We start from the raw sequence: 50905 nt of genomic DNA on the forward strand, positions 1-50905 counted from the left end.
TATATATATATATATGGCCTGGGCAAGTTAACGCGTTAATCCATTAATTGATTAATGCCGAAATTTATTTTTCGACGCAGTTTATTATTATTGTCTGGCTCTGAATACACATACAAACAAATCATGGGTCACAGGAGGGGATTCCCCAATCAGATTATTTAGGCTAAGCATCAGCATTCACTGATATAACCACTGGTCCATTGTTATTTTTAACAGAAAAGAATGCAACAAGCTCATAATCATGACTTTATAAGTTTCCAAAATTCAGTATCTCAGAAAATTATAATATTACTTAAAACCAATACAAAAGAAAGGATTTATAGAAATCTTGGCCAACTAAAAAGTATAAAATGAAAGTATGAGCATGTACAGCACTCAATATTTAGTTGGGGCTCCTTTTGCCTGAATTACTGCAGCAATGCGGCGTGGCATGGAGTCGATCAGTCCGTGGCACTGCCAGGTGTTATGAGAGCCCAGGTTGCTCTGATAGTGGCCTTCAGCTCTTCTGCATTCTTGGGTCTGGGAATCGCATCTTTCTCTTCTTAATAATCTATGGGTTTAAGGTCAGGCAAGTTTGCTTGCAATTAAGAAGGGATACCATGGTCATTAAACCAGGTACTGGTAGCTTTGGCACTGTGCAGGTGGCAATTCCTGTTGGAAATGAAATCTGGACCTCAAGCACCGTGAATTGTGTGCCTATCCTCTCTTCCTTAAGACTCTAGAACCCTGATTTTTATTTTTCATCAGAGAACATAACTTTGTACCACTCAGCAGCAGTCCAGTCCTTTTTGAAGCAAGACTCTTCTGACTCTGTCTTTTGTTCAAGAGTGGCTTGATACAAGGAATGCGACAGCTGAAACCCATTTCTTGCATACGTCTGGGCGTAGTGTTCTTGAAGTAACTGCCTCCAGCTGCCAGTCCACTCTTTGTGAATCTCACAAAGAACTGTGTTTGTTTCACTATCCTCTCCAGGGTGCGTTTATCCCATTGCTTGTACACTTTTTTTCTACCACATCTTTTCCTTCCTTTCGCCTCTCTATTAATGTGCTTGGACACAGAGCTCTGTGAACAGCCAGCCTCTTTGCAATGACCTTTTGTGTCTTGCCCTCCTTGTGCAAGGCGTTCAATGGTCATCTTTTCGACAACTGTCAAGTCAGCTGTCTTCCCCATGATTGCGTAGCCTACAGAACTAAACTGAGAGACCTTTTAAAGGCCTTTACAGGTGTTTTGAGTTAATTAGCTGATTAGAGTGTGGCACCAGGTGTCTTCAATATGGAACCTTTACACAATATTCTAATTTTTTGAGATATTTGGAATTTGGGATTCTCCTTAGTTGTCAATTATAAACATTTAAAATTAAAAGAAATAAACATTTTAAATATATCAATATGTGTGTAATGAATTAATATAATATCCAAGTTTCACTTTTTGAATGGAATTAGTTAAATAAATCAACTTTTTGATGACATTCTACTTATATGACCAGCACCTGCACTTTCACTAATAAATCACTCATTTTCTAAGTGACAGACGAATGAATGTGTTTTCCCCTCACCCCACACAGCTCACAGCACTCCCCCAGCATCTTGTAGCCCTTCAGCAGATAGGCTCCCATCAGCTTGCTGATCTTGTCCTGTCGCTCCCGTCGAGCCTGAAACACTTCATCTCGGCCTCGGACGGAGGCTCCCATTCAAAGTCCTCATCATCTAGATTCAGCAGAGCACACATATTCCTCGTGTGTCCGGGTCATTAAGTACACGGATCAAAAACAACCAGCTAGCGTCTGTGTACATGGAGCTTTCAGACAGTTATACCACTTCCGCTTGTCACTTATAGTCAGTTATGCTAAAACAAGTTTGAAGATCTAGGTATTATGAATGACAAAAGCCACACACCCATACAGTCAGCTAACCTGCTAGCGACAAGATGTTATTTTAGCGCGCCTGCACGTGCACTATTTTAGCATGCCTGGAAGTAAACCAAGTAAAGGAAGATTATTAAAGGATAAAAACAGCGAACTCGATAGCAGAATAAGTAGTCTATTCATATTTTACCTGCGTTTAGGGCCATGCTTTCCTCCTCAGCCGCCTCTCAACACAGATAACGCTTCCTGCTCGAAACTTCTGCGGTGAAATGTATGAAGTGCTGTGAAAATTGACTGGCGCCATCTAGCGAGCTGAGTGTAGGACGTGCAGTTTGTTTGCACTTTATCAAATATGACATTATTTAAACGAAACTAATTATTTAAACTAAACTATTAACTAAAACCAAAACCACACAAAATGCTGTACTTGAAATAAAATTATATATATATATATATATATATATATATATATATATATATATATATATATATATATATATATATATATATATATATATATATATATATATAATATATATATTAAACATTTTAAAACTGAGTTTGATTACATTTGAAATATAAATCAATAAACTATATAAACATCTTTAAAAAAAACTAATATACATGTGAAAATCATGCACACAATTAGCTACTATTTTTTAAACACGATTTAAAATGACAATGGAAAATAGAAAATAGAAACAAATGTTAAATATGATTTCTAAAATAACACTGGCTTGACCATACTGAAATTTGTTTGAAATTGTTTGTTTTTGTTTTTAATGAAAGCTGGAATATAAACTGGATTTTCAAACAACATGATACATAACTACAATGTAAGTAATGGCATTTACACAGACACTCAAAAGATTTTATGATGTTATCGTCCCAACACTAGAATCAAATCTAGTCTGCTCACAATAGGCTCCGTTGAGTGTCACTACAGCTGGTTTGAGTTTTCCTCTTAAAATCCCAGCAGTGTCTATTACAGCCTCCTCTCCAACAATACTGTCCTGTTCGCCAGTTTCCATGCCACAGTTTGCTGAGCCAGCACAAAGTGCTCTCGTCCCAGTTTTCTGGAAGCTGCAGCATGAGATACCCTGCTGAGATGATGCCACCTGCCACCGCTCGCACGTGACTCATTTGCAGAGTTTCAGTCACAATGTATCTACAACTTATGAGTGAGAAAGAGACAGCAATAGAACTTAAAATTTTAAAAATTCTCAAGGAGCAAGAAATGCAAAAATTAAATGCTACACATCATGTTAATCACTTTTACACATCCAGGCCTTAGAGTGCTACCACCGAGGGTGTAAAACGCTCTCATGCAGTTTGTTTCATTCATATTCAGAAAGTCCAAACAGCCTCATAGAAGTAATTATTTATGATGTGCCAAAAAAATCCCTAATATGGGATTAAGACATGCAGCTATCGTAGCCAAATAAATCTCTGCTGTAACTAAGCTGGATGAAAAGAAATGTTTTGACTGATGAAAAATTACAATAAATAAAACAATTGTAACAATATATAGTTTATGTGTTTTTCAAGTAATATCCAGGTTTTAAAAAAAGCATCTGAATAATGCAGTGCTATTTGACATAAGCATTTCATCCGAGTTGGCTATAGAAACTCTAAAATATATGAAGCATAAATATAAAAATGGAAAAATATTTGTATATAAACAAATCATAAAATTATCATTAGGAAAATTATAGAATACAAATTATTGGTTATTGTCCAGCAGTGTAGAGATCATGATTCTCCCACTATGCTGAACAGACAGCTAAAGAAAACTGCATGTACTTTACTAGAGGCTCTTGCAAATGTTAAGTGCTGAAGTACTTATTTTATTTATTTATTTTTAATTATTTAATGTAAAATCTGCTCCTCTTCTGTGGCTAATATTAATTTCATAATGATCCTTACTCTGTGAAGTCAAGGAGCAGAAGTTAAGTGATAGTGTGCAAATACTACTGGCCCATTTTGGGGTGAACTAAATATTCAAGAAAATAGTTTTACATGTCAACTGTTTACTGGTGTTCATTCTTCACTGGGCTGCTTAAAACAATTGGGGGCATAAATTAAGAGTAGTGACTTCTCAGTGCACCTCTACACCAGTGTCTGTGAGGCTTCAGCTTATTTATAATCAAATACATACCTGCACTTGTTGGGACGGTCAAGAGAATTCCCAGTGACATTAAACTGAGGTACGTAAATATTCCTCCCAGGTTTAACAGTACATTGAAAACTTAGGAGAGACAAGACAAAAATGAAATAAAAGTTACTTCAGGTAAAAGCAAATAAAATTCTGACCTATTATATTTTTCCATGGAATATATCTAATATTAATAATAATAACATTAATTGAGTGGAATCTTATTATACGTATTATACCAAACAGTAGAGAAGCCATGACACAAAGTTTATCCCAGGGGATGTGCTGAGAGGGAGGCCAGTATTCCACATGTGTGAAATAAAGCAATACACACACCCAGGAGTGGAGAACAAAGCTACACAGACCCACACAGGACAGCATCACACTGCAGGGCCTGGCTGGACATTGCCTGCTTGTTTTCTGAACAGTACCTGAGACATAAAACTATAAACAACTACTACAGTAAAACTGCCAGAATAGCACATTTGTATCAGATGTTTACACACATAAAGGTTTAAAGAACACCGTAACTTTTAGGAAGTTTTTCTGGAGGTTTTGTATAACTTCACAAGGTCACTGAATGAAACACTGTAACTTTCTGAATTAATCTTTTTAGTGAACGCTGGGGTGAATTCAGTTCCCCACCACTAATGCTAACCTTGAACAAAGCAGAAGCTGAAGCTGAACCAACTCCCAGTGCTACTCCTGTGATTGAGTCGCTATGGAAACCATCACCATAGGCCAGCATAACAATGCCAGTGATGGACAGGATGGCAGCCACTATCTAAATAGAGAACTGACAAATGCATGAAAAAGATTACTTCAAATTGGCGAATAAACAAGCAATTATCAAATCACTCACACAACACTCAATATCCTATTTGATTGCTCAACCCTAAGGCCCATGAAACGGTTCTTGAGTCCAATCCACAGAAGGAGGAAAATAAAGGCCTGGCTGCAGCAGATGATGGCACTTACGTCCACTTTGGAGATGCTGCAAAAGTGCCAACAAGTACAAATAACCAGATAAACTCCATAGCACAGAGAATGGAGCAGCTCCTTTCAAAACAACCCTTACAGTCAACTCTTCTCCCAGGAACCGACTGCACTTTCTGCAAGAAAAAATTATATACAACATTGCACATCCAAATGCTATTAAGTTTCAAATAATACTGAATCTTAATATAATTCTAACACATAATTCTTTAAGTATAAATAAATAGAGTAGACTGGGCTGGGGCAAGTTGTCACAGGTAGGTTTTGAGTAAAAAGTCCAATAACACAAATATGTATTTTCTCTATCAGAGGTAAAGATGAATGCATGTAGTTTCAGTAGGCTGCTTTATAAATCAAAAACTCTAAACCCCATGTGTAAAAATACAGTTAGTCCAGGACAATTTATAATAAAGCTGCAGCTAACCTCATCTGACATTACTGAAGGTTTCGCTGTTCCCACAAATGCCAGCCAGTGTCAGTGATGACTTTGCACTGATAATGGGCTGCTGGCCAGGCAGTGATTCATTAAATGAAAAGTTGTCATTTGTTTAGATGTACTAAAAGCCGAGAAGATTAGAGACTGAAAGCAGCTTGTACTAAACAGCTTAAAATAAAAATAAGAATTATATACAATAGTGATTATTTGTATTTAACTTGATTTAATTGCATCACCTCATTAGAAAATTAATATTGCATGAAAGATGTGCAGCTCAGGGTTTGGACTGCAAAACATGCATAACAACATGAGCTAGTCATATTATATAAACTCTATAACGTTTCCAAAGGGAGTTTTCACAGCAATGCCATAATATAATAATTCTGGGTTCTCTAAAGAAGTGTTCAGTTCTTAAAAGAACCTTTTTTTTTTTTTCTTAGAGTGAAAAACATTTTATTAATTCGTAGATTATTTTTATGCTTTAAAGAACCTTTTATACAATGAAAGGTTTCCATGGATTGTAAAGGCTTGCCATGGAACCATCAAAGCCATCAAAATTAATTCAGAATGTTTTCTTCTAACCTGAACTCGGTAGTTTGCTTCTGTTTCTCCGTGAGAAGATGACACAGATAGTAGAGTGGAAAAAAGGGAATGTTCCAGGTACTACAGAACCATATGATGAAGAACGGGGCAGGATGTCTTATAAGAGTCTGTTTAGCACTATTAGTATCCCAAGCCCTGGAAACAGCTACACAAGCTGAAATGAGCGCAGATGTCACCTTCAGTATAGCTCGGAATGGACATTGAGCGCAGCAGCGTTTAGATGGTCTTTTTGCATCAGATTGATCCTGAACTACAGTCTGCTCCTGAGGATCATTCTCACTTGCTAAAACAAGACATTTAACAAATTACAAATGCCACTCCTTCCAATACTTCTACAATAACAGATTTCCATTCCACGAGGAAGGCTCCAACAGACTATATGAATAGCTGAAAATCATTACCTGGTGTGGGCAGGTGAAGTGTGACAGGTTGAGGTCCAGAGGAAGGAGATATCTTGGCAGAGGGTTTGTTCATTGCTCGTTGTGCTCTCTTAAAAGAAAAATCCTTGGATCAGTGTTTCGAGACCCTCTGTAAGCTTGGGCTCTCATGCCAGTAATATGCTTTAAGTAAACACATGCTAAGTGATCCAACTGTGATTACAATTCCCAGGTTTAACAGCTTATAGTCTCACTTGTTAAATGCTGTTTAATCACAGTTAGTGCTGATGTTAGTTAAAACTGAATTTAAGTGTTCTGAGGTTTTATCATTGATGGTTGATTAATAATTATAAATTACTGAACTTGGAAATGTCTAAATTAACCATTTAAAAATATTTAACTCTGCTGAATCAATTTAAAAACATTCATTTATACTATATTATATTATATTTATAGTCACGTCACTTTTGTCAAGTCATTAGATATTTATATAGTTCTCTGTGACTTCATTGGGAACTATTATTGTAGGGGGAAAAATATATATAGTTTATTCAACTTACAATGATCTTTTGTAACCACATGCCCAAGTAGCTGGGCTCTGATCAACAAATAGTGTCTGAAAATCATAAAACAACAGCAATTTGTTCAAAGTCATTTTATCAGTTCTACAAAATTTCAACTATATTCATGTTTTATAAGTTATCATAATTAATATGAAAACATCGCCAATGAAGGTTTTAAAGGTATTTTATTTGGTTTAATGTGTCAAAAATTCCACACTTGACAAAACAAGACAAGTTAACACAAGCATACATAATCAGATGATCAAACTCCATTCATTGAAAATGCATTGCTCATACACTCTTTGTAACCATATGGGTTCATTTATAGGTACGACCATTAGGGAGCACTTTCACAAAGAAGAGGCATGTTATTCCTGGACAGAGAATCTCAAGGCAACCATTCACCGCACACTTATGTATTCAAGTTGGATTTATGCTTTAAACTGTCTATTTATTACCATCAGTGTGACCCAGTGCTAAGTGATACAGATGTGGTTTCTTTGCTGTGAGGTACTCCTGGCATTGGGATGCCTTTTTGCTTAATGTGGAGCCGGAGTAATGGACTCGCTGTGAAAGTGCTTAGGGAATGTACTCGAGGATAACATCTGTCCTGTGGAATCTGATACAGGGAATTCAGTCTGTTATAAACAGAGAGGGAGACACAAAGAATGGGAGTGAGATAATTATGCGCTAAACATTGGTAAACAACATTTATACATCAGTTTCTTAAAAACTTGCCATGGATATAATGATGAGAAAAGAGGGTGGGTTTTTTTTACCTTTGGGTTTAGGGTGCATTAGGGTCAGAGGCAGCTCTACTGTCACGTCACTGAATGGAGGAAACAAAAGGTTAGATAAAGGGCCATTTCTGATTTCCCATAATGCATTTCAGCTGCATTTCATTTTTGATTTACCTTGCTGTCAAGCCTCCCAGCAGACTGAAAAAATAGAAATAAATGTATAAATAAAACAGTACTAATATTTATAATATCAATGATACTATATTTATAATTGTCTTCTGTTTATGAAAAATTGTTTAGCACAAACTGGATGAATTTCTCAAAGGAAGACATCCTTACCCTCCTCCTGATACCATGAGGTTAACCTTGATCTTGTAGGACACCAGGATTCCCAGAATCTCCTTATCCATACCGCTTCTAATTCTGAAGGAACGAGAGAAAAGTAAATGAGTAATTGGCCACTGATTAAAAAAAAAAGGTTTAATTGTTCTTGCATTTATGTATGAACTCAGGTCAGATTAGAGGTGATAGATACTAAAGATTATTATAAGCAAGGTTACTTCATACTGTCGGAGTTCTGTGAAACTCTTTATAAAAGTTTGTAAATATGAAACAAACGCTCACATTGTAGTTGAAGCCAAATTGGTGTCTTCATCTTTAAGCCTGCCGTCCAGCGCCAGGCCACGTTTCTCCTTATTGTTTGCCAGCAGAGGAGTGATTTGGAGGGTTTTATCAAACGAAGCATTTGCTTCTACAGTTTCCCTGCAGAGAGCATTTGAATAATATAGTTTCAAGAACTTAAAACAGATTACTGAAGAGATCTTCACTATGACTGGCATACAAGCATATGTCACTGTCAAAGAAAATAACACTCACCCAAACTCTTCACACAGCACATTTTTGGTGTATTTGTCGGCTGAATAGAGAACGACGTCTGTGGTTTGGTCAACTATGATGATAATGGATGCCACATCAGTTCATTTATATATACAGTTATATTTATTATACTGCCTGCTGGAATATTCAATTCTGATTGGTCAATGACGGCATTCTGTGGCTATTTTTTTTCCTATAAATTATAATGACTATAAAATGTAAAATTATCTGTAAAATGCACCTGATTTTCGCACATAAATCAACATTTCCACATTTTTAATAACTTAAATCATTTCATGTCCATTTATTGACTTATTTGGGAGAAGTCGTGGAGAATGTGTTGGATAATATACAGTCAACCAGTTAGCAGTAAGCTACATTATTCGTTATATTTACAACTTGTGAATTTTTTGAAATTTCTTTAAATCAGTCTCACCTGTAACCTTGATTTTTTTCACAACTTTGTTGGTCTCGTTCTTGATCTTCACAGTGACGGGGATGGGATCACCGTGGTAGTAGATCTGTCATCACGAGGAAAAAGACACATGAGTTTCTTCTTTATTTGGTAAATATCAAAGCCTGCAGTGCATCAGAGGTTACATACTTCCTTGTCCAGAGAGGCTTCCAGAAGAACAGGCTTATCAGACATCATAAAGCTCTTGCAAATCTCAGCTTTCTGTCCGGATCCTGTGTTATCAGGAGCAAACTGGATTTTACGAATGACAAGGCGGCAGGTGTCCCTGTAGAGGGAGATGACAGAACAATGGTTAGTAAAGTTCAGTGAATCAACAGTGTTTTAACATGGATTGAATGTGCAAAATAACCAACAACAAGCTCACTTCTTGTCAATCTTCTCATCGGGGTCATCAGCTGATTTGGCCAAGTAGGCCTTGACCTCAAAGTCAACACCGCAAGCCTGCAAGAACAAAGTCATGAGCAAGTCCATTAAGCGCATTTATATTTGAAGATAATATATCTCATTCATTCTTTGCATCTCACCTTTCCTTTGTCATCTGGGCTAGGCTGAAGTGTAACAGAGCAGGGGAGGTTGGTAGGAATCTGAAAGACAGTTCATTTCAATTAAAGTCCTTTCAGTTCTATGCAGATTATTCTGTGACAAATAACAAATAGGGTTGAAGGTGTATGTTAAAAATCAGTCCTAATCATTGCCTGTGCTATTTTAGTGTCTGATTCACAGTGTAAAATAAATATTCTGTTGTTGGTACTGGCAGATGCCTTACATTAAAAGTGAAGGCATGACCCTGCTCTCCAGCTTTCTTTAGGAGAGTGTTATGCATCTCTGTCAGGGTGGGTTTGTGGCCTGCATCAGGATATAGCTGTATGTGCTGAATCCAGATGTCTTTTCTGAAGGAAAGCCCAATCACATCCAGGTCTTCACGACCATAGCGGAAAGCACAGGCCAGCTGAATCCAAACTACATGAAGCAAGAAACTGGTCAAACATTTTTTTTGAATCCAACTGTATTTTTTTCTTCTATTGTTTTAGTCATTTTTACATTTTTAGTTGGAATCGAGATTAGGGGAAAATTAAAAAAAAGCAAAAAGCTAAACTTTTTTTTTTTTTTTACATCACAGGTAAATGATTAAATACCTAACTAAATAAAAAATACATTTCTTTATGTACTTTTATCATTAGATATTGTTCTGTTTTATTAAGACACATAAATACCGACAGTACCTTTTCTGTCTCCAAGATCTGCAGGGTCGATTTTCAGAACACCCTCTGTTTAAAATAAGAAACAATTCAAATTTAGTTGTTGGACAATACATGTTGTCTGTGTTTCAATAATAAATGCAGATAGTTCCTCACCAACAGTGTCAACTGTGTCAACATGATCAACATAGTCTCTCTTCCCCAGGTAGAGAGTGAGCTGAAACACAAACAGTGCATTGCACACATTTTTTCAGAAAATGAAATCGTAAAATTCAAGATGTATCTTGAAAAAACAGAAAGAGTTCAGTCATACCTGGCCATTTCCACTGGTCTTTTTGAAAACTCTTTTGAACACACACACACACACACACACACAAAATGGGGAAAAGAAACAGAAAGAAAAAGGTTTTGGAATATGGTTTGTGCTGTAGTAAATACTGATAAAACAAGATAAAGAATTTAGTTGGTGTTACAAATGGGTAGACTCCAAAGAGGAATGAGCTGGGGTCACTTGTCCCATTAAGCCTATACCTTAAGTATTAACCCCTTCAGCCACCTCTACCTGAGCAACATATTTGTGTTTGCATGTTTGACCTTCTTATCCTGGGCATTTATCAAGCTGTGAAAGCTTAGTATTTTAAGACACTTCAAAGCCAAGTCCTGGACTCCCCTGCGCTAATCCAGGCTCCATGAATGGAGGCAGCTTGTGTTTACTCCAAAGGGGATGCCTGTTAATTGATTGTGACTGAATAGCTTATGACACATTGATGCATGGACTCCAGAGAATGTTCCCACTTGATGATCTATTCTATACTTACAACAACAGCCTCACAGACACATGTAACGGTTTTTCAATATGTGCTGCTTCCTATCCTATCCTATCCTATCCTATCCTATCCTATCCTATCCTATCCTATCCCATCCCATCCCAACCTATATCCTATCCTATCCTATCCTACCCTATCCTATCCTATCTTAGATATGTTAATATGTTTATTATGTATGATCTCTCAAATGATTCAAAACATTAATAACAATGCTTGCAGTTTGCCCTAAGTTTAGAAAAATGTGAGCAAAATGGGAAGAAAACTTACTTGTCTGCCATCGTACTGTACAAGGATTTTCCTGAAATAAATGAAAAAGACAATATTATGAACTGTAAAAAATTCAAATGTTATTAAAAAACAACAGGTCTGTTGTCAAAGTGACAAGACTGTGAGTGTGTGTCAGTGTCATTATAGTTAACAGTGAAAGCATAAAAACTCCTGTTATTTGATAAATAAGATTCAGCAGAAATTAAATATACAGCAAATCTTAAACTTATTTTATTTCAAGGCAACACTTCTCACTTTCTCATTTGTAAATAAACAATAAAATAACAAAAACTTTAACTAAAATGAAAACCTCAGTGATACTAAAATAACACTGTGTGCATCTGTCCCTACTCTTTATTGCCTATCACTATGTGTGTTTAAAAAGCCGTGATGTGTTTTTGTGTGTGAATGTAGTAATAGTCTCATGCAATGAGATTACAGCATCACTCTTATTTTTCTTGGAGATAGATCTAAAATAAGGTATTGCTCATCCAGGGAACTCGGATGCTTTGCCATAAACCTCTATAAATATGCAAAGTTAAACTAGGCTTTAAGGTTATTATATATATATATATATATATTTTTTTACATGCAATTCACATGGAATATATTCAGACAAAAACAAACATGTTGTGCTCCATTTACATTTCAAAAAGAATAAAAATAAAAAAGAGACTCCAATAGGTTGTCAGTTACTTTGTGCATCTTATATTAGCTTTTATAAACACGTTAAGCAGTAACAAAAAACATGTGAATTTTTCCCCTTTGTTTAGTTTCTGAAGACCCTTTCTTTTAACTGTAAAGCACGTGTTCAGATACACAGCATGAGGTTGTTAAGGCACTGCTGCTCATCCCCGTCCAAAATCAATTTTTCCATATTGAGCGGCTTTTCACAGGAAGACAATCTGAATACAATCAAAAATTGGTTGCACACGTAGGCTGAATGATTATATACTGGGCCCTGCCAATAATCCAGCAAAGATGTAGGCCTAATTGTAATGAATGATGACAATACTGTATTGTATATTGTACTGTTACTGAACCAATGGTGCCCTATAATGGAAAGACACTGAGTTCTTACCTTTGCACTGGTAGAGCAATAGTGTGATCTGCTTCCTCTCTCTGGTAATCCTGTCTGGTGAAGTCACAGTCAGAGGAGCAGGGTTTTATACTCGGACCTTTGCTCTGCTGGCTTGGGCTGCTCTGTTGTAGAAGCTTTCTGTCAATCCAATTAAACACTTTACCTGCTATTTAGGGCTACAACATGTTTATAAATAAAAATGGGGAATTAAACCAAAGATCTATAGGGAAATTGCAATGGTTTTGCAATTGAATTGAACATGTTTCAGAGCATATCTTGGGAGGAGATTATGTCTCTTAATGTAGTCCAGTTTAGAATTGAATTGACTTGGACTGAACCAAAAAGTCCTGTTATTTGGTTTTGTTGTTTTTTTACTTGACACGAATGTATTTTTGGTTCTAAATCAAAATTATTTGTCATACCGCTTGTTATATTAACTGAATAACAAACAATAAGATCGTTCCATATTTTAAAGAAGGTACAGTGTGATACACTGAAGTGTTGAACAATTTAGCAGAAGTGCACAAAGTATCTAAATACATTTTGGTAAAATGAAAATATATTTTTTTAATATAGTATGACAGTAAAAATCTAATTAATTTATTTAATTTCAATATTTAATATACAGCAATTAATCTTTATTGTATAAAGACGTGGTATTTTGTGTGGAATAAACATAAGAATAATAAATGTCAGCAGAATAATTATGTCAGCAAACAGTTAAATTCATGTGTCTGTGTTAACCAGTAAAAAAAAAAAAAAAACTGTAGTAAATGAGACGAGAACCTCAAAACTTACCTAACTGAGCCACTCAAAATGCAAATATTTTTCTTTAACATGCCCTCAGAAAATATAAATAAATGTAAACAAATATTAATAAAATATCCCAACACAAACTGAAATGGCTGGTCTGCAGTTGGAGCGTGAGCAGGACACTTCAACTTCAAAACAACCTTGAGTGATGTCATGCCTAAACATAGACCATTCACCCAGTACAGCACCTTTAATATAGCACTGTACATATTGCTTGTACACAATTGTAGTAATAAAACATTGTGTACATATTGTAGGATTTCCATTATTAATCATTTATTAGTTCTTTTTCTCACAAACAAGATTGCACCTTAATATACACTTCATTAAAGAAACCCCAAAAGAAAGATAACGTATGGGTAAAGTGGGAGTCTCGCTGCACCAGATGGCCAACAGGTTTGGAAACCCAGTGACCCCTGGGTACTTTTCTTAAGACTTTGACTTATATGAAAGGCTTTTGTGTTGAGCGTTGGTCATTAAATTGTTTTATTTATTGTTTGAATTATGAAAACACTTGCTTTTAACTATACACTTATAGTCTTTATTTTAAATTATAGTTATTTTCTTATTATTTATCATATACCCCTAAAGACATGTATGTAACAAATATGTAACAAAAAGATACAAAACTTTTACAATTATTGACAGTTAAATACTAAAAACTGATTGTTGTTTAATCAAACTGAGTTGTTAATTTCTAAGGTTTATTCATATGCTAATGATTTATTTATTAATGTATTTTTTAACATACCTGTGGCAAAATGTGTAGCGAATAATTAATGGCAAATGTAATTAAATCTCCACATATTAAAGGTGCTTCCTTGCACAAAAGGTGTATGTAAGCTTGTTATGAAATCTCTGTTTGCCCAAGACAGGTAAATCTCTTAGCGTCAGTCAGTGTTCACTGAGATGGCCTTTACTTCCATCTGTTCCCTGGCAGTCCAACGACATCATGTTTATCTAAAGGCTCTCCACCAATCCCAGAAGATCAAGCACTCAGGTGGCGTGTGGCTCACTAGTGCAAGAATTGGCACCCTAAGGATATTTCTCGAGAGTAATCCACTTATTGCTAAGAATTCACTTTAATAGCTATGGTTGAGTCAAAACATTACATTAAGAACATATGTCTTTATTTTTAGGACATAATAAATGCATTAACTGATTTACATTTTTTATTTTTAATTAAAGTGAGTTAAAACTGTTAGGCAAACCTTTCTGATATGTGACCCGGGACCACAAAAACAGTCTTAAGTCAATGGGTTATATTTTTAGCAAAAACAAAAAACAAAAAAACAACAAAAACAACAAAAAACATTGTATGGGTCAAAATTATAGATTTTTCTTTTATGCAAAAAATCATTAGGATATTTAGTAAAGATCATGTTCCATGAATACATTTTGTAAATTTCCTACTGTAAATATATCAAAACTTTATTTTAGATTAGTAATATGTATTGCTAAGAACTTCATTGGACAACTTTAATGGGGATTTTCTCAGTATTTAGATTTTTTTTGCACCCTCAGATTCCGGATTTTCAAATAGTTGTATATCGGCCAAATATTGCCTTGTCCTAATAAACCATAAATCAGTGGAAAGATTGTTTATTCAGCTTCTAGATGATAAACTGACACTTAAGACTGGTTTTGTGGTCCAGGGTCACATATGGGGACATTTTAATCACAATAATGTAACTGAAGAAAAAATTACACATTTAAAATAATTAATTACATTAGATATGTTGTTGATAGATAGGTTGATAATAACAAATCATTTGAAAAATAGTAAAAAATTAAATAAAACAAAACAAAATCATAAATTAAAATAAAAATAAAGAAATAAGTCAGAAAGACCTTAGTCTGTCACTTCTAATATATCAGTTATATTATAATTATATTCAGTTCAGAGTGTGAAGATTTAGGATTTAATCCAAAGGTAATTACAGAAGAGCTCATGTGCGTCTGTAATTATACTTTAGGCATGTGTGGGCGGGCTTGTTAAGAAAGAGGTAAAACCCAGGTAACAAAGAGTCAAAGTCTGTAGTGCACATATAAACATATGATTACTTATTTCTAAACAAGTCCTAAATGAATAATCACATAAAATATTGTATAATTATTTAGAAATAGAAGTGTCATATTTCACTTCTTGTATCCATTGTACACAGGACTGTTGAATAATTTGTATCTAAAATTGTCTGACTCAACCAGCAACAAAGACTTATAATGTAGCAAATATTATGTAGAAGATTTCTTAAAAACAATTTTTAACTTTGAGTAATTTATGATCCAAAAACTATGGTAATGACTGGCTTAAAAGGAGGCTACCTCACATCTCCTAAATATATGCAAAGTTACACATCCTCCCTGGATGGTATCTGCATAAACAGCATTTGCATTAGCCCAACTTCCATATAAACATTATTTTTGTCTGGTTTGACTGGACTGATTGATATCCAGTTTGGTTTTGGTGCTGTGGACCCATAGCTGGCACAGATTGCTTCAGAGTTTAATCTCTCTTAATCTGTCTACACTCCAACTTTGCCTGTAATGGGATTGTGTCTACTGAGAGCACAGGATGGATTCTCTCTTTATTAGAATGCGCTTGAAGTCCTCTGTGACAAAACCAATGTCACTCAAATGAAGTAAAGACCTATGAACTCCGGCCTGACCTTTTGTAAATGCCCAAGGATTTCAAAGATCTAGACGGTGCTCAGCACCTTCCTGGCATGTATTCAGGCTTCCACTTTGATTAAGCTTTTTAATCTTTGTTCTGGACGTCCAGAGTGAGAGTGACCAAACAGTTCTCAAATATTTAGTCTTTTGTGCATTATTGCTTATATAAGTCTTCTTGAAAATGCACTGAATGACTCTTGAATTATGTTAAACCTTGACTAAAATTGAATTGGAATTGTAAACGGGGGTGGGGGGTTGTAACGGGGTGGTGTTGGCGCAGTGGAAAAGACACATGCCTTTGGTGTGAGAGACCCTGGTTCGACTCCACTGTGAGACTCCAATGTGTCCCTGAGCAAGACACTTAACCCCTAGTTGATCCAGAGGCATGCGACCTCTGACATACAGTATATAGCAATTGTAAGTCGCTTTGGATAAAAGCGTCAGCTAAACGAACAAATGTAAATGTAAAAATGTTATCAGTGTCTTTCATTAAGAAAATACATAATGCCTAAGGATGGATTGGAGAAGAGATAGTCACCCCCCTACAGGCCTTTACCTGTAATGTGCATCATTAAGCTGAAAAATTGTGGTTTGCAAATGACAAGTGAAATGGGTCAGAGTTTGTGTTCCTATGAGTGGAAAACCAGGTGCTCATTAGTTCTCATGATCACAAGGCTTGGAGAACATTTTAATTCACATGTTCTATTTATAACTTCTATGAATGCTTAAAAAGCTCAATAACAGTGGCTGCTGGTGTTGAGCCATCCAGATATTTGGTCAAAGTTCATGGGCCTGTCTTTAAATTTGAATGACTGCCAGCACTTTCTAATATCTTTTAATGTAATTGTTGTGTAGTTATATGGTTATGAACCTCATTAGAGACATTCATTTTTTCTCACACTGGTTGCTGTGCTGGTCATCCGTAATCAGCCTAAAACTTAGGTCATCTTCATAGTTCCATGTAGTCACTAGCAGTATATGCTATACTTTGCTATACACATTTAGAAGAGAAGGTACAAAAGCTGTCACTGGGGTGATACAATATAAAAAGTACACCTTTGCACATTTAGTAAGTCCATTAAGTACATCTATGTGTGTGTGTGTGTGTGTGTGTGTCTCTGTATACAAACAAGTAATGTTTTATCTATAGTCAGGGACACTCAGTCACATTAAATTAGATTTTAGTAAAATGATATAAAGCCAGTTAATTTACAAATTATATTAAAAATTACTAACGTATTATTTTTTTATTATACATACATGAAAATATTTCTTCTATATTTATATTTAATAAATAAGAAATATTATTATATAATTATTACTCGCATTTATAACTAGATATATAACCATACATACACATACACAAACACATACACATACACACTGTATTCATAATTTTACATTTTATATCACATTTATTTCAGGTATATGTTTTATATATATATACAGTACAGACCAAAAGTTTGGACACACTTTCTCATTCAAAGAGTTTTCTTTATTTTCATGACTATGAAACTTGTAGAGTCACACTGAAGGCATCAAGGGCTATTTGACCAAGAAGGAGAGTGATGGGGTGCTGCGCCAGATGACCTGGTCTCCACAGTCACCGGACCTGAACCCAATCGAGATGGTTTAGGGGTGAGCTGGACCGCAGACAGAAGGCAAAAGTGCCAACAAGTGCTAAGCATCTCTCGGGGAACTCCTTCAAGACTGTTGGAAGACCATTTCAGGTGACTACCTCTTGAAGCTCATCAAGAGAAGCCAAGAGTGTGCAAAGCAGTAATCAAAGCAGAAGGTGGCTACTTTGAAGAACCTAGAATATGATATATTTTCAGTTGTTTCACACTTTTTTGTTATGTATATAATTCCACATGTGTTAATTCATAGTTTTGATGCCTTCAGTGTGAATCTACAATTTTTATAGTCATGAAAATAAAGAAAACTCTATGAATGAGAAGGTGTGTCCAAACTTTTGGTCTGTACTGTATATATATATATATATATATATATATATATTGTCACGGGAGGAGCACAAGACAGACACAGTGGGCGTGGCGTCAGGCCTCGGAGAGGCTTTTATTAACAGAAATCATAAAACAAAGGGAATAAAAGTGGCCAAAAGGGGGAAAGTGTCCAAAATAACAGGGAATCTGGTGTCCTCGTTGTGCTGCGGGATTTGTGTAGGTCGGGCAGTGTTCATCAAGGAAGGGTCCAGGCAAGGGGCGGAGTCCGGCGGCCGCACGCGCTCCCCTCCTAGGTCCGGGGCGCGAGGGGCGGCGGCTTCTCCTAGCGGCCGCGTCTCTCTCATTGGCCGCGGCGCTGGTAGGGGATGGACGGCCCGGCATCCTGGCCCGTCGGCCGTGTATACGGGTGCGGTTCCCATCCGGATCGCGGGTCCGGCAGCTCACGTCTTGGTGGCGCGGGAGTCCCTCAACGCACCCTTCCTGGACCCACGAGGACACCAGCGTGCATGCACGGGGAAGAGACCGGTCTCCTGAGGAGAGGCGCGTTGGGCTTTTAAACAGCGGCGGTAATGAGGCTCCACTTCCTTCAGGTGTGCCCCATCACACGCCGCCAGCCCTGACTCGTCCAGCGCCCCTCCTCTCACACACCCACTCCAGTCGGGAGCCTGGTGAAGGGCGGCGATTTAGGACGGGGTGCCGGTGATAATCAGGGAGGAGGCAGCTGACTCGTCACAATATATATATATATATATATATATATATATATATATATAGCCTTATTATTATTATCGTTGTTATTATTATTATATATGAATGAGCTGATGTAATAGTTTGAGGTGGCGGTTTACTGCCCGAGTGTGTATCGATCTCTGTCCATGGTGCTGGATTTCATAATTCATGTCCTCCATACAATGTGACTCTTGCAGTTTAATCCAATCAGGTCTGATTCGAGCAAATTACACAACAATGTGGTTTCGTACATAGATTTTGTTCCGCGTTACAGTCCTGCAGGCAAAGTCATGGAAGGGGGAAGTTGTGAGGCTAAGAAGTAGAAGTGTGTCTACATCCATACGAAAATGGCAATTCAGAAACAATGGCCGAGGCTAATCCACTCAGGGGACTGCCCCGGATCCAGAGGGCTGCGGTAAAATACATTCTTCTTTGTTTTGGACCGGGTTTATGCTGCAGAATTGAGGCGAGTCTGGTTTGCTTTTGATTAATGAGAAACTATCAACAAGACTATAAACGCACGCGTTTGTTATAATAATTATTAGTTAGGACCGGGATAATTATTGCAATCAGCAGTATTGTTTTATATTTGATATAGGCATGTGCAGTGATCGGTTTTTGAAACACCTGATACTAATAAGGTAACAGATCTTTTGCCCAGTCTGTTTAACTGATACACTGATTAAAAGCTGGGAACATTATGTTGTTCTTGCAGGAAGAAATGGGCCGTGCTCAAAATATTGTACTACATGGGCACCAGTTGGCAGCGAGTCATCACTATGCTCTTCCCCTGATTGTTCAGCGCTGCAATAAACTGAGGCATCACTCTGACACTCTCACTACAGCTCTTCATGTCAAACAGGCATCTCTCATGTGCATACGAGACTTGCTGTTGCGGTTGGAGGAGGTAATAATGATGCAAATGCAATAAATATGTAATTTATCCAATTTATGCAAAGCATGTACAGACTCTGCATATCTGTGTATGTGCAGACTGTGCATTGGTGTAATGAGGGTGCCTATCTGCTGGCAAACCAGCTGCTGGATAAGTTTCAGTCAAAAGAGGGTGTGCAGGCAGCCCTGCAGGACATTGAGAAACTGATGGAGACAGATCCTTCAGTGCTGCGGTCTAGCCCAGACTTTCTTAGTCTGGAATTTGAAGCAATAATCACTCCACAGTTGCAGGTACTGACATATTTTATGATAAACTATTTCTTTATTAGCTCTATAGCAAGCAGATTAAATCCGCAGTTGCTTCAAGTGAGAAAAGTCACTATTCATGGCCGTTTACCATTTTATGTAATGTGTCTAGCCTCGCCTCCAAGGTCAAAAATGCTGAAGACAAGTCTGTTCTTTCAACAGCGTTAAGCAGTTTTGAGCTGTAGCTAGCTCGTGCTTTGTCTTTCTTAACTTAGCCTTTCTTAGCATTTTCAGATTTCCAAGTAAACCAACCAATTAACTATGTTATAAAATCGTTGATGGTCTAGAGAAGAAATTTTAAATTAAGGCAAAGTGCAGCTACTTCCCGCACATAACATCCGGAAGTCCTATCTAATGTTTTATTTTAGTCACAATAACCTTTTTTATATTGCATGGCAGAAACAAGCTTCCATATATCTAAGCTCTCAAAAAGCAATATTATTTTTTCTCTGAGTACAGACACTGGAATGCAACGATGTAGAGTCCCTCTTTTTCTACAGCATGTCCTTACTAATTTTCTATCGATCAGGTACCTATTTTAAGTTCTCACTGTTCCTTTCTTGTCAGTCTCAGATACAGCAATATCTCGCAATATCTCGACAAAATGAAAATGTATGTTTATGAATCATGAATTTCTTCTCAACCTCCTCTCTTTGTCTGTCTCTCACCAGTATCTTTCCCGTTCTGTCCTCATATCTTTCTTCCCCTCTCTCTTCTGTTATTGCCCATGCCTCCCTCGCTTCTGCAGCCACGTAATGAAGGAGCTGATTGAGACGGAGAGAATTTATGTGGATGAGCTTCTGTCTGTTTTGCGGGTAATGTCTAGACCAAATGGCCTTGAAATTATTGGTCTGTGTTTTATTTTCCCTCGTCCCATTTGCTGTGCAGCTGTAATATTGTAGATGACCTTTGGATGCACTCATTTGGAAACCACATCTTTCCTTTCAAACTGTAGTTTAGTGGCATGGTGCATTAGAGCCTGGTCACATAGTTACATACACACTTTCCACTGGTAATGTGATGTTTTCTGTACAACTGTTGATGGAGACTGCCATTTAAAAACAAAACCAACTCTGGTGTGTCTGATTTGATACAGTGCACACAACATGGAAAGTTTACAATTAGAGCTAATTTAATAGTTAAAAAAAAAAAGAAAAAAAAAGCCATTATGTGCCAAAGGTGAGCCATTATGTGCCAAACATATATACTGCATATGTAAAGACATTACAAAAGATTAAAAGTTACAAGATATAAAGCTACAAAAGATTTTCTATTTTTAAAAATAATGCTGTTTTTTATTTCTTTCTGAGCATCAGAATCCTGAAAAAATGAATCAAGGTTTTCAGAAAAAAAAACGTTTTTAACTTTGATAAAAATAAACGTTTTAGACTGTGAACTCACAATCACAGCTCAGGTAAATGTAATTTGTTCTGCTGTGGTTCTGAAGATTCGGTACTGACAGACTAGAAAAATAATAGAGGAAACATCTGGATACTTAAAGCCCATTAAGAGGAATTAATGCTTTTGCAGAAAGAAACTTTCAGGTCTATGAGTGCTACTGCCAGAACAAACCTAGCTCAGATGCCCTCTGGAGGCAATGTTCAGATTCAGCTTTCATCCAGGTATTGTTGTGGATATTTTTTTTATATCACACAACCATACATTAAAAACTGATAAACATGGCTACAATAAACAACACTAGCAGGTGTTAATAGGGATAGATTGCTAATTTTTGCTAATTTAGAATTCTTTCTTATAGGAGTTAAAAAAAGAAGCTGGATCATAAACTAGGTCTGGACTCATATTTGCTGAAACCTGTTCAACGTTTAACCAAGTACCAGCTTCTTCTGATGGTGCTTAACCAGAACAACCCCCCCACCCCGACACACACACTGATGTCTATTGCACTAAATGCTGTCTGTCTCTCTGATTAGGAACTATTAAAACACAGCTCAAACTCACAGTATGCATCTGAGATGTAAGGCGCGCTAAATGTCATGCTGGATCTCCTCAAGTCTGTCAATGACTCCATGCATCGAACTGCCATCAGTGGTTATGAGGTGTGGCCAAGAAATGAGGAAGGATAGAGGAGGAATATTAAAGGAATAGTTCAGCCAAAAATTAACATTTGCTCAAAAATGGCCTTCCATTAAGGTTGAATGTGCTTCTATTGACATTCCCACATTTGCTTTCTTTTTATTTCCTTTGTATCTAGGGCGAATTGAGTGTCCTGGGCCGTGTCCTTATGCAGGGGTCTTTCAGTGTCTGGATCAAACATAGGAAAGGGCCAACACGCATGAAGGATATGGCTCGCTTTAAACCAATGCAAAGGCATCTGTTCCTTCATGAAAGAGCTCTGCTTTTCTGCAAGAAGAGAGAGGAGAGTGTAGAGGCACATGATCGGACAACCTCTTACAGCTTCAAACACTGGCTGATGGTGAGAGAGAATATCAACTTATTTGACATTTAAACAGTCACTTTGTCAGAACGTATTACTACTTTTGAATGACTGCCAAAGCAGAAAGATACTTTTTGCCGGCAGATTTTGCAATTATGACATCCATCATGCAGCTAACCATTTTTGAGCATGTTGTTGTGTTGCACAAATGCTGAAGTTAAGCACCTCTTTATTGTGCTCCAAAGAGATGGACATTTTTTTATGAAAGGGATTTTAGGCTTAACTCAAATTCCATTGGCCGTTAAAAAACCCACAAGGTTATGTTTTCTCTGTTTCTTTTGTAGATGAGTGCTGTTGGTATCAGAGAAAATGTCAAAGGGGATGTAAAGAAGTTTGAAATGTGGTATAACGGAAAAGAGGAGAGAGTCATTTTATCAAGGTTAAAACTCCACAGTATGGAGTACATTAAAAAAAGTTACAAGTGCCTTTGTCATCACTTAATAACGCCTCCTCAATACCTCTTCATTGATGGAGATATTAAAAAAAATATCTTGTTCACAATGAATGTGAATGTCAAGTGCTGAACATTAAATTTAAGCTTTTTTGCAAAAATTAGAAAAACTAAAAATTAGAAAAAAAAGAAAAGAAAAAAAAAAACACTTTAGAGGAACTAATTAGCCATTTTTAAGACCACTTTGAAAATGTGGGATTCAAAATCTAATCTAACTGACAATAAGGATTTTAATAAAAGGATTTAAGAAAATAAAAAACATTTAAGTGTATGATGGGTTTAGTTTAAACTTTCTACTAAAATTGTTATGATAATAATATAACGTGTAAATAAAAATAATTAAAAATAATTAAATGTTAAAATTATATAAAATAAAATTTGTAATATAAATTAAAATGATTTATATTTAAAATTATATACCTGTATATTATACATATAAATTAGTTATATAAAATATATTCTAAAAATGTGAGTAAATATTATATAAATAAAATAAAATATTAAACAAGAAAAAATATGGTGGCCTCAGAAGTTTGTGTGCAAAAAAAATAAAAAAATAAATTTGTATTTTGTAATTGTTTTATGTTGCAGGCTTCAACTGATGTGAAGACTGTATGGCTCACTGAGATCCTCAACAATCAGCAAAAGATTTACAAAGGTTCCTACACTGCATTTCCATTTCTGTTGATATCAGTGCTGAATTCTGAATTGGTGAATCTTAATGTCTTAATTAAATCTTTTGTGTTTAGTGTGTTTCACTTTCTCAGGTGATGCTCACCCGTATTGGTGAGCAGACATTATCTCCTCCCTTGGCCGACAGGTGATCCTCACTGTACTCCCGTAACCCCTCACATTCTTTTTACAATCTCTTCTAGAGTATGGATGTAAAATGTTTAAATCAAAATTCATATTTGCATATGGAAGGATCTATACAAAAATCAACAGAATTTGTTCAACAGTGTTGCCTTATAAATCACATTCATATAGACTGTATGCTTTGAGCCCATCTACATGATGGATATAGTACAAAATACAAATCAGTACCATTCTGGCATGAAAAACACTCTTGAAGCACACATTCTTGCCATTTCTGAAACCTGCTTGAAACATTTGGATTTTGAGAATAAAACATAAAATGCATTATGCATATATAAAAGATACAAGCATAATTTTACAATAAATAATAAAAGTTACATTTATAATTACATTTGGAAAGTAATTTGCAGCAGATGGTACTTTGTGTTTGTTCTTTCAATTTCTTAGAATTTTGTTGTTCAATGGAACAGGATTGGGATCAATGTCATGTCAACTCTGCTAATATTAACGTTTTTCTTTTCTGCTGCTTAGGTTGTTTTGATGTCCTTCCTCACAGCAAGCTCCAGGAGCCATCTATCAGCTCTGAGGAGGCCGATTCAGACCGTGTGAGTCCGGTTTTGACAGAGGCCATTTTAACTGGCATTTAGTCGAGTTGACAGGAGCAGGAAAATTCACTATGCTATGGAACATAATGGTACATGGGATTTTTAATATGTAAGATGTAAATTGAATCTTGTAATGATTTACGACCCATTCGGGGAGAATGTCGTTATGGTTCGGCTGGTTGTGGGTTGCAGGCTGGCCAGGGACATCTCACTCAGTGGACATCAGTCAGGGTTTGGAGGACTGGACCACTGACCTTTCGAACATTTCAGACTCTGATGAAGAAGATGATGTATTGCTTGTAAGCTTGGACATTTAGATATCATTCCCAGTTATTCGGGTGAAACTTCATCAGCATTAAAGGATTTTGATTGTACAGTATAGTCCATATGATGGCTTTGACCTTGTATTAAGCTCAATTGTTTGTTGTCTTTTAGGTTCCTGGAAAGTATAGAGCAATGGAGGACCACTTAAAGTGTGGCAAGTATGATGTAATCATCAAATGTGGTGATGTCATTCATGTGCTAAAGGAGAGTGCTATGGGGCTTTGGTGAGTCACATTTCATTATTCATTTGTTCTTAAGTGGAGCAAAACATACATAAACATAGAGGGCAGAGCATTCTGATATTTAAAGGGGCAGTTCACTCATCCATGAGTAACAGAGGAATAAGTAGTTGGATTCTGATGACCGTATTTTCCGGACTTTAAGTCGCACTTTTTTTCATAGTTTAGCTGGTCCTGCGACTTATAGTCAGGTGCGACTTATTTATCAAAATTAATTTGACATGAACCAAGAGAAATGAACTAAGACAAATGAACCAAGAGAAAATATTACTGTCTCCTGCCGCGAGAGGGCGCTCTATGCTGCTCAGTGCTCCTGTAGTCTACACTGAAAACATAGAGCGCCCTCTCACGGCTGTAGACGGTAATGTTTTCTCTTGGTTCTTGGTTCTAAATAAATGCGACTTATAGTCCAGTGCGACTTATATATGTTTTTTCCCTCATCATAACGTACGTTTATGTGTAGTTTGGGGTAACAAAGGGTTTTATGGGTTTGACTGAAATAATAATGAAAAAATACACTTTAAATCAATGTTTCAGACAACAACAACAAAACAATCTTGCCTATGCTATAAATGGCACTATGTAACGCTATAATTCCCACAGGCATGTTAACAATTTGACTTGTGAAAGGTGAACTCCCTGTTGATACACTGCTGAGAATGCTGGGAGATGCAGATGCAGGTTTTATAAGCCTACTAATTAAATTAATGTTTATTAAAGCAAACTGATTGTATTTATTTAAACAAATCTGTACTGCTGAAGCTTTTCTTTCTCTAAAGCATTTTGGTGTTGTCTCATAGATACAGGAAATATAAACAACAGGAAGCCCAGCAACACATAAGTACATAAACCACATGTTCACAAAGCTCACACAAAGTGACAACCCTAAAGGCCATTATTGTCATTAAGGACTGTGCCCAGTCACGCCAACCTGAAGCACACAAGCAAACAACAAGTCAGGAAAACAGAGCCGCCTAGTCAAGAGAAAGTTTCCATCTGCCGTCAGTGGGGAATCTGGATTATGCTGCATTTAAAGACAAAAGGAGATTCCTCTCTCTCCTCGAATAAGCCAATGACACGCCAACAATACAGTATGGAAATAAAGGAGCTTTGCAAAGCACTTACTGATCTACTTCACCCCTGGAAAGAACCATCACCATGCTGTGCCATAACATGATATAAAACATGTATTTGTGTAGTTAGCACAGTATTTAACTGTTTAATAAAAACAGGAAGGTTTACTGCATGGATGTAAACTGGCTTGAGAGAATAGTAGACTATTTTTTCTCTTCTTGAATGGGTACATTGGTTGGACATTTATTTAAAAAGCCATTTTAGTTCTGGAATAGACACCAGTGATACAAATAATGAGGGATAAACTAAACATTAGTATGAAGTTAATGAACCAAAACCTAACATTCCATTTCCAAACTTACCATGATGACACTATTTCCTATTTTTTTATTACTCTGATTTTACTTTGGCACTAGTATTTCTCCAAGAAATGTTTCAGAGAAATATGTGCAAGAAAAATTATTTCAGAGAGTATGTGAGATTACAACTTGAACAAATCACTTACAAATCGCTTACAACTTCTCTATACAGCTGGGTTCATCAACCATTACTCCTTCGAGGACAGCCAGAAACCTAGGAGTTGAGATGGATCATCAGTTAAGCTTCACAGACCACATTGCTACAACGCCCCGGTCCTGCAGATTTGCGTTATACAACATTAGGAAGATTAGACCCTTCCTGTCAGAACAAGCTACCCAACTTCTTGCCCAAGCTCTTGTTCTCTCCAGACTGGATTATTGTAATGCTCTCCTGGCGGGCCTTCCTGCATGTACTGTCAAGCCTCTGCAATTGATCCAGAATGCAGCAGCGAGGGTCAATGAGCCAACAAAAGATCACTTTACTCCTCTCCTCATCAGATTACACTCTCTACCAGCAGCCGCTCACATCAAATTCAAGGTACTGATGCTTGCCTACAAGACGACCACTGGTATGTCACCAACATGCCTAAACTCACTGGTTAAATCTTATGTGCCCTCCAGAAGTTTGCGCTCTGAAAGTGAACAACGCCTTTTGGTGCCATCCCAAAGAAGTTTAAAATCACTCTCACGGTCCTTCTCCTGGACTGTGGCCAGCTGGTGGAATGACCTCCCAATCCCAATCCAAACAGCTGAGTCTTCACTCATTTTCAAGAAACATCTAAAGACTCATTTTAGTCGCCAGCACTTAACCAACTAATACTAGCACTTTTCCTTGTTTTCTTGTCCTTTCATTAAATAAACAACAACAACAAAAAAAAACCTGGCTATGCGTTCTAAACTAGACTAACTGAGACTTGTCATTGCACTTGTATACTGTTGTTGTTCTCTTGTTGACCTGAGTGCTTCTATTGTTCTCATTTGTAAGTCGCTTTGGATAAACGCATCTGCTAAATGATTAAATGTAAATGTTAAATTTCAATTACTAGTCAGCAATGTGATTGCTTTATAGCTTCACGGTTATGCTTAAAAACATACAGCTCAGCCATGAGATGATCTGTGTTTATATTCAAATTCACTTTAAGCCAGATCAAATATGGCTATTCTGGACAATTTAGCAAATGTTCTTAGTCATCAATGTGTTTTTAAATGGGTTTATGGAAGAAACAGCATAATTTCTGTGTTCATATTTTGCTTAAAAAAAAAAGTTTTTTTTTTTTTTTTTTTTTTTTTTAAGCACATCCATCACATTTGGGTCAGTTTTAGTCACTGAAATAAAACTTGTTGGTATGCATCATTATAATGTCCATTGTAAACTTGTCCATTCCATTCTTTCTTTTTTTTATGAACTTTCTCTGCACTCACAATGAGCACTTTGTTAACCGCTTAGAAACCACTGAGGTGAATTTACATGAGCTAACCTCATTAAAAACGGGAATGAATAGATACATTATTGTTCAAAATTTTGGGGTCAGAAAGATTTTTCTGCATGTTTTTTTTTTTTTTTGTCTGAAGGGAATAAATATTTTTATCCAGAAAGGATGCATTACGTTGATCAAAAGTGACAGTAAAGACATTGATTAGTATTTCTATTTTAAATAAATGCTATTCTCTGAACTTTCTGTTCATCAAACAATGCTGTAAAAATATTTAGCATATTTTGTCACTTTGATATTAAAGAGAAATGATTCTTTAGACCAAATCAGCATAGAATGATTTCTGAAGTAATGACTCCTGAAAATTCAGCTTTGTGTCAAAGGAATAAACTACATTGTAAAAATATTTATGTTATTTTAAATTGTAATAATATTTCACAACATGACTATTTCACTGTTTTTGATCAAATATAAACAGACTGAAGGAGCATAAAAGTGACCCCAAACTTTTAAACAGTAGGGTACATTTGCATGCCATTAGTTTAAAAGAGGGCTCGACAAGGAAGAAGAAAAGTGGATGTGGCTTGAATGGGTTTTATGTGTACTTCTATTTGCAGTACACTTCTTAAAGCCATACAGTCCTAGTGTTTAATATGTACAGAGTTAGAGTTAGATGACCAGATGTACAAGCACAAAGTCTAAGATGAAAAATTATATTTTTTCTTGTTTGTTACAGTTTGTCTGTTGAATGATGACTAGTAAATATCATCTGTACAAAAATGTCTGTGAGATCTAATTCAATCCAACATTTATTTTATGATACTTTTAAAACAAACCTGCACAATGGTTTAATCTACTTCTAACTCTGTTTATTAGTATTGGACATATGTCCTATTCTGATGCCAGTCACGTTGTTTATCCAGTGCATATATTTGGAGACACGGGTGTAGATGCCATACTTTCCCTTCATGGCACACTCGTCCCCCCAGCTGACAATGCCAGTGAGGAACCATGTGTTCTGATAGCGGGTGGCATGGGGTCCTCCGCTGTCCCCCTGACAGGAATCCTTGCGTACCGTACTATAACCAGCACAGAACATGAAGCGGGAGATGGTGTCGGTGCTGCTGTCTTTGCACTCTGTCCGGTCCACATAAGGGAGCTCTACTTTCTGAAGCGTTTTAGATACGATGCCCCCCTGCAGTAGCCTCCCCCATCCGCTCACCAGAGAGTTCTCCGCACTCTTGAGCAAGTTCTCTAAGAAGTCTTTAGAGCCCAGGCAGATGGGCACAGCATAGTCAGAGAAATTGACGGGTCCCTGGAGCTTTAACAAGGCGATGTCATGATTGTAAAGACTCTGTTTAGAGTTGTACCGTGGGTGGATATGGTACTCCACTATGCCATGGTCACTCTCTCTTCCCTCATTCTTTGAGACATCATGTTCCCCTTTAGAAATATAGGACCAGAAATACAGCAACTCATTGACAATATGTGTGATATCACATCCAATGTGCCTTGGAATATGTAATTGTACATCTGAGACAGTGAAATTAAAAATTCAATAATACATTATACATACTATTCACAACTCCAAAAGTTTTTTTTCTATAACCAAATAGCAATAACAATGATGTGACAGTGCAGTTGGTTTCTCACCAACTCTGATGAAGAAAGATCCCACCTTTCCTTCTACACAGTGGGCAGCTGTAATGACCCATTTTTCACTGAGGAGAGAGCCACCACAAAATGAATTCTTATTCACCTTTTCCATAAGAACCACCTGCCAACATAATAGAGAAAAAGACAGTAAATTTCCCTCAAGATTTCTGATCTTATGGTTTTTACTGCAATGCCATCTTCATAAGGTTCTGTGGATTTTTCGACATAAACTAGAGAAGATTATACTTGCTTTGCTTCACAAGGTGAAGAGGAATCATATGGACACACAATTCATCACTTCATCTACCTGCCAGGGAATCTCCCCTGGTGTTGCCTCATTTCCTCCTACAATACGATATTCATTATTTGTTGCATTTTTGATGGTGGGCTGAGTGGGAAAGAAGGAGGTGATGTTCTTCAGTGTAGGTTGTGGTGTGCTAGTAACGTTCACATCAGGGGAATCTGTAGGACTGGACTCTTTTGTATTTTGTTCTGTTGTATCACTGATAAGAGACCTTGAGTTAAGAGTTTGAGCAATACTCGCTCCAAGACGTCCACATGGGTACTGCCCTATAAAAATGAAGTGCGGATCTAATCAATAAACCAAACCAAGCATCTGCTAAAACATGAATAAAATTCCTTAAATGAAAATGGTATTCAAAATATTCTACTGTGTGGGATGAAAAGTCATATAGCACACTGTAAGAAAAGCTTTGATCTATGAGATGAAAATATAATGCACGCCCTGGTGACAATACTGGCAAAGTGGCAATGCAAATAAATATAATACATGGGAATAGGATTTTTGTACCTGTAGGTTCACAAGTCCTGCCATCCAGAGCCAGTCTGTAACCCTCGGCACAGTCACATACTACTCCATAAATTTTATCCACAGAGCAGAAGTGCATACAGCCTCCATTATTTACATTACACTGTATTGCTATTTCTGCACCAGAGCAACCCATGAAAGACAAAATAATGTTTTAGCAGAGGGAGACTTTAAGAGTCACTAAAGAAAACAAGGTTAGGAATTTCTTTTAGACAAAGTATTAATGCAGAGATATTTGGACACATAAAAAAAAAATATATATTGTTTATTATTTATTTGATCTAAAATTATGATTTATATCCATTTCATGTTTTTAATGATCTGTGTCTAAATATATACATATTTGTGTACTTTATAAATTTAAACAATTGTGTAAAAAATACACAATTCAGAATAAACATAAAAATATACAATATTTAAAAATACACAAATGGAAAAAAAGAAATTAATAGCCACAAATGCCTTTAAATAAAGACTAAAAACAACACCATCTAGCATATTTGTTAAAAAAAATAAAACATTGGATGCACTACAAGATATAATGTAAAATATTAAAATGTTTTGTTATATATTTTCTTGATACAACATATTTAAATGTTTTGCATAACAATGATTGACTTCCTTGCTCTTAACAGCTAATGTGAGCATCATGGATCTTACCCAACTCACAGTTCTTCCCACTAAAGCGGGCTGGACACCAGCAGGTGTATGTATTCATACCATCAACACATTTCCCATGATTTTGACAGGGCGACGACTGACATTGGTCTCCATCTGAAAAGGAGGAGAGGCCATGACCATGATATTATGAATATATACTGAAATATAAGGTAAGGTTAAATTAACAGATGCTTTATGGACAAATTTGAAAGGACAGAAAGATTTATCATCAGTTTTCTACATGACATGTAGCATAAAGAAAGAATATTTACGCTCACCTCTGTAACTGATCCAGAATTCCATCTGAAACAAGGTTTGAAAAGGTAAAAACTCACACACAGAGCCCTAAAAACATTTCAATGAGATAAACATGTGCTTATGCAACTCACTGTTTTTTCCTGGTCTTCAAAAACCTCTCTGGCCTCCTCTCGATCGCAGCGTTCTTCGAAACATTCTCTCTCCAAATTATCCGGCTTCATCTCCTCAATACCTGTGTTATAACGTTTCTGTCTCTTCAGAAGAGACTCTGCCAGATACTTCGGCAGAAACACTGAAGCTACATACACAAAAGAGACATACTGAAAAATCACTTTTTATTGGACACGAATAATGTAGTCTTACAAGCACTGAAGGTTTGGCAACTGAATATTATTTTACTTTGAAAGTCCTTTCATGTTGAGTTTGAACAGCTTTTGTATAAGTCAGAGGCAAAGATTTCAGTTCTCTCAGTTCCTCCATGATAAGAACAATATGATGATTGATTTTTGTTTCCTTTGTTTTCTCACAACACAGAACATGAAAATTCTCTGTGTGTTAACAAGTTTCTCTCTTTTCTAACTCTAATTGGTTATTGCACAAGGCTTTTACATTTCAAAAGACTGCTTGTAACAAACAAATACTCAGCCTTTGACCGTTAGAACAGATTTTACATTCAGAAAACGTTAAGACAGACGAATGTTAACTTACCTCCAGAAGAAAGCCAGGTTTCAAGCAGCAAACTGCAAATCAAAATAATGGGATAAATCTTCAGCATTTTCCCTATGATGATTTTCCTTTGGGCAGAAATCTCTCCCAATAGTTTAAATACGTTGATCAGCTCCAGAGTTCAGGGACATACGTGTTTACACTTCTGGTGGGTGTTTATTTTTTATTGTATTTTTATAGCTGATGCATTTGAAATAATTTTATGTTATGTATAGTTTCATGAGAACATATCAGTGAATAATGCATTTTGTCACACTTCATAACAGTATCGATACTGTATGTGGATTATACAATTCATGTGGATGATTATACTTGCATGGATATCCATGTCTATTAATTTATTTCTTCAGACTTCAGACTTAGGACCCAGCAAATATTGACAAGGCTTGGCTGACTTTCCTCATAACAGACATCAATGGGTGTTAAACAAGGTAATGCTTTTAAAATTAAAGAAACAACACCGACATAATGTGCTCAGTACAGAGAATTGCTATTTGGCAAACAATTACAACCTTTGACAACATAAACCCAAAAATCCTTGTTGAAATATACAAAACATGTTTGGTGTTTTACTCCAAACTTCAGTTCTTCTTTAGTGACTCATGGAAAATAAGCCAACATAAGTTTCCCAACAGTAAATTTCATTTAAGGAACATTTTTTTTTAATATTATTTATAGTGATCATATCCGACAACGCAACGTGAAAAAATATGAAAAACAAGATTTGTGACTTGTCTGTGGCAGTCAAACTGGAAGTTTAAACTACTTAGTCTTTCAGTGGTCAACCATTTCTATTGCATTTCTATGTACAGATTCATCTTGCTCAAACAAGAGTATTTTCATATTATAAGTTTTAATCGTTGTGTAACTCGATTTCTCAGGAGAACAAATTTGCAGTAGACGAAAATGTAATACCTTTTTGGTTAGAAATAAAGTATACCAATTCTCACTTTTAAAAGCAAAATGTAACAAACATCTATTTTTGCTAATGAAAGCAAACGACTATAAACACTAGCTGAAATAATATAAGCCTAGTCAATTTTGTTCAATCTTGAAATTGTTGTTTAACAGATTACCTTGCTTATAGTTATTTATTTTACACTTACTGGCCTGTAGCCACTCTTTACACGAATCTTTAAGTTCAGCTAATGAATGACTCAGCGTAGATGTTCTACGTCATGTTTGTCAACTCGAGAGTATTCTGAAGACTGAAGCATCAGCGGAGGGTGACGTCACGCGTCACGTGGTGAAGTTTGGGACCGGGATCCACAACGCAACCTCAATAGTAGCGTAGCGGGTTGAGACACCGCCATGTGGACTGATTGATTTGTCAAAGCACATCATGAGCGCTCGAATTGTAATCTTGCGAACCGCAAACTGAAAGACACTGAAACAGCTTGGCAAGTGGCCTTTTACATTTTAATTTCATCAGAAGACTTGTTACATATTTTTTCACGTCTTATTGTTTTCCTGCCTTGTTTTTTGTCATATGGAACAAAGCGCTATATGAGCACCTGCCAGATAATAACGACCAGCAAACGGTAAGGATTCAGCAGCATGAAAATCCACAGTATTAAATTAATTTCAAGGTTTTTCTTTTCTTTTTTTTTTTCCTTTTTTGTTTTGGTTTATTTGATGAGTGTGATTGAAAAAAACACATAAATGGTTTATACGGAATGCCATGTATTCTTTGATTTAAAATATATGAAAAACATAATTAAAAAGACATGCTACGGGGAAACCGTTATAAACAGCGCTCTGGTTCCTTTAAAGGGGGTTGGCCACTGTTTAACTGAAGAGCCAGTTTTAAATGATCGGACCGATTTGGTGTGAGCTATCATCAGGAATTCTTCATCAAAACTGGGATCTATGAGCGGGAAAGCATTACTAAAGACGAAAGAAGATAAGGATGCAACAAAGGGTAAGACGTCACATGTATAATTTTGCTTAAACATTTTTGCTTTCCATGTATTGATATACATTTGGCTGTTTATGATTCTGCAAAAATGGCTCACGATCTGGTTATGCAGACAAGGTTATGCATGTCAAGCATCGCACGGAAAATCATTAAATATTGATTCTCTCGGCGGTAGTAGCCACCGATCTATTAGGCCTCTACAGAAAGTAACTTAACACGAAATTATAAAAATATATAGGCTTCTAGACAAACAAAACCAACAAGTGTGATGTTTATTTTGCCATCATATTAGCCGTGGCGCGGTCACTTTAAATCTAGCTACTGTAACAATCGAGTGCGCTTCACTAGAAGCGAAAATAGCTTTCCACTCTTTTCACACTTTACCTCAAAACAAACGCTTTAATTAAAAGCACTTTCTTTAAATAAAACGCGTTTATAGCAAGAAATGGGTTATAAATGTATTATTTTCCTTGAGAGTGACTGACAGGCGCTCAGCGCGCTTCAGTTCAAGGATGTAGGCTGGGTACCTATTGCCATGGAGACAAAGCGGCGGAAAGTACCTCATTAAAAATACATAGCATGCTCTATAAAGCAGATGCATTCGGTTTTTAGTGTCTTACAGTGGTCCTTTCACTGGACATTAATTGCATACATTTTTACATAAGGTCAGCAAGCAATTAAGTGTGGTTGGATCATAGGTAGGCTAATATAGCTGTTCACAAACCCTGAGAGGGAGCTATGAATGGTTGTACAAAGGATTAGGTTTGATTAAGTTGTTACAGGAAAAACGAATTAAAGTTTATTAAGTTATGGAAAAGTGAGGAACAGTCTACCCTGACATCTACACTGAGGCCATGTTAAATGAGGGGTCATTAAAAAGACACAGGTTTTTATTATATTTAATAGACCTGTGGGGATACAGCTTAAATAAGAGATTAAGCTTCTTTGTAGTTTTAATTGAACACACTGTTCATTTAGGACACCTTCATTTAGTGTTTAATTCTAGTCAGTGTATTACTCCACTGTACGTCCATGTTTTACAGCCTAATAGTGTCCTTCAAAGATACAACATAGGCTGTGATGTTAATTAAATTTTCATGTTGAAGTTGAAGCCTAAGTGATTTATACTTTGTAATCTTGTAAAAGTGTCACTGACAAAAATGAATCATAATGTTTCACACCACATGTAAACAAGACTCCTCCGGAACAATCTTATAGTATCTGTAGCCACAGATCTGTACAGATAAGATACAGATCTGTGTTCAGCTTAGTCACTTATTTATCGTTTATAATTTTCATGACAGTTGTCATGACAGATTTCATTAAACACATGGCTTTACCACCAGATGTCAGTATCCTCTTTCTAAACTCATTTGGTTTCTTTTTATGGTTCTCGGACTCCCGCTGTGTGTCTCCTTGTTACTGTTAGTGTGTATCTGTCTCTTTCTTTCTCTCTTTCTCTCTCTCTCTCTCTGTGTGTGTGTGTACATGGATGCTCACATGAATCAGTATGTTGTGTAGAAATGATGTCTAGTCTATATTATGTCACCAGAATTTTTCATAATACTTGTTGTTCTGTATGTTTCTGTTATATTTAAGTATATACCATTCAAGATGCCAGTGAGTACATTCTGTTGATGTTGGAGTCAACTCAGTCGCTTGCTGTAGATAAGAAAGAAAACTTACCCTTTCATAGTAAATGTCAGGAGCTCTTTTGCTGTCCATTCTGGAAACTCTTCGTTTTAAAGAAAAAAGAAAATACTGAAGGTTTGTCGCGATGAAAGTTTATTGATTCTACCTGACGAGCACTTTCAGTGATTATTTCACATAAGACTGTTTTATGATAAATAAGCAAAGACTACTGACATTCTTTTTTATCATCTACAACCTACTAAGACACAGGAAATAACATGCGTTGTAAATGTTTTATATGGACACTTCTCACAGACTGTGATGACGCATTTACACAAATGTAAGATACATCACAAATAGGGTTGCTACCTCCAGTGAGGCAAAATAAATATTGCTATTACCTGGATGGGATTTTTTTTTCTCATTTGCTTAAATTAGGACTTGCTATTATCAGTCCCATTTTTTTATCTAAATAATGTAGCTTTTTTTTTTGTAATAATAATAATTATGTCAACCAAGCTCTTATAATATATGCAATATTATATTGATAGCCTATCTGAATTTAAATAAAACAATAGGCAAAAAAATAAATAAAATAAAATTGTGTCATAATTTACCCAGGTTTTTCGATGTCTGTATAAAATACTTATTTTTCTTTTTTTTTCTGTTGAACACAAAAGAAGATACTTTGAAGAATGTGGGTAACTGAACAGCTGCTGGTCCTCAGTAACTTTCATAGTGGAGAAAAATATTATGGAGTCATTGGGGACCAGAAGCTGTTTGGCTACCACATCCTTTAAAGTATCTTATTTTATGTTCAACAGAAGAAAAAAAAATTATAACAGGTTTGGAACAACTTGTGGGTGTGTAAACAATGACAAATTTGTATTTTTTTGGGTGTAATATCCCTTTATAGGGTTAGTTCACCCAAAAATGTAAATCTGAACTGAATCGTTTGAAATGGTTCCCATCTCCAATAAGCATTAATATCCCGGAGTAATTCATGCACTCAAACAGTACACTGACAGAACTGCTGTGAAGAGAGAACTGAAGATGAACACCGAGCTGAGCTAGATAACAAACGAAAGATCGACTCGTTTTCGAGTCAAGAACTGGGTGCATTGGTTTTCGGATCACCAGTAGTGATGGTAAATTCGGTTCTTTTCTGTGAACCTGTTCTTACGGACAGTTTGTTTCAATAAAACGGTTGAAAAAAAAAAACGCATGCTGCTTTAACGGCATACATTATGGAGACACGAAAATGTAATCAAGTGCAAATGAGCTTCTCTAATAATTTTCATGAAATTAATTTCATTATAATTGATTTCATATAGAATTCAGTATTAAAATGGTGAAAAATACTTATTTGTAGTTTCAACTTTGTGTTGGCCTTTGTATAATACGGGACAAAATGCATACTGTGAAAAAAATTGTAAAGTGTTTCTTTAAAGGTAAAATCAAATCAATATGTGATTCAACAATTTACAGTACCTCTAATGGAACACTATAATATTTATGAAAATAACCTAATTTTCCAACTACCCTAAAGTAGCATTTTTTACCATTTTCGAATCCATTCAGCCAATCTCCGGGTCTGGCGGTAGCACTTTTAGCTTAGTTTAGCATAGATGACTGAATCTGATTAGACCATTAGAATCTTGCTAAAAAAATTATGATAAGAGTTACGATATTTTTCAAATTTAAAACTTGACTCTTCTGTAGTTACATCGCAACTTTTCATTTTCCATCAGTCTTAGTACATGATTCCGTATTTTAAGGGAGTTTTTTGCTATTTGAGACAAAAGTAACAACATTTATGGCACAGTTGTTGTCCACAAATCTTTGGTGATTTCAAATATGAAATTTAATAATAATCTTAGTGAACAGTTTTGGCAAATTTTTATGTTTCCCCATTCAAATAAATAGGAGTTACACTTGCATGCCTGAGAGGCATTTCAAAGATGGCCGCCGTCTTAAAAAGATATGACTTGTCTTAAAAGAACTTTGCTAATGTAAACAATCTCCAGATAGTTTCCCCCTTTTTTTTGTTATGTCACAGAAATTATGTCATTTTTCCTTTAACAAATGGGTAGGCAAAAATTATATTTGTTGTAGTTTACATTCATCATAAAATTTTTCCCAACTTTGACGACGTCCGCTTTTGAGAAACATGGAAATGTGAAAAGTGTCCATTGCAACACATGCTATTATTTCAGTGCACAAGTGCTATTATTAAATTTAATTAACGTTACTGAATAGAAAGGGAATCAGTATGCCTTCCCGTCCGGACCCACACAAGGTGTTACTCCTGCATGTATACACTGATTGTATTTCAAACCCTAGTCTGTTTTATTACACACTTCAGGAGTTGTTGGATGAAATGATGAAATGGAATAAGTCCCGCCTTCTAAATGAAAGAGCCAATTACTGATCGGTAAAGTCATTGCGTCACTGCAGCAGTTAGAAGCTCCGCTTATGACTATTCAGCTTCGAGTTTATGACTGCACATACGCATTGTCGAACCTGAAAAATAAGTTTTTTTATGCTATTTGAGCAAAAGGAACAACATTTATGGGGTAGTTAATTTAAGTTTTTGTTGCTGATTTTAAATATTTAATTTAAATGTGATTTTTTTTTTAAATTTTAGGATTCCCCCATTCCATCAGATAGGACTTTTTTTGGATTCCCGAGATAGTGGCCACCAAGACTTTCCTTGAAAGGGACTTTGGATGAGCCCAGCGTTCCCTCCGAGCTCATTTCACATATTTTAGCGCCATCTAGTGGTGCTCTTTGAGATCAGCTTTTGGGTGGGGTTGTTGTTTTTACTCGAAAAGTGTCTGAAAACAAAAGCATAAAAGTAAAGTATTTTCTAACTGTTTAGGTTAAACACGTAAATACGTTTAGCCAAATCTGTTTTGATCATATATATGAGTTTGAATTTTTTTTAAATAATTTTATGCCCTTTTGAGACTATCTTTTTGTATCATTACAAGATTTGAAATAGTTTAGGTTTAAGTAAACCATGGTTTAATAGCCGTAATAAATTAGATCAAGAATTATAATTATATCATTGCCTGGCTAATTAAATTCAGTTCCCAACGAAGACAATATATTTGTCAATAGCAACACAGAGAATAAAGAATGTAGAAAATAAAAAGTGCTCCAGCTCGGGTTCCCTTATGAGTAAAGACAAAAAGAATTGATAGAATTCACAGTCACTGGAGATTTGCTGTGAATGAGTAATATAGAGACTGCCAAAGCATTAGGATTACATAAAACACTTGTGTATGACAACAACTTTGATAGATCCTTAAACTCACATTTTATTAGTTGCATTAGAGGAGCAACTTTGTTGTTTTGCATGTAGGCCCAACAAATTCAGTTCACCCTCTCCGATGAAAAAACCCTGTTTCTTCATTATGCGGTATATCTCATTAGTCCCTCTCTGAACATGTAGCTAGTTCGCTCTGCTTTTCTGAACTGTTCCTAAACTGTGCATGGTTTTCAGAGCTTGCAGACCAGCCAGAGCTCTGACAGATTTATTACCAAGAATAATATTTAGAAGCAGGACTTTTTTTTATCCAAATGGGTTTTATTTATTGCCCTGTTATTTCTCATGATGCTGTCTTGACAACACTAATACTGTAATCTGTTATTGACTATTAGCGTGATATTTTGAGCATATACTTTTAAGTAAATCCTCAGGTTTGTGATTAGGATTCATTTATCTCAACAAAGGTTTGAGAGTGTTTGCTCTCTCTACTCTCTCCTATCTTTAGCTTCTTGCTGTGAATGACCCTGAAGAGAATGTTAGATTTGGCAGTAGCACAGATGCATCTGATGAATCATTGATAAGGCGCCCTAAGCTCATAGTGGTCCTTCAATAATAGCCGATAACAATCTGCTATGATCACCAGGCTGTGATCTTTTAATGGACAGAATTCTCATGAGAATTAGTTGAAAGTTTGCAATGCCCTTTTTCTTGCTTTGCACACTATGAAGAAGTGCGAAAGAATAAAAGCATTCTTTGGATGCCTCTGAGATGGCGTTTCCCTTGAGAAGATCTGTATCAGGTAAACTTTTAGTTATCTGTAGAAATCCAATCCTAAAGGCTTTCTTAATAGGAGTTAGACAACTGAATGAGGTATAGACATTTCTAAGCTGATGATAGCATGTTTTAGGGGTTGAATGGCTTTGTTTGTAACTAACAGAGAGTTGTGGGTCTTTAGTGCTGTCCATGGTGCTGAAATTTACCAGTGCAACTGAAATTCATCTTAAGTGGGTCACAAGATTTTTCTAGTTGTTTTCTCAAAGAAGGATCTGAGTAAAAAAAAAAAAAAAAAACTAAGCAAAACAGATTTTAAATATATATATTTGCTTATGTATATTTTCTAATATATATTTCCGCTGTGTACTTTAACACCACCCATCCGTATGCAATGTAAACATTTTGCATTCAGTGAAAAATATTATTTAATATGACTGATTTTACATGCCTATAGGTTGAGGGCTAATTGAAAATAAGGTAAAAATATATTGAATTAAATGCAGTTTACTTTACCATATAGACAAAAGAGTATTTTCAACATTTCACATATTTTTAAAAGTGTAAAAATTACTGTATGTGTTTTTATTTTATGAATTATCTTATAATTTACAGACAAAAATATTTACAACAATAGGCAATAATATACTTTGATATTTATTTGTAAAAAAAAATGCTATAAGTAAAAAGTATAGCCCATGTTAACTGATGTTGAAGTGGCATTCCCAGAATCCCCCTGTGTAAAGTTTTAATGAAAAAGTCATTTTCTTTTATTTTTGTTATTAGTTATTTATTATGTGTTTTATGCTACATTGCACAGAATGTTGTTTAGTTCATGTTTACTGCAAAAAAAAGTCATTTTCTTTTATTTTTGTTATTAGTTATTTATTATGTGTTTTATGCTACATTGCACAGAATGTTGTTTAGTTCATGTTTACTGCATTATTGTTACTCTGATGGTGTTTATGTTATTATATAGTAGCTGGAGAGGGATTAGTTGGTAATTTAACATTATAGCATTAAATTAGATATAATTGAAGCAACCACTTTTGTTTGTAAAACATGTATATAAATTTAACTAAACATTTTTACAGCGTAATTGTATAAAACAACACAAAACATGTATGGCAATGAAAGGACTAGTAATGACGTAGTCTGTGTGCCAAAAAGGCCACTCGTCTACAGGAGGCTCTTTTATTGCCTGTTTATACACGGCGGCTTGTTGAAGACCACAGTCACGTCTCTCGGGCTGTCTGTCACCATGCAGCCGCTGAAGCCGTGCTGCTGCAGGAACCACTGTGAAGGGAACGAGCTGCTGCTGCTGCTGCTGCATTCCAACCCAGTGTCGAAAAGAGAGCAATCTGGAATCTCCGCACTAGCAGATGTGGATATTTTAATTTTTTGGATCATACTGCAGACACCTAAGTTCAGACGCTGTTTCATACGCCTCTGAATTTCCATATTTTGGGCGGTCTTGCGGAACGGGGACGGGGTATCTGTTAGTTACCTATGCAGATCTCCACTGCTGAAAACGAGCACATCTGCAAGGGAAGCCGATTAATCCACTAAACTTCAATTAAAGGCTGCGTTATTGAAAGGCGGGGACCTCTTGTTCTCTATTTCCCGACACTATCTCCCTCTCTCTTTTACTCTCTCTGTTTTCTCAGATGAAGACAATATTTAATTATTTCCTCAGCCGCGGTGTGTTACAGGTGCTCATTTTTCAGCGCATGACTTAGTAAAGCGTTGGATCATGACACAATGGCACGCGTTTCTCTCTCCCACAAACGCGCAACAAAAAGGCAACGTTTTCTAGAAGGCAGCTTTTTCCCTGGAGAGGAGAAGAGGAGCTGTCCGGGATCTGCTGCACCATGTCGGGGCACAACAGCCGACGCTGAATGAAGCGGCTGTAAAGGATTCAAACTAAGTGATTTGTCAACAGGAGAAATATGCTTAATCCTTGTAGGGACAACAGCGGACTTCTGAAATGACCAGTATGCACCGTCATGGAGTATTGATTTGACAATGTTCTGAGCACACAGGACTTTAACATACACAACATATGGTCATTTTTAATCTGGGACGCGTCGCCACAACGAAACGCCAAACTGGCTACAGCCGCAGCGATCGCCAGCTCCCTCATTCGGCAGAAGAGGCAGGCGAGGGAGCGCGAGAAAGCCAATGCCAACCGCTGCGCCAGCAGCCCCAATAAGAGCATAGGGAACTGCGAGAAGCCCAGCAGGCTCAACTTTTTCTCACGCGTCAAACTCTTTGGCTCAAAGAAACGCAAGAGAAGGCGGCCAGGTCTGATGTTATGTGTTCTTTTGAGCAGACTTTACCCAGATACTCAAGTCCATCAATCATCTTCATCATCTCCATCCTCATCATCGTCATAGTTGACTGAGTTAAGAAATTGTGACAAAAATGTAACTCCTTCTATACGAAGGAGTGTGAACTGTAAACTAAGATCTGCTCTACAGAGTAACAAGAATTTCACAGTTCACTGCTTTTGAGCACTGGCTTCTCTCTGAGCTAGAGCTGATGTTGCAATATCACCAGAGCACACAGCTCATCACTTGTTCTACACTAGATAGTATGCAGTCTACGCAGTTTGAATCAGAGATATGGCTAAACTGAGATTTGTGGCACTCTTTAGGTTATGTTGACTTTAATTTGATGGATTTTCATTGCTTATATTGAGTATTTTGTTAGAATGAGCATGCTAGCTGGTCTCTCATTCAGTGTTGTATTTATTTATAATTCTACAATAAATATAATAAATGTGCATCTTGTTTATAATAATTAATATAGTGGGTTTCTGGTTGGTACACTACTAAAAATAAAGGCTCCAAAAGGGTGTTTTTGCAGTAATGCCATAAAAGAACCATTTTGGTTTCCAAAATAATCTTTTAGTGAATAGTTTTTAAAAGAGTAAATGTTCCATAGTGTGAACAACATTTTTTTTTTTACTTTAAAAAACATTTTGTGCCATGACAAGGTTCTATGGATGTTAAAGGATCTTCTTAGCTTTAAATTGTAGGTTGAGGCAGAGCTGAACTTGGGTCATGGAAAATGTGGTAACATGCAAATTAACTTAACAATACTTTGAATGACATAAAAAATACATAAAAAATATTTTTTTTACATTTGTTGCTGTATTCACGTTCAGAGCACTGAAAATACAACACTTACAAGTGAAAATAGTGCAAAACCATATAAAAAATGTGAAACATTATTAATAATAGTAAAATAAATAATAGCAAAATGTAAATAAACTAAAATATTATTTAATATGATTGACCAATCCTGCCCTTGCTTTGCATCATTTAAAGTTAGTCTAAGGGTCAGATCAGGTAGAAATACCTCTTTAAACAACTGCAGGTGAAAAAAAAAGAGAATTATTATAGTTTACTGGAATATTGTTTGTGACATTTGTGGAATCATCAAATATCAGTAGCACAGAATGGGTAAGCAACGTCTTTTGTATCCTCGCTGCTCCTTTTTTTGTTTGTTTGTTTTTTGCATTTTCTCTTGTATACAATAAAGAAATAATTTTTTTTGAAAACTTATAAATTCAGACTGGTTTAACTGGAGTCGGAATATTACTGAAATGCATGTTACATAAGTTATAGTTATCTATCACCTCAACACTGAGGCATGCTTGGCAAACGCCTGGGTCCTGTTGGCACCAGCACTCACTATGTTTTCACAATTCACATTTTATGGTTTTACAACATTCATTTCTTGGCTTTCATAAGCTGTGCATTTTTGTGCTGGACGTTCTTCCTCACCCCATATACATCTGCTGTGGCATCCCCCCCTCACCTCTCCTAAATTGTGTTGTCTCAATTCTACAGAGCCTCAGCTCAAGGGGATAGTCACCAAACTCTACAGTCGACAAGGTTTTCATCTACAACTCCAAGCTGATGGGACCATCGATGGTACAAAAGAGGAAGATAATAGCTATGGTCAGTTCACCATACATAACGTTTAAACATGACCATGCTGACACGCTTCTTTCCTGTTGGTTCAATTCTGTTTTGTACTGTAACTTCACAGCTATTTTCAACCTCATCCCCGTTGGGCTGCGGGTGGTGGCTATACAGGGTGTCCAGACCAAGCTCTACCTGGCCATGAACAATGAAGGCTACCTGTACACCTCTGTAAGTGTAGCAATCTTTTTTATACACTCTTAAAAATAATGGTTCATTATATTTCAATTATTATTGCGATGCAATAGAAGAACCATTTCGGGTTTCCCAAAGAACCTTGCAGTGAACAATTCTTAAAAGAAGCTTTATTCTAAAGAACATTTTAATAATCTACAGAACCTTTTTCCAACATAAAAAACCTTTTGTACGATGTTAAAATTTCTTCCTGGGAACCAATAAAGAACCTTTATTTTTAAGGGAGTAGTGCATCTGTGCGAGTCCCTCCTACACATCGTGGGCTCTTCTGAGTTCAGGGCAGTAGTAAACATCCCACATTTCATCTCTGCTGCTCTCATTTGAGTTAAATCTATGTCTTAGACAGCATCATGGATGCCTGAGGATCCATGCTGTTAACTTAAAGGTTGCAGGTTGGACTCCAGACAGCCGGCGATCGATGAACTGAAGAGTTAATGAGATCCAACTCCTGCCCAAACACCATCTGCCTCTCTTATTTTTTCACAGCATTGTATCGTACTTATATTCAAAGAGGAGATAATGGCATATTTAGACATGCTTGTTAGCACCTCACATTCACACGAATATTATTCACACTTCATATAATTGCTTTGTACTTGAATGCTATCTATAGAAAGCTCATGGGAGATCATCATCATAGCCAAGGTTTCCGTCCCAATATCTACTCTGCAGTTTTTAAATACAGAGAATTCACAATAATGCTCTAATGGATATTCTGTTTTGCGAGTGCCTCCCTCGCCTCTTTCCTTTGATTAAATGTGCTGTGGCAAGATTAATAATTTAGTGCTGTGCCAATAAGTGCTTCTGTCAATGTTCCTTCATTTTGTGTTACATTGCTGGCATTAGAAGATCGCTAAAGATTTGCAGGGGCTTTTGAAAGTCTTGGCCAGATCTGTGCTTTCATAATGCAGAAACAGTTTACACTGTACCTTTGTATTTCAGCTGTGTGTGGGTTCGCGTCTGACCACCTGCCCACAGAAATTGACTCTGTTTCACAGACTGTGATGATGCATTTTCCACAGTTATTAACATTGTAAATCTAGCTAAGCTTTTTAATATTTTCATTTAACAATGTAACATACATTTATGACTCTATACTTGGGCTATATTACTTTGGTATAAAATATCAGTAAACTAGATAATGCTGCTTTTAGGGTGTTTTAGGGTAATGACTGCAAATTTGACATATTTCTCTTTACTGATATAATCAATCTCTCAAAATCCTTTCCTCATTTGGAAAGTCAGAGACGCTATTGTGGATTTTTTTTTTTTTTTTGTTTTAATGGGAATGCAAAAAAATTATTTGTTGTTCTTTCTATTCACCACCACTGAAGTTTACTCAACTACACTGAAAATTGCTAGTAATTTTCACAATTACAAAGGAATGGCAAGCAACACATTTATTTAAATGTGAATTTGGTAGTAGAACGACTGAAATTGTATTCTTTAGTAAAACTTTCTCCAATAATCATTATTTACACTTAGAAAAAAAATATATATAAATTTTTTTTACAGTGTATGACAACTTTGCTTCTAAAAACACCATTAATGTGCAAAGGGCCCATACTCAAACCCGCACCCATGGTCGTGCCGGTATACACGTATCTCCTTGTTGATTTTGAGATGTGTTTTCCCCAGGATGAATGTATTGATCCACAGGAATGAGTCAAAGTGTTTCAGGCCTCAGGAGTTTAATGGTAATCAGTCTGTACCACAAACTAGAATGAAAGCACACGCGACGACGTGCTACCATGTTTAGACCACTTATTACAGTTCCAATCAGAGGAGTTTACCTTCAGGTTTAAAGACAAATCATGAAGAAGTGATGTGTTATATCGACGAGGCTGGTCTGGACCATCATCAGCCCAAATTTGTCTGCTCACGCTTTCTTTATCTCCCTATGAGCTTGCACACATTTCTTTTTCTCTCTTATGAAAAATACTCCTCCAAAACATGTACAAATGTTTCTCTTGTCTTTTATGTCTTTGTCGTCTTCTCTGCCCATTTCACTCTCACAGGAGCACTTCACGCCAGAGTGCAAATTCAAAGAGTCAGTGTTTGAGAACTATTACGTGACATACTCATCAATGATCTATCGGCAGCAGCAGTCAGGACGAGGCTGGTACCTGGGTCTCAACAAAGAGGGTCAAATCATGAAGGGCAACCACGTAAAGAAGACCAAGCCGGCTGCACACTTCATTCCCAAACCCCTCAAAGGTTTGTTCAAGTGTCTTCTGTACCGATCGTCAGGCTGATGGCTTTCTAAAAATATCTATTTTAGACTGAGGAGATATTGGCTGAGTGTAGTGCAAGGATTCAAGTAACTTGTTGGCTTTCCAGCATGTCTCTGCAGTTGTCTGGTGTTAAGGACAGAAATGTGCTCTTCGAAGAGATAGAAATGCAAATGTGTTGGAAATGCTTGTATTGTACAAACTTGCAAAGATGTGATTGTGCTGAAGGGGGCATCTGTGCCATTAAACTGGTATAACTGCTGTAAACATGTTAACATCTTAACTAACTTTCTAAACAGATTTTGTTTGAAGTGATATATATTAGTACTACACGTTTTATCAGCTTTTTTTATTTTTGCTGTTCTTTTAATTAATTGGCATTAGTTAATTTGAAATTGAATTTAATTGAAATTTAACTATTTGTGTTCATTTCCCCTCTTTTCATCTAAGGGCCGGTTAAAGGTATTTTTTAAGAACATTAGTATATTATTTAATCTTAAAAATTGATATTCTCAAATTATGTATATGATAAGGTTGTGATGACTAAATTTGCTTGCAGCATTAAAATTGACAGATTTTTTTTTCATTCATTTAGGCAAAATACAATAGAATGTTAATATGAAAATAATTCTCTTTATTAACCAGAGAACCTTTGCTTCTCAAAATATGACTCTCCCATTGAAGAGAAAACAGTCTATAAAGAAGATTTATAGGCACACCTTATTTTACCCCTTTTAGAAATATGCAGTTTTTTCCTCCTTGAATTAAATTGGTGCCTCTCTTTCTCAGAACTGTCTGAATCAGTGGGGGATTTAAAAACTGCAGCTGCTTGTGTGCAGTCATAAGTGAAGCTACGGAAAGATGGCTAGACATGAGTCTGCTTTAAATGAGCATGGAAGCACCATGCAATTAGATTTTAAATAAAGTTATGGTGTATTCATGCAGCACAAAATAATTTTTTATTGCAAGCAGGTGTTTTTGTGCTGCATAGAGTACTTACTTGGAACTGGTTCAAATGATTTTCATGATGTTCTACTTCGACAGACCAGAAGCTATTCATTTCCAATTGAGCTGAGTGGATTTCACTTCGTGTGTGAATGCTGAGATTTTTATATCTGTTTTGTGCCCTGGTTGCATTAAAATATTTGAATTATTATGGCTAGGCTGACCGGATATGATGTATTTTAATAAAAAAATATGAGCATGAGGTGAGAAATGCAAAAAATAAAATATTATATATATATATATATATATATATATATATATATATATATATATATATATATATATATATTAAATATGTTCCTACATTTGTTAGCATTAAAAAAAAAAATGGCATCAGAATGTCAGTCCTGTTTTCCAATATTTCTTCCTCAAATTCAAAAGAATCAGTAATTGGAAGCCTAGTAATTGGAAGGAACAATAATCATTCAATTCCTTGTGATTCCCCATCCCTATAGCATTGTGTATGCACTAATAGAAGTCATTGATGTACTAATAAGGAGACAAGCTTGTTACAAGCAGAACATGAGACTCATGAGATCTGTTATTTTCGTTTCCCTCATATAGTTGCCATGTACAGAGAACCGTCGCTCCACGACCTGACTGAGTTCTCCCGCTCCGGAAGTGGCACTCCAACCAAGAGCCGCAGCGCCTCAGCCATGCTCAACGGTGGCAAGACTCTGAACCAGAATGAGTCAACATAACCGCAGGGCACAACTGTGGCCTGCTGCTGTACAGCTGCTGGACTCTACTAAACAGCACAAACCCGTTTACAAGAGTGCAGTGAAACCCCTTAGCTGGTCGCTAGCTAGTGTTTCCTGAAATCACTGTGATGAGAACACAAGTGCAAACCTGCATTGTACAATCTTCTGCAGGTCAACCTCGTGAGACAAACAAACCAAGCCATCCTTCTGATGTAGGGGTCTGTGTCCATTTGCGGGCGATCCCTGTTTCCATGTGTAGCAAACAGAGCTGTGGTTTACTCCTGTGGCATTTTCACAGATTCTTCTAGAACACCTACTTTTGTGTTTTGCTCCATTTCTTTCTTAGGGATGCCAGCTCCATAGTGCTCAAAGTCACCTACAATATGACAATAGCAGCTTGTGCGAACCATTTATCGGTATATAGAGACGGAAATCCCAAAGGTTTTTGGACATATGATACAAGTATTTCAGCTCAGCTTTTTTGAGGCATTGTTGTGTGCTTTTTAGACGAGGCGTTTTGCTCCTCGCTTCTCTTTTTCTGTCTTTTCAGCTCCCCCCACCCCCCCACACACATTGTTATTCTGCAAATTAAACAGATTTAGGGTTCGGTCTTTCTGCACACCAAAGATGTCATTAGTCTCTTTGTATGGAGGTAAGTCAATTTGTGTAATTTCAGCTCCCTCAGACAGATGGTTGAGAAAACCGCAAGAGTGAATGTCATTTAGTCAGAGAAAATGTATTCAGGATAGAAGAAGGCTACTCGCTGTGTGTTTTTCTGCTTTTTTGTCTGTTTATGTCTTCCTTTACTTCCCCTCTAATTTGGGAACTCAGCATATTGGAGAAATGTTTAAATTATTGATTAATGCCAACGCTGTAAGATTTCCGTAAAAACCAGACAGGCTCCAGCCCCCCCACCCTCTTTTTCGTAAACAAAAATATAATGAAAACCAAGCAAGAGAAAGCTTCCATTTTTTTACAGGGCTAAATCAACATAGTAAATAATTTGTGTGTGAAAATGTATTCTTATTGTTCTTTCTAGTCGTCAGTGGTCAGGTAGCAGCCCCTGTTTATCATTTGGATCAAAATCATCTTCTGTTGTATGTATGTATGTATGTATGTAGCTGTATGAAGCATATTTAATGCATGGGGGATTATGGACGCTGCATGTTATGTGGCTATGTATATTAACTACAGTATGGAACCATGTGCTCTAATGGATACTGGAGTAAAATACAAATGTATATAAATGCCTTTTATCCTGCTACCCGTCTGTTTATTATTTGTTGTACATTTAAGAAGCTGCACTGAATAAAATGTTTTGTATGTTCAGAGCAATCACAATGTTTGATTATGTGTTGTTAAGTGTCAAGTGCTGTGGCACTTGATAACTCTTCTTCAAAATAGTCATTGTATGTTGTATGTGACAGTGCTGCTTAAAATACAATACTAATGCAGATTTGTAAAAAATTATAATATTTGAATTAAGCATATTTCTAACTGCTATATAATACAAATGTAAAAAGGTGAATTAAATATGTTACAGTACATATAAAATTGCATTTAATAAAATGTAATATAAAATATAAAAATTTTATAATTATACATAATTATGTACATTTAATATGTACAAATGATCTTGGCATATTTGAGTTTGCGTATGTAACATTTAAAGACAAAATAAATCTCTATTTTATGGCAGATAGAGAAAATCTCCCAAAATTCTTAAAGAAAATAACATCTAAAATAAAATGTATTTTATATCAAATATATTATTTGTTTTTATATTTTATTACATTTATATTTCCCCCCATATTTTACTTATAACCAGATTTGACCAATGTATTCCGTTAAAGACTTAAATAATGTTAAAATAATCAAAGGTGACATTATATTTACATTTACATTTATTCATTTAGCAGACGCTTTTATCCAAAGCAATTTACAAATGAGGACAGTGGAAGCAATCAAAAACAACAAAAAGAGTAATGAAATATAAGTGCTATAACAAGTCTCAATCGGGTTAACACAGTACACGTAGTATGGGCTTTTAAATAATATAATAAATAAAAACAAAACAAATAGAATAGAATAAAAAGAACAGGTCAAGTTAATGTTAGAGGTCTTTACACACACACACAAAATTGCATAATAAATGAAAAGAAAATAGAATACAAAAAGATTAGAAAGGTAGTTAGATTTTTTTTTTAAGAATAGAATTAGAATAGTGAGTGTTAAAGTTAGAGGGTCAAATAGAGATGGAAGAGATGGGTTTTAAGCCGATTCTTGAAGATGGCTAAGGATTGAGTTGGGGAGGTCTTACATTTAAGATATCTTACAATAAATGCATATTACATTCTTCTCTGAAAAATTTATTCCGACTCTCCTGTCATCAAGGCTGGTTGACTGTATATTATTGCGTTGCATTTTTAATAACCTAGTTAATTGACAGTTATGTTGACATACTGTCCTGAAGTTATTAGTAATACTGACTGACAGAAATAATGAACAACAGCAGCTAATAACTTTACATAAAAAAGTTAAAAAAAGTTTTTAATTATATCAATGAATTTGTTGTTCTGTTACCAAGCTTGTTGGTGAAACTCTCCACACCCTTGAAATATGCAGACTCTGTGACATTCAGAACCTCTTAGGAATGTACTTGATGTTCATTTTGGCACCACAGTGCAATAAACTGTGGTGAATTCATCTGAATTAAACCATAACTTGTGAATAAACATCAGGTCAGCAATCACTGTTTGATTTTTAAGTAGATAGTTCTACCTGTTTTTTATTCATGGAATTCATATTGATGAAAGACACCGTGAATGAAGAAATTGATTTTGTTATGCTTTGCTTCACTGGAGTGGTGTAATGAAACGTTGATCGATGTCTAATGCAGAACCTATGGGGAGGCTATTGGAAAACCATCTGCTGTTGTTTAATGTACTGTAAATGGGCATGATATAGGTCTCATGTTAAAAACCATCCAGTTCAACACTATTTAACTAAATATGATTAAACCATTAAATAAAATGTAATAAAGGGACATTTTAATGAAAAGCACTGAAAATAAAGAAGGCCAGATGACCTTGCTTGATTGTGTTTTCAAGACATTTAAAACGCATTCAAACATTTGAGACAGAATAATATTGTAAACCCACAGAAGAAAATGAAATATACCAAGGTGTTCTTAACCCTTGTTTATCATCATTCTAAAACCACCTTTAACCCTGAATTAATGTGCATTTCACACTTGTAATTTGGTAGAGAGTTAGCGTTGTTTTTACCCTGGATTATGAAACCCTGCTTCGGAGCAGGATTTTGGCACCAAGTTTTGTGTGTGTGAAGAAGTGAAGAAGTTCTAACTTTTAGTGTCCAAAAAGTCCATTCAGAGAAAACATCTCGGGTTATGCAAGTAACCATGGTTCCCTGAGAGGGAACGAGACATTACATCCCCTAG

At 36.1% G+C, this 50905-nt stretch overlaps 3 protein-coding genes, 1 long non-coding RNA gene and 2 pseudogenes across 4 annotated transcripts; 3 read left to right on the forward strand and 3 right to left on the reverse strand.

Annotated features, from left to right (window-relative positions):
* Window positions 1-2707: 2707 nt before the first annotated feature.
* Window positions 2708-6531, reverse strand: LOC113074404 (putative thiamine transporter SLC35F3; annotated as a pseudogene).
* A 1081-nt stretch (window positions 6532-7612) lies between these two features.
* LOC113074409 (arrestin-C-like) lies at window positions 7613-12536 on the reverse strand. Its single transcript, XM_026247238.1, has 16 exons — window positions 12460-12536; window positions 11379-11409; window positions 10598-10628; window positions 10441-10501; window positions 10309-10353; window positions 9852-10045; window positions 9610-9669; window positions 9450-9526; window positions 9215-9350; window positions 9047-9131; window positions 8611-8683; window positions 8359-8496; window positions 8074-8157; window positions 7909-7932; window positions 7774-7823; window positions 7613-7632 (listed from the first exon to the last, which is right to left on the reverse strand). Exons 2-16 carry the CDS (start codon window positions 11387-11389, stop codon window positions 7628-7630), a joined length of 1074 nt encoding a protein of 357 aa, XP_026103023.1. The 5' UTR covers window positions 11390-11409; window positions 12460-12536; the 3' UTR covers window positions 7613-7627.
* Window positions 12537-18751: 6215 nt separating this feature from the next.
* On the forward strand, window positions 18752-23354 carry LOC113074408 (proto-oncogene DBL-like; annotated as a pseudogene).
* A 57-nt stretch (window positions 23355-23411) lies between these two features.
* LOC113074405 (uncharacterized) lies at window positions 23412-24922 on the forward strand. The gene is made up of 4 exons (XR_003280641.1): window positions 23412-23567; window positions 24095-24257; window positions 24361-24467; window positions 24604-24922. It is a non-coding gene; the product is annotated as an uncharacterized LOC113074405 (long non-coding RNA).
* A 3493-nt stretch (window positions 24923-28415) lies between these two features.
* On the reverse strand, window positions 28416-31847 carry LOC113074406 (coagulation factor IX-like). The gene is made up of 8 exons (XM_026247236.1): window positions 31709-31847; window positions 31132-31298; window positions 31021-31045; window positions 30743-30856; window positions 30065-30199; window positions 29561-29823; window positions 29251-29374; window positions 28416-29040 (listed from the first exon to the last, which is right to left on the reverse strand). The coding sequence occupies exons 1-8, from the start codon at window positions 31773-31775 to the stop codon at window positions 28457-28459; spliced, it is 1479 nt and encodes a 492-aa protein (XP_026103021.1). The 5' UTR covers window positions 31776-31847; the 3' UTR covers window positions 28416-28456.
* A 962-nt stretch (window positions 31848-32809) lies between these two features.
* LOC113074407 (fibroblast growth factor 13-like) lies at window positions 32810-48782 on the forward strand. The gene is made up of 6 exons (XM_026247237.1): window positions 32810-33267; window positions 33500-33647; window positions 43179-43289; window positions 43381-43484; window positions 45527-45725; window positions 47309-48782. Exons 2-6 carry the CDS (start codon window positions 33596-33598, stop codon window positions 47443-47445), a joined length of 603 nt encoding a protein of 200 aa, XP_026103022.1. The 5' UTR covers window positions 32810-33267; window positions 33500-33595; the 3' UTR covers window positions 47446-48782.
* The last annotated feature ends 2123 nt before the right edge of the window (window positions 48783-50905 follow it).

Source organism: Carassius auratus, unplaced genomic scaffold (assembly GCF_003368295.1).
Source record: "Carassius auratus strain Wakin unplaced genomic scaffold, ASM336829v1 scaf_tig00014549, whole genome shotgun sequence".
Classification (NCBI taxonomy): Eukaryota; Metazoa; Chordata; class Actinopteri; order Cypriniformes; family Cyprinidae; genus Carassius; species Carassius auratus.

Bases quoted from the DNA above. Each gene is read 5' to 3' on its own strand.
- LOC113074407 (XM_026247237.1), top strand. From the start codon at position 33,596: ATGAGCGGGAAAGCATTACTAAAGACGAAAGAAGATAAGGATGCAACA. The intron at 33,648-43,178 runs GTAAGACGTCAC...TCAATTCTACAG, and splicing joins AGATAAGGATGCAACAAAGG to AGCCTCAGCTCAAGGGGATA. The intron at 43,485-45,526 runs GTAAGTGTAGCA...TCACTCTCACAG, and splicing joins AAGGCTACCTGTACACCTCT to GAGCACTTCACGCCAGAGTG.
- LOC113074406 (XM_026247236.1), bottom strand. From the start codon at position 31,775: ATGCTGAAGATTTATCCCATTATTTTGATTTGCAGTTTGCTGCTTGAA. The intron at 30,200-30,742 runs GTAAGATCCATG...GCTCTGGTGCAG, and splicing joins TGGGAAGAACTGTGAGTTGG to AAATAGCAATACAGTGTAAT. The intron at 29,375-29,560 runs GTAGATGAAGTG...TTATGTTGGCAG, and splicing joins CAGGGGAGATTCCCTGGCAG to GTGGTTCTTATGGAAAAGGT.
- LOC113074409 (XM_026247238.1), bottom strand. The intron at 10,046-10,308 runs GTACTGTCGGTA...TGCTTCATGTAG, and splicing joins AGATCTTGGAGACAGAAAAG to TTTGGATTCAGCTGGCCTGT. The intron at 8,497-8,610 runs GTGAGTGTTATT...TGCTCTCTGCAG, and splicing joins GTGCTGTGTGAAGAGTTTGG to GGAAACTGTAGAAGCAAATG.